Source organism: Cottoperca gobio, chromosome 1 (assembly GCF_900634415.1).
Source record: "Cottoperca gobio chromosome 1, fCotGob3.1, whole genome shotgun sequence".
Taxonomy (NCBI): domain Eukaryota; kingdom Metazoa; phylum Chordata; class Actinopteri; order Perciformes; family Bovichtidae; genus Cottoperca; species Cottoperca gobio.
In genome coordinates, this window is record NC_041355.1 from 22575706 (window position 1) to 22647794 (window position 72089).

The 72089-nt window shown below is 42.5% G+C and overlaps 3 protein-coding genes across 11 annotated transcripts in view; 1 reads left to right on the forward strand and 2 right to left on the reverse strand.

Moving 5' to 3' along the window:
- rptor (regulatory associated protein of MTOR, complex 1) overlaps positions 1-11217 on the reverse strand; it is a 174239-nt gene extending 163022 nt beyond the window's left edge. For all 8 annotated transcript variants that reach the window (XM_029445530.1, XM_029445444.1, XM_029445202.1 and 5 more), the window contains exons 1-2: positions 10763-11217; positions 9379-9553 (exon numbers count right to left, since the gene is read on the reverse strand). In XM_029445530.1, coding sequence (XP_029301390.1) covers positions 9379-9546 — 168 coding nt within the window. In that variant the 5' untranslated portion in view covers positions 9547-9553; positions 10763-11217. The remainder of the gene's footprint in view (positions 1-9378; positions 9554-10762) is intronic.
- A 20468-nt stretch (positions 11218-31685) lies between these two features.
- Positions 31686-36317, forward strand: LOC115015345 (neuronal pentraxin-1-like). Its single transcript, XM_029442532.1, has 5 exons — positions 31686-32201; positions 32553-32760; positions 33659-33900; positions 34290-34469; positions 35054-36317. Exons 1-5 carry the CDS (start codon positions 31770-31772, stop codon positions 35273-35275), a joined length of 1284 nt encoding a protein of 427 aa, XP_029298392.1. The 5' UTR covers positions 31686-31769; the 3' UTR covers positions 35276-36317.
- A 26846-nt stretch (positions 36318-63163) lies between these two features.
- LOC115011608 (endonuclease V-like) overlaps positions 63164-72089 on the reverse strand; it is a 72298-nt gene continuing 63372 nt past the window's right edge. The window contains exons 9-10 of one of the 2 annotated variants that reach the window (XR_003832599.1): positions 69208-69254; positions 63164-63477 (exon numbers count right to left, since the gene is read on the reverse strand). The gene's annotated coding sequence lies outside the window, so the exon portion shown is untranslated. The remainder of the gene's footprint in view (positions 63478-69207; positions 69255-72089) is intronic. The other variant, XM_029436743.1, reaches the window with a different exon arrangement.

Genomic DNA, 72089 nt, shown 5'->3' on the forward strand with positions numbered 1-72089 from the left:
CTGCGAGCCATATCGCGTCATCAAAAGAGCCATAGGTTCCCGACAACTGCCTTAGACCCTCGCATCGCACAAGGAAAAACTTCCTAAAAGAAACCCCATAATTAAAGGGGGAAAATGGAAGAAACCTCAGGGAGAGCAACTGAGGAGGGATCCCTCTCCCAGGACGGACAGACGTGCAATAGATGTCGTGTGTACAGGATAAACAACATAGTACAAATACAACATTTGACAGAAATTATGTTGTGTTGGAAAAAAAATAGAAAGTATGGATGAATCCAGGAAAATGTCAATAAGGCTTCCCGGTGTCCAGCAGGACCAGGGCAGCAGGCGCTGTCATGATTCATGATCCTGACGTAAACTTCATCAGTGGCAACCTGCCACATGAGAGACACTCCGGGGATGATTCCCCGGATGGTGAGTTAGTAACATACATTTACATAAATGCATACAGATAGAGAGGGGAGGAGCGAGGAAGAGAAGGAAGAGAGCAGGGAGGTGTCCCCCGGCAGTCTAAGCCTATAGCAGCATAACTAGGGGCTGATCCAGGGCAAACCTGAGCCAGCCCTAACTATAAGCTTTATCAAAAAGGAAAGTCTTTAGCCTACTCTTAAATGTGGAGAGTATGTCTGCCTCCCGAACACAAACTGGAAGCTGGTTCCACTGGAGAGGAGCTTGATAGCTGAAGGCTCTGGCTCTCATTGTACTCTTAGAGACTCTAGGAACTACAAGTAACCCTGCAGTCTGGGAGCGTAATGCTCTAGTTGGTTTATAAGGTACTATGAGATCTTTAAGATATGCTGGAGCCTGACCATTAATTGATTTGTAAGTCAGGAGAAGGATTTTGAATTCTATTCTGTATTTTACAGGGAGCCAGTGCAGAGCAGCTAATACAGGAGTAATATGATCCCGTTTCCTTGTTCTTGTCAATACACGTGCCGCTGCATTTTGGATCAACTGAAGAGTCTTAAGCGATAACAATGAGTTGCAGTAATCCAGCCTTGAAGTAACAAATGCATGGACTAGTTTTTCTGCATCATTTTGAGACAGGATGTGTCTTATTTTTGCAATGTTACGTAGATGAAAGAAGGCAGTCCTTGAGATTACTTTTATGTGGGAGTTAAACGACAGATCTTGATCAAAGATGACGGCAAGATTCCTTACAGTGGTGCTGGAGGCCAAGTTAATGCCATCCAGTCATCCATGTCATTAGAAAATGCGTTTCGGAGGCGTTTAGGGCCAAGTATAATAACTTCAGTTTTGTCTGTGTTTAACATCAAAAAGTTGCTCGACATCCAAGTTTTTATGTCCTTAAGGCATGCTTGAAGTTTAGCCAATTGATTGGTTTCATCTGGTTTAATTGATAGATATAATTGGGTATCATCCGCATAACAATGAAAGTTTATAGAGTGGTTCCTTATAATATTGCCCAAAGGAAGCATAATAAGGTGAATAGAATCGGTCCAAGTACAGAACCCTGCGGAACTCCAAGACTGACTTTGGCTGTCATGGAGGATTTATCGTTAACACGTACAAATTGAGATCGCTCAGATAAATAGGACTTGAACCAGCTTAGTGCGGTTCCTTTTATGCCGGTGTTTTCTACCCTGAAACACATGAAATCAAAGTATTGATCTGTTCTCACTGACACACATGTGAAAGAATTGCTTCGAGTGACCACAACAGAATACAAGCCAGATTTGAAGAGGATTGTTCGAGGCAAGGAATGTCAGAAGTCCCACTGATTTAAAGAAGCAACATGCAGAAGAAGATAAAACACTTTTTCTTTTCTTTTTTTACTGAGAGTTTGTGTGTGAGAGCACACAATGTTCATTGTTGATAATAAGGTGCCTCTGAATACTGGTAGGAGAGGTTTAATTCAATTTCTCTCAATATTATGGTGTGTGACATTTACAATAAATCTGTCTGAGCAGAGTTTGTGGGTGTCTTTGGGAGGGAGGGTCTTTGAGTGCGTGTGTGTGTGTGTGTGTGTGTAAAGTTTTAGATTTTAATTGTATCTGTGTGAGAGAGAGGGGAGGAAGAGAGTGAGGGAGCACAGAGAAAGGCTGAGAACAAAAGAGAGAAGGGGGGGGGGGGGGGGTGCGCATCTGTGACTGTGTGTATGATGTGGCTCTTTGCAGTAACATAGTAACATTTTTGACTCTTAACCTTTGACTGGTTGGCCACCGCCTGGATTACAGCAAAGTATGACCTCAGCCACAAAGGAGTTATCAAAACCCATCCGCAGATGAAGATCATGAGAACTAAAGTTTGGAGTGTTGTTTTTATAAACTGCCATTTCCAAGGTCAACAATGACTTGAATTCAGGCTGTATTTAGCATGGATTTCAAATGATGAATTAATCTGTGTAAGGAGAAAGAAGAAGGTGGAGGAGGAGAGAAAAGAAGAGAGTATCAGACGAGTGAAGGGGCTTTAACAACACTTTTTTTAAAGAGTACACAAAGTCTTCCCCGTTTTAAAGACTGATGAAGAGGGAGTGAGACAGACGGGGGACAAGGAGTGAGACATGTATTCTGAATGAGAGTGCAAGTTCATTTCTTGCGGTTTGGTCCTGTGCATATAATTGCTCGCCATCCTCCTCTCATTAATAACTGCACGGGACTCTCGGGGACTTCCCTGCCTTTTACCTACGCGCCCTTTTAAGACTCCCATAATGCCCCCAGCACCGCTCGCTGTGTGGATCAATGACCCCTGATTATTCCATTTGTTAGGCCTGCAATGAATGAAGGTTATTAAAATGGTGGACAGTATCGATCTCCTCCAGGCGTGCCATAGCTAGCTGGCAGCAATAGGTTAGATATTGGACGCTTCAGCTGAAAGCTCAGAAAAGACTAATCTTGGTATGGGGAATATGCTAAACAGGATGGATGCAAGGTTATGAGTCAGCGGCAGTAGTTGTATTAAACTATTAAGATTGTCGCATTGTCTGTCTGAGGGACAGCTACTCCTTTCTCACACTGTTACACATATTACAATACATAATGACATCATCTCCAAAACCTTTGCAAATGAGAAAAACTTTCACTGCGATTGGTCCGTCAGAAACGCTCTTAAACATCGTTCCTGTGCTCGAGGCAACTTTGCACTTTTCCCATCAAATTTTAAAAAACGATACTTGGTGGGAAGAAAATAAATGATGGAATAATGGTGCCCATTCTGTTTCTGTTTGAATCAAGATTCTGCTACTGCTTTTCTAGTTTCTTGCCTTAAATGTTATCTAAGTGTACTCTTAATTGCACTGATACAAAGAGGAAAAGGTTTCCAGGCAACTACTGGCCTTGATTTCAGATGCATGAAATTCTTGGAACTCCAGAAAACCCACAGGTGTATAAAAATATGCAAGAAGCACATTAACACATTGATGCTTCACACAGGGAGGTCAGATGTCAAGTCAGGGCAGAACTTTCTTCAGTATCTCGCTCGAGGACTCCAGCATGGTGGGAGCTTGTTTGTTTTAAACTGGAGTATTTGGTTTAAGGACAGTTGACATAATTCAACGCTGATATAGAAATCACTAGCATGTAATTATTTCCAGTACCTTGCAAATACACTTTGCTTTCATGCCTCTGTGGCTGAAAGTCTATATGCTGCCTAATGAACTGTGCCCAATGATTTAATTCAACTAATGATGCAGACAATAAAGCCGCACAGACCACTCGTATCATTTCCACATTGTTACAACGGCAATAGATATTGATGACGTATTGATTTCATTATCGAAGTCCAAAAAAATGCAGCAGGCAACACGTGTGAAAACCAGCAGGCAGAGATATGAGAGAAACTGAAAGTGTGTGTGTGTGTGTGTGTGTGTGTGTGTGTGTGTGTGTGTGTGTGTGTGTGTCTCTACAGGTCATCAGGCAAACACTGCAAGCCACAGTGTCCCCCTCTCCAAAAACTTTGCATCATGCCCGCCTGATAACAGATCATAAGTCAACTTGCATTCAATATTTGAAAAGAGTTCAAATCCCAGTCCTCCTAAAAATAAAAGCAAAAACTAAACCGCCTTGAACAAAGTCCAAAAGAAGTCCACATAAATGACATGATATGTAGAATTTTAAAGTTTCAGGAGAGAACACTGGGCCTCATTCACTAACTGTAGTTAACATCCTCATAGTTTTCACAGATCTTTTCTTATTTGTTAAGGTGTTGTCAGGTAAGAGCAGAATCTAGGCTCACTCAAGAGCACACTTACGCACATTTGAGTGTTGACATATTTGTGCAAAATAATTGGTTATATCGTTTTCTTCAGTTCTACAGTTGTATAAAATAGTCTTTCAATAATATTTTTATCATTTATAATATTTTTTAAATCATTGTTTTCATTATTTTCCAAAGCATCATGGTATTTTTAAAATAAATAAACACGATAGTGTCGTGTTTATTTATTTAAGTGCTAACATATATATTTGTATTCTATATGCTCTACTGACTATTAAACTATTAAATATGACAGCTCGCTCGTTGTTTACTTCCACACTGTTTAGAGTCCGGCGCTCCTCCCTCTTTAGACTTTAGTCCGGACATTCTTGGGAGTAATTCAGAGAGGAGTCAGTAAGCCTACAGCATCTATGTTGTCTGCTAACGGAAACAATCTAATGATCGAATTATCAAAGCTTGCTTTCACAGACATTTAGTATTTTCCTTGACTGTACAGATAGTGTTAGTTAGACAAACTTCCTGCTGCCACTCAGATCACACTGTACGTCCTGCAGTCTCATGTTCGTTCTATTCTCTGTCCACCCTCCACTGACCTCTCGCATTTTCCCGTCTCCACAAAATTGCCACTGACGCAAATTCCTTTCCATTTGCTATTGGCAAGTAAAATTCTGATCCACCTTCACGCTGAAGCTGAAGAACAAGCCCAACAGCTCCCTTACGCACATTGTCCTAAAAATAGGCCTCAACAATGTGATTTCCATGTCTGACAGGATATTGGGCAAATGGGCATCAGAGGGAGACAGGACGCAGGCAGGGTTTATAAAGAGGCTACAGTGTGGCGTCAGAGTGGATTGACAAAGTTTGCATCGAGCCACTGTGACGTCACACAGCTCCACAGGGGATTGTGAAGAGAAAGGTTTCTGTGCATACAAGGTAGGGCAACTTACATCCAGCTGTGAGACCGTTCTGTTTTTCAAAAATAATGTTTGAACCCACATATTTCTGTCTATTTTCACACTCTGCTTTTAGTTCATGTGTGGGAAATTAGGTATGCATTGTTTTTTGTGCATACGCATCTTTTATGGCAAATGACCTTCAAATCAAGCAAATACATGCAGAAATACAATAAAAGTGCTTATAGGCCTCAAAGTCGAAGTTCCTACTTGTAAATTCGGGGCAAACCCATCTAGCCTTCTTCAAATAGACCCCGTGATCGGATTGGTCGAGACTGCTGCCAAAAATCCTTAAACAGGTGTTAATCATCGTTAATTATAATAAAAACACTTTGTGCCACTGACGTCAACATAACAGGGCTGTTTTTCCTAATCAGACTTTTGACTTTGTTACAAACTACACTGTCAGTTGATGTTTGTGAGCTATCAGGCTAAAAAACAAGTGTACCACCTGTGGATCAATAATGGTCAAAGCCTGTGCTGCAATCATCTTATCTCATCAGGTCGAGGTTCGTGTTGCTTTGCTATCGTCATGGAGGCGACATATGTTCTATGTTCACTGAGAGTCTGAGAAGGAAAATAGGCCCAAAATAACTAATTTCCTCCAATCTGTTGACTGAATTCGTGTCATTTTCTTGATGGGAACCAAATCCAAGCCATGTAAAATCAATGCAAACTCAATCCCACTCATTTACTCCCTGTCAAGCTGAAGGCTTTACTTTCACACTAGGTCTGACAGCTCAATAAAGGAAACATGATCATTAGAGCCACACGTCTGATCCCAAGTCCCTTTACTGCAAGTAACATCACCATCAGAAATACAATACTCCATGCCCGCTCAATAGGTTTCTAATCAACAATCAAGTCACTTTTTATTCCTTAAAAGGAGCCACTTGTGATCTGAGGTTAAACTTTACTGTACTACACAGACAGCTGCTCATACAGTACATCTGAAAACTGATATCATGATTCCACTTGGCAGGTGCAGCATAAGGTACACACAGTCATGGTGCAGACACAGTGGGACACAAAACAGCTGTGCGCAGTTGCAAACACACACACACACACACACACTACTGAATAGCTTTTATTGGCCCAACAGGGGGAATAAACACACCATTTTGACCAATGGGCCTTGTAATTGTACAGCCTCCACCACTCTGAGTGTGAGTGTGTACATGTCTACAATAGTAAGACCATTTTCCACAGTGCAGAGCATCATTTACAGCCCACTCGTAAGCTGCACGCTTCTCTCAGGAGAGTTGCATACTAACTCGCTGGATTTCCTTACTGCGAAAGATACTCATACTGGTTATGTGATTACCCATGGACAACAGAAGAGAAAATGTACAAAGCTGCAGAATAACAATCTCAGCCCCATTTTAGTGGCAGAGCAAGCACTGTTATTTTCCTGACCTTGAAATTGGCTTTGCCAATCTGAGTGGTATTTAGCACGGTGCACAGGTGGGAGAGGAGGAGGAGGAGGAGCAAACAGGAGGGAGGGTCATTTAAATGAGGCATTGAAAAGTAAGTTTGGTTTTTTTGGTTGAAAACTAGTGTTATGGTCGTAACACACTAAGCCACCGATCGGACGTCAGCAAAATAAATCACTTATTGGCCGTTCAGCTTAAGCCAATCAGTGCACAAGAAGAAAAACTAATAAAGTGACGCGGGCACACACAGAGGCTCGTTTCATTTTTCATCTTCATGTTATCTGATCATTCATATACACGGATATTTTCAAAACTACATGGCCCTCTGGAATAAAAGTAAGCCGTGATCGAGAGTGTTGTGAAGACAGCAAACGCTGCTTTGATTTAATGTATGCATCTTAACCACGCCTTGTATATCTGCAGTCATAGGTCTTCCAGTTTCCATTTTCTAATGACGGATACAGCTTACAGTCGCCTGCTGTTATGGAGAATTATTTCCTCTCAAGCAGGCGCAAAACGAACATACCAGTTGGCCATTGGCTGTCTGTCAAAACGCAAGTTTTTGGCCAAGACGACGGCAACGTAAGGAGACAGTGGACTCCATCGCCACTAGTTCTTGGATGTCTGTTTGGTGTTTCTGGACCTTCAGACTTTGCACTGAGAACAGACGTCTCACTTCTAATGCGACATCAATCTGCTGCCAACCTCATGATTATGTTAAAGCGGGAACGTATGTAAAACAGTCCTCATTGATCTATAAATGAATGAGTGATCCTCACAGTACGTGTTGTCCACAGCTGCTTTGTACTGAAAAGTTTCTCATCTGCAGTTATCTGAAGGCAGCCTCCAATTTAAGAAGTTCCACATAAAGTGCATTGTCATTACGCACGACCGTCCACCATTAAACCAGGCTGCTACAAAGGAACCACACACACCTCCACACACATCAGGTGCTCTACAGTGACTCCATTCCCCTGCTGGGCTTCACCCAGTAAATATCTCGACAACACATCTGAATGCTAAACTAATCCCAAAAACCCTGAATTTTCTTACTCTTGAATATGTGTGCTACAAAAATGCAGAAAATAAACGAACATCAACACATTACTATTATACAGCAAAAGATAACTATGGAAAGAATTGATTTGAAATCCATAATTTTGCAATTACTGCCATCTTAAAGGATGGATTGAACCGCAGGCCAGAATTACATTCAAAGCCAGATTCTTCCTGCATAATATACAGAAAGCTCTCTTTAGTCGCAGCTCTCTGAGCACAGAAATGTGAAAAGACACATTCTTATTACAAGTGTACAAATGAGGGTCTATGGCCTGAAAACGCTGAGCGATGAGATATTTTACAGTTCATTTGGCATGCCTCTGATAGAAATGCCCATTGCACCCATCTTCTATTACCTCTTTTATATCGATACCAGAGTCACATTTAATGATGCCGCCTTATTACACTTTCCTAAAGCTCGACACCGGTGGGCACTACGCTGTAATTCCACTGATGTCCTAACAGCAGCGAGGTCTTACATTTTCATTTGGGTGAATTTCTACAATCGGTGCAGAGTTTGTGAGGTATGTATGATAATGTATTTGCCATCATTATAATGGTAGTGCTCTATAGACGCGTAGCAATCAAAGAATCGGGTTGGTAGCACTGCAGCGGATCAAACGACAGCTTTATGAGAGCTGAAACACACTGTGGCCATTCATGAGGCAAAGCTTTGAGGGTCTCCTGTCAAGTGTAGTATGGGTAGCCTCCAGCAGAATAAAATGAATTGGAAAAAAAAGAGGGTAGCCAATGATTTGCTGCGGTTTAAAGACCAATGTCCTCTCAAAGTATCGGTGCATTTGATTTATCTCTTTAATGTATTGAGATGTTGCATTGTGGATGGCCAATTAACCAACCCTAAGAAGCACTTTTCCCTTAATGCACGAATCACAGCTAAGCTCAAACTTGGATGAGCTCAGTCATCTTTCCGCACTGGATGCTCGGCTGCAAAGCGCCAACATTAACATTAACAAGGCCCTCTGTGGTATGAAGTTAATGTTAAAGCAATAGTTTCGGAAATACGATTGTTTGCTTTCTTGAGTGAGATGAGAAGATTGACATCACTCTCATATGTGTATGGTTAATATGAAGCTACAGTCAGCAGCCAGTTATCTTAGCATAAAGATCTGTCCAAAGAGACCAGAGATATAAACTGGAAATTAGCCATCTTTAGAGGTGCTGGTAAGCAGATGTTCTAAGCTAAGCTAACCAGCTGAGGGCTGTAGCTTCTTATTTAGTGGACAAATATAACATATTATCATCTAACTCTCAGCATGAAAACTTGTACTTGTACACTTTGTATTCTGCTTATACAGACTTACAATATGATTTACGAGGAAGTATTTACGGTAATAGGATCATGTATGCGAGCGCATGTTCAGGGTAATGATGAAACATGTTGCCCAGTGTAAGAGTGTGGCTCACATACTATACATGTCAGACATCAATTCATTGTATCCTTGAATGTGAGAAATTATGTCCGGTGTTTTAAAAATTAAAGTGGGTGAATAAATCATCAATTATAAACAATTCCTTGATTTCCTGTTGAATTAGTTCCACCTTTGAACATTAACATCGTCCCCCGGGAGATATTTGAAAATAAAAATGCAGCTTTTGCACAAGTCTGCAGGAGTTTATTCCCTCAACAACTCTGCATGCACTAGATTGATAGAGCTACAAGACAAACTCAAACCACAGCTTGACACGGGGAGCACCCTTAACCTGCTGAATTAGACATAGAAGAGCATAAAGATTACCCTGTCCTTCATCCTCCAGCTCTGCGCTAAAGCCTTGGAGCCCTCAATCTTCTCCGAGTGCCGTTTCTTCATGAAGGCCAGGGGAAGTTTCCAGTCATTCATGTCGGCCTCCTCCTCCTCTGCCAGGCCCACTGCCGGCGAATGAAGCAAGTCCGAGTCCATTTTCATCAGGGCCCTGCAGAGGAGAGCGCTTGTTAGTAACACAGATTGGATGAATTTCATGTTGTTCAGATGTGGCGGGAAAATAACCAACAACATGATCAATGCAGGAAAAATAAGTGTTGAAACCCTTCTACAAAATTCATTGCGCAGAGATCTGTTTCTATACTAATGTAATTTTGGCCCGCTGCTGGATTTACTTTGTGTCTGTAAGAACAAAAGACACCAGTGGGCTAATTGGTGTTGAATTCAACACATTTTTGACATAAACAATACTGAAATTTGAGAATCTGAAAAACTTCAATGGTTGCAGAGTGTAAGAACTCAAGCCGAAAGAGTTCCCTCAGTTCATATGATGATGGTTATGAGTCATGTTTAATGCACTGATGAGTCTCCTGCTTGAATGAAAACCACAACAACTGAAACCACACCCACTTACATCTGGAGCTGCCTCACTATGAATTCATTGATTCACATGCAATATGATGACTGTCTTTTCGGGGGCAATAATTACATTGATGTTAGTGCAATAATAACATTTAATCTAGTGCAAAAAATGCTTTTATACTAGTACAATAATTAAATGTATTCCAATGCACTAATTACATTGATTGTGGTACAATAATAACGTTTATCCTAATGCAAAACATGCTCTTATACTAGTACAATAATTACATTTATTCTAGTGCAATAAATACTCTTATTCTCTTGCTGTTTTGTTTTACCTTTGTCTTTTAATTGCACTGTTTAGGAGTAAATTAGCGCTCCTAAATTCGTTGTATTCTTAACAATGACATGAAAGACTTTCTATTTCTGCAGTGTAGTATCCAGGTTACTATCACACTGTCACAGAGAGTGAAGCACCTGGAGGATATCATGGTGGGACTCAAGCTGGCCACGTGAACACGTCTCGAGTTAGTTGGGTTATACGGCCAGGCTGTGTTAAACTGGACTTTACAGCCGGAGCTCTTTGCTAGCGAGCAGCCGGCCGGACAGTTAGCAAATAAAGCGTCCAGCTAGCTCTGTGCTAGCTAAACTAGCGCGGCTAACTGGACAGCTCTTCCTGAAGCTGGCTCTGGCTATCGCAGTCAGCTGTCCAACTGCTAGAGAGGAGCGCTCCGTGCTATTTAAAGCGAAACAACATGAGCAGAGCGATAAGTGAAACGGAGCATTTGTGCAGAAATGGCGCTATTAGTGGCAGAGAAGCGTGCAGATTCGTGCAGACCTTGGTGCGGTGGGGACTGGGGAAGCTCTTCGTCTCCGGACGATGACAGACACAGTGGCACAAACAATCCTGGTCAGAAAATTGTAGGGCAGCGTCCAAAGCCTGTATAGTATGTCAAAGCCGTCAAACCCAAGTTGGACGGGCGCTTGTTTGCAGGAGAATCTGCGGCTCCTCTCCCCACGGCTCTTCGCTATGGGAAGGGGCTGGAGACGAGGCCCATCTTCACGCGGACAGTCTGCCACAGCCACACGAAGCTCAGGCCACACTTATCGATGACTGGGACCGTGTGGTCTTCTTCTACAAACCAGCGACCCCGGTAGCTGATTTGGGGTGATGGTTTCCGTTGAAATAACACACAATCCCGAGAATTTCTCTGGAGAGGTATTTCTTCAGCACTTCTGCAAGGGCGCAGCCATCTTGGGTTGGACCCAGAATGCACTGTTGGGGCGTCGAGGCTGTCATGAAACGTCACCGCCGTGTTCCTGTCGCATCAAAATATAAACACACTCGCTAACCCTAACCCAAAAACACATTAGGCCTCTGTGGGAAAAATGATTTTCTAATCAATCTCTTATTTTTGGTTGACGTTTCACACACATAAATATATATTTGCTACATTTAACCATTTGTTCACGTTTTCAAGAAAGAAATTGAGCTGTATATTAAGACAATAGCTTCAGCAAAACAAAAAAGCTATTAAAACTATGAGACTGTGCTCCCATATAAATGTTATTTTATTGTAAAACAAAAACTTAAAAGTAAAGCATATTATAGCCTACCTACTGATATGTGTATGTCACTATTCACTAATATGGATATCAATTGTACTTTTTTTCTGAAAATAAAGCAGAGTTACACCATTTAAAAAAACGTTGGTTAAAAATGTGAAAATGTACGGACACCCAAATGTTTTAGTTGTGACTGTAATGATCTAAATGGATAATTGTTTTTATTCACAAATGTCAATTTAAAATACCATGTCTACCATTTTCCTAAAATACCATACATATTTGCAAAACTTTACATAAAAACAGGAGTATCTACACATTTGTTTTTATGCATCTTTGACACCCCTGACAAAAGGGTTGGAAACAAAACATGAAGACAATGTGGTTCTATTGGCTTCACCGTGACCTTCAGTGGTTTGCAGACGAGTATAAGTGGTCGGGATGAGAGTCAGCAGTCCATCTACCATACAAGCGTCTGAAATGAGTTTTCCCCATAGGGTAGCTGGGATCACACTTAGAGACAGGGTGAGGAGCTCAGACATCCGGAGGGAGCTCGGAGTACAGCAGCTGCTCCTTCACGTCCAAAGGGGTCAGGGAGTTATTCATTCAACTTCATGACCATTTCTGAGGCCATTGGTGGTGGTGGTGGTGTAGTATTACATAACACTCCAGGTTACTTCTGTTATTTTGTACACCCAGTAAACTACAGGCTAGAAAATAATCATATTGTTGAATAATCACTTTCAATCTAATATCATGAACTTGTAGAAGTTGTAGTCGGAGCAGACGTCAGGACGTTCTGTCTTCTGGACCTGACGTCTGCTGTGCAGATTATATGTAAATCACGTTGAAACCAAAAAACACTGAAATTAACTCAAATTTGAAGGTTTTCACTGATGAACAATGGAAAATGCTAAATCTCAAAATAAAATAGAACCATTTTTAATGCCTGTGTTTAATTTTTCAGTGCCAATACAAATGTTTCCAATACAAGCCGATGTTTCCTTTTTCAGTCCAAGTCCTGTTTTCAATGACACATTTTATTTTCGATACCAACGTTTCCTGTCACTGTCCTAGCTCCATCGGAATGTGTCCATAAGTGCAGTGTCATGGAAACATTATACAAAATGATATAAATAATGCCCCAATCTTACACAGTATATAATGTATCCCACACTTGTCACTTCATTATTGCTGCTAATCATGGAAGAGCTGGATCATTAGTGCCAAGTGAAAGGAGTTTGGCTGATTTAATACTTGTTCACAATGTCTCCCCTCTGTGCGATGTTTTGCATCTCGAGCCGGTTCATCTGATGGCTACATCCATCAAAAAATAGCCGGGGAGCAGCTGTTCTTAAATCCCTCACTGCATGTGGGAGTGTTTTAAAAGTAGCCTGTGCTGTATTTAAGACGCAGATGTGCCCTCACAATGGTGACTCAGTTGCACCAAAGATGAGGGGCTGTAACTAACAGAGGAAGCCCATATTTAAGGAATTTTTACATTTTAATTATCTTGAAATAATAAACTGCTCATTTTGGCCATTGTTTTACACTTACTCTTTATTAAACTTTAATTAAATTTATGTGCGGTGGAAATAAGCAGTAAACACAACATCTGACATATTATCACTTTTTCACCTCCATGGAATATCTTAATCATAAGTACAGACATGTTCCTGTATGACTCTGATTCAGCCCTAACCATTGAGTACCTGGTGCACCTTCTAATGTAGCTTCTATGGTGTACTGTGGCTGTATGTAAAATGTGATATTAAGTGTTTTATTGTCGGCCTTCCCTTTTAATAGAAGATTGTACACATGCAAACGTTTCTGCCTTTGAATACGAAAACTAGACAATGAAGTATTTTCCAATCCACTTTAGGTGCCTATTAATAGATCCATCAAATACGGCATTAAGTTAGCATTTATTGGGGTTTGTGTCTTTGGCCACCTAGTGAATGGAAGTTATATGTTCACTTAAATGCTCGACTATGTTCACAAGCTAGTCGCTAACTTTGTATGCAAGGGAGTGTACAGTCGGTTTTTAGCCATGCTAGCAGCATGCCAGGAATCTGAAAACCAAGACAATAACGTTTAGGTTTTTATTTTCCGATTAAGTGAGCTATTACGCTCTGTAGAGCTGAGAGAAACTGCAGGTGATCATCCTCTGTAGCTTTATCACTACCAACGACACGTTGCACATACAAGTGGGCATATATTGTTTCTTAATATAAACATTTTTATAGCCATTTTGAAACTGCAATAATGGAATTTCCTGGTATCTTGGAGGCGGAGTTGTAAACACAACATTGACAGATTATCACCATTTTAAGTTGATATCAACGTTTTACCTTATTTAATGTTATTTGTTGTGAAATGTGTGCTAAACAAAAGGATTTTTGGTGAACTCCTCGGTCCAAGCCATAACCATAGATGCCTCTGATTTTTAACAGCTAACATTGCGATAACATTTCAAGTTGGAGCTGCTTAACAACACGGCAAGATGACATTTTGGATGTGTAACTTTAGCCTTCTACTCTCAGGCAGGTAGCCTGGTGTGCTGTGGGATTTTAGAGCTTTTCCACAGAAAACACTATAAGAGCAGCGAGTAAAGCTGTGGGCTAGGCAGTGAGCTGAAACTCACTATAAAGCTTTGTAAAGCCGAGAGGAACTGCAGATTCAGGTGATAATTCTCTGTGGGCTCATAACTATGAGGGGCCCCTTTCCTTTGTCACATTGTTTTCACGTTGTCATTTGATTTTGTTATTATACAAATATTGATCACAGCCATTTTAAAGTGTGCCTTTAAAACGAAACAAAAATATAAATGGACGATTGATACTTTTAAATCATATGATTTTCACATGTTGCGTCCAACAATATGATGAAGTGTGCTGTGTTCAGCCTTGGTTTTCTCAGCACCTGCATGAGTCAAGTGTATTTACAAGTGATTTGTCCTCAACATCCTTTGCTGTCAGACTTCACACTCATCTCTCAAACAGCAGGAGCTGAAGGTTTGTGTTTGAAAGAAGAGACTCAGAGAGAAAAAGCTGTTCCATCTGTCCCTGACCTAAATATAACACCGGTCTGCGTGTGAGGTGATTGGAGCCGTTTAATTGTGAGAATACAATCAACTTGTTTACCAGTTTGTTCTTATTCAACAAAGAGATTTGCTCCGGGGCGTTAAATCAAACCTAAATCAAGCACAACACAGTCTGCCTTGGGCATAGAGGACAACGCTGAGATGACTAACAGCCTTCTTTGGGCTGTCAGCTCATCAGAAAACATGAAAATGCTACAACAGATGGATGAAGCATGAAAATATCCCTCTCAGTGAATTCCCCAGGGCAGCAATCATTGCTGTGGCCTCTTGATTTGCTGCAGTCGCAGCGCAGGAGCAATCTGGTGTGTGAGAAACTCGTAGGTACATCCGACTGAATCTGTTTCCCTCGCCCCAGTCCCAGTGTCCACTACAGGGGGGGAACCAATCCAATCTCCCAGGTGTGAACAAGGTTGGGACCCTGGGTTTGCTGATGGCTAACAGAGGGAGGACAAGAAAGAGAAGATTAGTTACTTTTTCCTCATGTAGGGAGCAGGGTATTATGATCAACTGGGCTAGAGCTGTTCCCAGAGCTAAATCAGACAGGGGCAGGAAAGGCTCAAAATCCTGTTTCTATGGATTGATTGCAACAAAGCGAGAGAAAGAGCCAATGATAAGAGGCGGGTTGATGGATGGATTCAAGGAAGCGAGTGTTTGATGAGAGGAAGCGTTGCTATCATGTGATCCTCCAATGGGACGCAGATAGACCAGCGACTAACGCTCAAGAAGGAAACTGGAGACACGAGTTGTGATGGAGCATTAATCCTCTTCTCTTGTGCTCTCATTTTTCATAAAGACACATGTACGGAAACTTTCATACTCATCAACTTATTTTCACTCACCACTGTCATAAATCAAGTTCAACAAGAATTACAATGTTTTAGAGTTTAAGATAAAAATATTTCAAGGAAGATAAAAGGTTACTTAGAGCTTTTTTGTATTCCACCCTATTCATGCATCCCCTTGCTGTTTTCAAGCCAACTTTACAGTACATCGATAACAACACGGCTGCGGTGATTAATGCTTTGTTCTACATTGCATAATGATGATCAGTATTTACTTTCCGAGCAGCTCCAGTGAAAGCCTCAGCCTTCATAACTCACACTCAAGCTTGCCTGAGAATATGAATTGTATCTATCCATCAAGTCCCCATCGGAAATTTGTAAGACAATGATTGCTGCAGTGTGGGCTTTAAATGGTATTAACTGGAGGTCGATGGTTAGATAGATAGACGTCACATTACTTCCTTGGCTGTCAGCAGCTGATGCTGTGGCATGTTTGAGTTGAGTCTGAGGCTGGATCTGCACTGGCTGGATGCCAGAAGCTGCAGCTGACTTGTGGTCGCTGCAGGTTGAAGTTGAGGCTGAGTGCCGGAGGCTGCAGGTGAAGGCTGATGGACATGACTATCAAATAGATTGTAGACAAGGGCTGTGGCAGTCCCTGTAAGTTGTCGTGAGGATCTGGGGTCAAGCCTGGAATTTCTAAAATAAGGCTGCAGGCAACAGAGGCTGCAGGTGGAGACATGAGGCTGACAGTAGTTAGAATACAGTGTGAGTGTGCACGCAGAAGCTTTCATTGAGATTGAGACTCGCTACCCGGTCCTGTTTGTGCCTTTTCCACAAACCCAGGTATCCCACAGACCTCAGTGTGAACAGTTATCATTGAGTCTATTCCTCGCTAGGTCAAATATAACAGAATTAAATAAAAAAAGTATGTAGAAGTTGATTAGAAATGTAGTGTCGGGTTCGAGATAAACCACCATCAAAACATTGAGAACTTCAGTTTATATTTTTTTAATAAACCTATATCAGATTAACAATTATATTTTGATGGCTTTAATGTCAAAAAATATTATAAAGTATAATTTAAGCAATTTTTCCAGATAACAACATTAAACTCTTCATCAGTAATTAACCTCAGATATAATGAGTGAGTATACATTTTTATTTCAGTTGGCTACTGCCTGTTTGAGATAGCCTCTGACCCCATCGGGCGTTTGTACAAGCAGCAACCAGACATAGTTTGAAGGAGGACAAAGCTGTGTAGGATAGATCGCTCAAACAAACACATGACTTTCACCCATGAGAGTACGTGTCTTGTTGTGAAACCAAAAGTCACCGTTTAGTTATTTTAACGTTACGCATAACGTCATGTTGTTATGTCACATCTATAGGTGCAATAACGTCACAGACATACTCATTTCAACCCAATTGCCTAAATTGCCTGTTTCATGAAAAAACGATTTAGACCAGGGGTGACAAACATATGCCGCCCGAGGGCCAAAACCGGCCCGCCAGAGGGTCCAATCCGGCCCGCGGGATGACTTTGCAAAGTGTAAAAATTAGTTGTTTTGATCATAAAGTAAAATACTGTTCCAGATACCTGTGACAAAATGTTTTGTGTCTTTGTAGATACAATGTGATCTGTAAGTTGTAATGCACATGTGTAAATGATCAACTGAGGCATAATATTGTTGAAATTGCAACTTTCTTTCTTAAGAAATTTCAGGTTGTTCATAATGTTTTGTAAAAAGATCAAATTTGAACATTTTCAGAATGTAGTTGTACTTTTTTACACTAAAACAAAGGGAAACATTTGGAGTTGTCGTTATTATATAGGTTATTATGCTGTGATTTTACTGGTCCGGCCCACTTGAGATCAAATTGTGCTGCATGTGGCCCCTGAACTAAAATGAGTTTAACACCCTTGATTTAGACCGTTAAGTTAAAACTTCCCCGTTATGAAATGCTCCTGTGGGTCGTATCAGGGGGTAGGAGCAAACAACCTTTGTGACGTATGGGTTGGAGGACTTGTTGCTGCAGGAGGAGGCAGGTCAGTGAGCTGCATGTCTGGATCCTGAGGCTGAATGTGGAGGTTCGGCTGAGTTACCCTAAAAAGTTACACATAGGATTATATGGGTCTTTTTATATTGCTTTGAGTTTATTTGATATCTTATCTTAATGCCCTTTATGCCTCATATAAAGCACTTTGAACTGCCTTGTTGTTGAACGTTGCAATAGAAATAATCTTGACTTGCTTTGCCTTACAGACAAAGACTGAGGCTGCAACTGGAAGTGGCTTCAAGTGGAATCTGATGACAGTGGAGTGTCATCATAGTTTCTAAATGTAGCACTTAAAGCAATACAGTTGATGTGTGATTCTTGCAACGGGTTGAATGCACTTATAAGATGCTTTGGATAAAAGCGTCAGCTAAATGAATGTAATGTAATAATGTAATGTACATGATGACTTTGCTGTTGCATGGAATATTACAACAACATGCAGAAGCCACTGAAATGCTCTAAGCGCACATTTTTAAATCACAACTGTATCTGAACTTGGCTCTCTTACTAAAACCTACCAAACCTGTCAATAATTGACTTTGAGAGATATGTAAATTAACTTGTGTTCATCCAATTCCTGTGTAATCGCGAGCAGCTTCTCCTGACAACATAATCGATAGCCACTTACACAGGTACCTATTCATTCATGACGGTACAGGCACCACGGAGCACACATCCTCCAGACATGTCTCCATTTACCCTTGATCAATGAGTTCATATGAGACCAGATGACACTCAGTCAGTTGAATAAATGTGGGTGTCTGCTTTGTGTGTCTTCCTCCCAGCAAAATGAATGTGCATGACGTGCACAGAGAGTTTACCTGCCACAGGAAAGTGAGATTTACTTTGGAAAAATATGTTTTTCAATGTATATGTTTGCTAAGGTAGTATTTCTTTTTTTTTGGTTTGTTTGTTTAAATCATTGTCTTCTAAACATTACGTTCCCATTCAACTAAATTGCATTCTTGATTACATTTCGAGTTATTTTCTCTCAGATTATGGTCACAGTTTTAGACATGTAATTGTTTTGAATTGAAACAAAAATACTTAGTTAGGTTTAGGAAAAGACCATAGTTAAGGTTCAAATAAGTACGTTTGTAAAGTAACTTAAGTTAAGTACGTTACGTACGTGATGTTAAAAAAGTCAGCATTGACTTTTCTTTTCACACGGGACGCCAACAGCGGTCTCCTGGCTGAAGGTCCTGTGTTTGTGTGTCCCTTCCATCCAACCCACCTTCTTCCCTATGTGGACTTTGATTAGTAATGCATTTGTGGGCTTTTTGCCTTTATTAGAACAGATGGACTGGAAAGGGTGAGAGAGAGGGGACGACATGGAGCACAGGTCCACAGGTTGGATTCAAACTTTGGGCGAAGGACTCATCCATGTGATCGGATTCCTCGAAACATAAATGACAGTAGTTTTGTTGTTTGGGAACGTACTTTTTAGGAGAACAGGCTGAACTTTTAGTGAGGGAAACAACTCTGCTTCCACTGAATAAAAATGTTTACCATTTTTACTGAATGGAAGACTTGATAACACACACATGGAAGAGTGAGACCAACAGAGACAGGGAGTGGGGGAGGAGAGGACCTTGATTGATTGTCTTCTGAAGTGATCACTTCAATAATGGTGATGTCACTTTGTATTTGACAAGGCACAGGCTGGAAGGATTTGAGACACTTCAGGCTCAGCTCTTGTCACAGACACAGAAAAAGCAATTTTGACACTCTTTGTCCGGAGCCACGTGTTCACACTCATTACCTGAACAAGCCCACACGACAAGCATGAGGAGCACTTACCATTGCAGTGAAACGCTGCTGCTGCTGCTGCTGCTGCTGCTGCTCACCCTCCCAAACACAATGAGAGGTTGTGGGAGGTGTAGAGTGCCTGGGTCTGAGATCAAACCTGCACAGACCACTTCAGCTGACTGAAATGGGTTTTTGGTTAATGAGAGGGCATCCAGTATTGAATCATCATCTGAACAGATTGAATGTAACAAAAATAAAATAGGTAGAGAGACAGAGAGGGAGAGAGAGGGGGGGGGGGGGGAGAGAGAGAGAAAGGGGGGGAGAGAGAGAGAGAGAGAGAGAGAGAGAGAGAGACAGAGACACAGAGACAGATAGATAGATAGATAGATAGATAGATAGATAGATAGATAGATAGATAGATAGATAGATAGATAGATAGATAGATAGATAGATAGATAGATAGATAGATAGACGCACAGTCTTGGCTCTGGAACCGTACTCCTGGATAGGGGTTGGACTCCATTCTTCTCCGGAGTTGACCAAGGTGTTCGGCGTCGGGCCGTGGTGGGGATACTCACTAGACCCTGGCTGAGCGCCGCTACATTTCAGTTCACCCCGGTGGACGAGAGGGTCGCCTCCCTACGCCTTCAGGTTATGGGGGGGAAAACTCTGACTGTTGTTTGTGCCTATGCCCCAAACCGCAGTTCTGAGTATTCGGCCTTCTTGGAGACCCTGAATGGAGCCCCGCAGGGAGCTCCAGTAGGGGACTCCGTAGTCTTGCTGGGAGACTTCAACGCACACGTGGAAAACGATGGAGACACCTGGAGAGGCGTGATTGGGAGGAAGGGCCTCCCTGATCTAAACCCGAACGGTCGTTTGTTGTTGAACTTCTGTGCTAGTCATGGAATGGCCATAACAAACACCATGTTCGAACATAAGGATGCTCATAAGTGTACGTGGTACCAGAGCACCCTAGGCCAAAGGTCTATGATCGATTTTGTAATCATATCATCTGATCTGAGGCCGCATGTTTTGGACGCTAGGGTGAAGAGAGGGGCGGAGCTGTCGACTGATCACCATCTGGTGGTGAGTTGGATCAAGGGGTAGTGCGGGTGAACTGGGAACGTCTGGAGGAAGCCCCTGTCCTGGGGATCTTCAACTCACACCTCCGGCGGAGCTTTTCAGACATCCCTGTGGAGGTTGGGGGCATTGAACCTGAGTGGGCGATGTTCAAAACCTCTATTGCTGAAGCTGCGGTGATGAGCTGTGGTCTCAAGGTCTTAGGTGTCTCGAGGGGCAGTAACCCTCGAACACCGTGGTGGACCCCGGTGGCCAGGGAAGCCGTCCGACTGAAGAAGGAGTCCTTCCGGGTTATGTTATCCGGGAGGACTCCGGAAACAGTTGCAGGGTACCGAAGGACTAGAAGGGCGGCAGCTTCTGCCGTGTCAGAGGCAAAGCAGCGGGTGTGGGAGAAGTTCGGAGAAGCTATGGAGAAGGACTTTCGGTCGGCACCAAGGTGCTTCTGGAAAACCATTTGTCACCTCAGGAGGGGGAAGCGAGGAACCATCAAAGCTGTGTACTGCAAGGGTGGGACCTTGCTGACTTTGACTGAGAAGGTTATCGGCCGGTGGAAGGAGCACTTTGAGGAACTCCTGAATCCGACTAACCCGCCCTCTATGGTTGAGGCAGAGCTGGAAGCTGATGGGGGATCATCGTCAATTTCCCTGATGGAAGTCACTGAGGTAGTCAAACAACTCCACAGTGGCAAAGCCGCAGGGGTTGATGAGATCCGTCCAGAAATGCTGAAGGCTTTGGGTGTTGAGGGGCTGTCTTGGTTGACACGCCTCGTCAACATTGCGTGAAAGTCTGGGACAGTGCCTAGGGGTTGGCAGACTGGGTGGTGGTTCCCCTATTTAAAAAGGGGGACCAGAGAGTGTGTGCCAACTACAGGGGTATCACACTTCTCAGCCTCCCTGGTGAAGTCTACTCCAAGGTACTGGAAAGGAGGGTTCGGCCGGTAGTCGAACCTCTGATTGAAGAGGAACAATGCGGATTCCGTCCTGGTCGTGGAACAATGGACCAACTCTTCACTCTCGCAAGGATCTTGGAGGGGGCCTGGGAGTACACCCAACCGGTCTACATGTGTTTTGTGGATCTGGAGAAGGCGTATGACCGGGTCCCCCGGGTGATACTGTGGGAGGTGCTGCGGGAGTATGGGGTGAGGGGGTCACTTCTGAGGTCCATCCAATCCCTGTACGCCCAAAGCGAGAGTTGTGTCCGGATACTCGGCAGTAAGTCGGACTCGTTCCCAGTGAATGTTGGCCTCCGCCAGGGCTGCACTTTATCACCAATCCTGTTCGTGATTTTCATGGATAGGATATCGAGGCGTAGTCGTAGAGGAGAGGGGTTGCAGTTCGGTGACCTGAGGATCTCATCGCTGCTCTTTGCAGATGATGTGGTCCTTATGGCATCATCGGTCTGTGACCTTCAACAGTCACTGGATCGGTTCGCAGCCGAGTGTGAAGTGGTTGGGATGAGGATCAGCACCTCAAAATCTGAGGCCATGGCTCTCAGCAGGAAACCGGTGGATTGCCTACTCTGGGTAGGGAATGAGCCTTTACCCCAAGTGAAGGAGTTCAAGTACCCTGGGGTCTTCTTTGCGAGTGAGGGGACGATGGAGCGAGAGATTGGCCGGAGCCAGAAGGCAAAGCTCTCAATCTACCGGTCGATCTTCGTTCCTACCCTCACCTATGGTCATGAAGGCTGGGTCATGACCGAAAGAACGAGATCACGGGTACAAGTGGCCGAAATGGGTTTTCTCAGACGGGTGGCTGGCGTCTCCCTTAGAGATAGGGTGAGAAGCTCAGCCATCCATGAGAGACTTGGAGTAGAGCCGCTGCTCCTTTACGTTGAAAGGAGCCAGTTGAGGTGGTTCGGGCATCTAGTAAGGATGCCACCTGGACGCCTCCGTAGGAAGGTGTTCCAGGCACGTCCAGCTGGGAGGAGACACCGGGGAAGACCCAGGACTCGGTGGGGAGATTATATCCCCCAGTCGGAGCTGGAGGATGTGGCCCAGAGAAGGGAAGATTGGGGTTCCTTACTGGAGCTGCTACCCCCGCGACCCGATCCCAGATAAACGGTAGACAATGGATGGATGGATGGATGTACATATGTGGATTTATGTAAGATGTAGAACCTGAATACAAGTGTCATTCAGAATTTCTAACACAATCAAGGGGATACGTGAGAGCCCTCTGCAGATTTTACCATACAAAACGTTGGACTCTGCACTTACAAACTTAAAGTAACACTTTTATGTTTGAAAGAAGAAGTAACACAGTAGGGCCTGCAGGAGGAGGGCGTCCAAAGCGCCTGTGCTGGCCGTGTAAACACCAACACTCCCCCGGTGATCCAAGCTCTCAGTCCTGGCAGCAACCTCCATAAATCAGCGTGAGTCGAGGCAGAGCAGCCGGAGGACATCAGGGGGAAAAGCAGAAAATATTTTGCAGTTCCACCAAAATCTATTTAGTGGCGTAAAGCCTTACATGCGTCTTGCGAGACAGTTACATAGCACAAAAACAGGTGTTCTGTACGTGCACACATCACCTCCTGCATCACATTCTGCATCTCATACTAAATTCATTCAACTCTATTCCATCACATGCAACATTTATTTCATTTCTTAACTGCAACAACACTAAGTTTAAGACAATATCACAGAGTGATTTATGATTCAAACAGGCTCTCTGAGTAAAAGTTAGGCTCTTTTATAACCAACTGTTAAGCCCATAGTTTGGATGACAGGAGGTTTAATATTCACTAACTGATTTACATTCAACAAACGTTTCTCATTCATTTAAATCTAGCTAACTATATAGCTACTGCTTAACAACAGTAAAGATTAATAAGCCATGAGTGTAACAAAGCATCCGGAGTCAGCAGCACTCTGCACTGGGCTTCAGAGTGAGCGCCTTGTAAAGGAACTGATGGTGTGTCAAGTGGCATTGCGCACAACATCAAAGGTACACGCTGAAGGCAGTATCTGATTTAAAGGAGCTGCTTCTGAATATCAGATTACACTGATGATCACACATACAGAAAATATAACTGATCACAGAGAGACCATGCTGCTCAATGTTAATGTTATAATATACAACCCCTAAAGGTGTGATTCAAGTGAAAAGCAACAGCACCGGGAGATCTTACTTTATTAATACCTAAACATGAAATTGACACTGTTACTCATCAAGAAACCCTTTGAATCTGTATTTCTGATGTGCATTTCATCGCTGCTCCTCATTTGTGGCTTATAAATAAACTGTGTGATACAACACTGAGATCTCTAAGCTTTGCTTCAACACTCTGAATAATGTAGACCTTTGATGTGAAAATGCACCCAAAGCAAATGTGAATGATGACGACACTGTACTTTAATGAACTGTGTGGATAATCTCTCCTCCCGTAACATTGACACACAGATAATGAAATATCCCACTTTCTCTTTGAAACACACCTGTAAAAGAGGCACATTTATCACAGCAGCAGTTAGAGGTTAGCATTACCATAGCATCATGTACAGAAAACATTTTCTCCAAGAAATATGATCCTGTTTCACCAAAATCCACTTAGTACCACAAAGCCTTACGCACATCTCCCAGGAGATCGTACGACCCACTTACCAAAGTTACATAGTGCAACAGGTGTTCGAGGCACAGAGTGGGACTGACAGAGGCAATATTCCCCCTATTATAAGTCAGTGTAGCATCAAAATAATTTTGAAGCTGTTATTTTAAGGTAAAATACTTACATAAGGTTGCTTTAAGCATTTAAAAATAATGAAAAAATTAAGTTTTGCACCTTATTCTGTGATGAAATGTTTTCCCTTTCTCCGTAAACTAGGTTCACTCCAACTTCAGTCAACATTTAATCTTCTTTTGTGAGAAATAACCCAGTACAAAGGCAGAGAGTTGTATTTTACAAGGACGCCTTGGTCACTTGATGTAATTGAGAGGGGATGTGCAGAGAGCTCACTCTCCCTATTACTCTCTTCCACTCCAGACCCTCCTGCTTTACAGGGTTTCATCTTCACAGCGTTATTGAGTCCTAAAACACACCTGCTCCCACAGTGACGGCCTCGCTCTGCCACTAAACGCTAAGTGCTTAGGCTTGTCTTTAAGACCGCAAGCACTGTGGGAACTGTTGCTCCATTATAGCACTGTATAAAACTTTAGAAGGCTTAATGTTTTTTTGTCTGGATGATGCTGTAGACCCACAGAATGTGTCTGATTTAAGAGTGAATGTGTGTTTCAGAGCCATCAATAATCAGCAGAAACTGTAAAATGTTCACGAGCAGGAAAAAAGTGACCTTTGTTAGCCTGAGGCAACAGCATCTCTCAGAGGATTCAGCATTGCATTCCCAAGACGTCCTCGTACTAAAAAACAGTAGGCTATAGATCGTTGGCCAATGATTACCAAAAGAACATACATGACGGTTCAATTTAACGTTGTGAAATGGTTTTACGCCGGCAGTTTTAAACACGTGATACGTGGTTATTGTTTAACAAAACTACTTTGTTATAAGGCAACAAAACAACTTGGAAAATGTTGTGGATTGGGTTAAAATAAGGATGTTTGCTACCTATTAACTTAATTGCGTGGGTAACCATCCACCCCCATCTCGTAACTGCATGATCAAAATTATAGAGTCGACAACTTTGCTAAAACAGTCAAACATCAAGCAAGTGCAACAACACAAGACATAGCAAGACAGCTAATATCAACCCAGTTCTGGTGCTCCCGTCCAGCATCCCCCCCCCCCTGAAAACCTCCGCCTCTCTGAGGTCCAAAGTCCCTGACTCGTGGAGTAAACACTAACACTCCCCAGGTGCTCCGAGCTTCCAGTCCACGCAGCACGGCTATCTGAGCTAACAGCTAACTAGCTGATGGCAATTACAGTTAGCAGCAGTTAGCGGTTAGCATGGACTTCATCGCTCTTTAAACTACGTCACCTGACTTTCTCCTTTGCCATTTTATAATTACTACAAGTAAACTCTAAAAAGCAATCAAAGGCAACTCCCTACTTTATCTAAAGTCTAGGGTTCTTATTCCTTTCTTTCCTTTCATGCTGTTTAAAACGACAAATTACTCGTTTAACAGGACATGATGTCATTCCTCTTCCCAAAATCCTACAGTACCGGAAACACAACAGCCTCCAGCGTCTAAAACATCTAATTTTCCCACACATCTTTCACACAGCCGTTCTGAAAAACAGAATCATCATTTCAGTCTGATGCTAAAGACTTAACCCATTTCCTCTTTTGGACACATGTTGGCCGCAAACGTGTTGAGTCGAAGGCCTAATGGGGCAAATGTTGTTTCTGGAGGGAGTCCAACAAGGCCAACACAAGCTGCTTGATGAACAGCGCAGTCGGAGCAAAAGCGTTAATGTGCAGGCTTTGGAGAATTATGATGAGGTTAGCTTAGCGCCTAGTGGAACACATAATGCCACCGGTATTTGTTTATGTCACTTTGGGTTTTAATGAGAGGGTAATAAGTTAGTGAATGACTTGCTGGTGGGGCTGGACGTCAATAAAACAATGTTCCAGTCTGAGAAGTTATGAGCAATTGATTATAGAGTTGAAGGTCGAGGTTAAATCATTCAGTCCTGTGACTCATCTACCTACGTGGACATGTTCAGGAAAACAATGGCTCTAGATCAGTGTTTCTCAAACTTTTTCAGACCAAGGACCACTTAACCAATAAAAAAACACTCACGGACCGTGAGCTGGCGCGAGTGCTGTCGAAGCTCCGTGCGAGGGAGGGGAGAGGAGGGGGGAGGGCTGTCGGTGCAAGTGCTGTTGGAGCTCCGGTGCAATTGCTGTCTGATGGACCACTAGCGGTCGCTCACGGACCACTAGCGGTCGCTCACGGACCACCAGTGGTCCACGAAACACTCTTTGAGAAAGAATGCTCTAGATGAAGTGATTTACAATGTGAGTGTTTGTGCACGAGTTAAAAATACTACTGCTGTGACTGGAGGACTCTCTGTGCGTGCGTATAAATGGATAAACTCCTTCAGCTTTTTCTGCTCTTCTCCATTCCTCCACCCTTCCCATGCTGTCCCCAGCGGGAAGACAAGCATAGCAGCAGACTGCTCCACAGTGCAGGCGCCCCACAGGACAGCTCCCTCCTGACTCCCTGTTCATCTCCTTCTCTGTGGGATGGTTGAAATGGAGACGTCAGTGCAGCAGAGACAGCCGAGCTGCTGTGCTCAGGCTTCAGTTACCTGGCAGCACATCTTCATTCTCAGCAGAAGTGAAGCACTAAAGTGTCTTCAGTGTGTTACTTTGTGGAACCTGGACAGAGCAATAGTTAATAATATAATAATAGTTGTAAATATTAAAACTGCAGTTCTTTTGAGCTGTAAAAAGAGAATAAAATGGGATTGTGACCAAAGAAAAGCAGGATAGAGATTTTTTTATGTGATACGAGAACCTCTTCGAGAGAGAGATAGAGAGAGAGAGAAGAGAGAGAAGAGAGAGGAAGAGAGAGCGAGAGAGGAAAAAGAAGAGAGAGAGAGAGGAGAGAGGGAGGAAGAAAGAGAGGGAGAGAGGGGAAAGGAGAAGAAGGAGAGAGAGAGAGCGAGCGAGAGAAAAGAAAAGAGAGAGCGCGCGAGAGAGAGAGAGATGAGAAAAGAGGAGGAGGACGAAAGAGAAGAGAGGGATCAAAAGAAAGAGAAAGCGAGAGAGAGACAGAGAGAGAGAGAGAGAGACGAGAGAGGGAGGCAGAGAGCGTAAAGAAAGAAAGAAAAGAGAGAGAGCGAGAGAAGAGATAAGATAGAGACCGAGAGAGGGAGGAGAGAGAGAGGGAGAGGGAAAGAGAAGAGAGAGAGAGAGGAGAGAGCGAGAGAGAGAGAGAGAGAGAGAGAGAGAGAGACGAGAAAGAAAGAAAAGAAAGAGAGAGAGAGAAAGGGAGAGAAGCGAGAAAGAAATATAAAGAAGAGAGAGAGAGCAGAGCGAGAGAGAACGCACGCTCGCGAGCGCTGGAGAGAGGCGCGCTCTATATATCTGCTCTATCTCCTATCTATCTCTCTATTTCCCTCCCTCTCTCTATCTCTCTCTCTATCTCTCTCTCTCTCCCTCTCTCTCTCTCCCTCTCTCTCCCTCGCTCTCTCACTCTCTCTCTCCTACTCCCTCTCTCAGATTGGGATAAATAGGCAAGCAGTTTCCTGCCAGTGTGTGAAATTGTTTTTATCTATCTCTGCCATTAGACAGTGGGTTTTATTATACAGCTTTGCATTATTCAGTGAGTTTGGGAGACTGATCATTCCACACCAGCCCGAGTCCAGCTCGGCCTGAGGGCTGATGCATGCGTATGGATCTGAACCTGTGCGTTAAACACTCTGAACGCTGCAGTGGAAGTGGCTTGGGTCAGCTCGAGACTAGTTTGTATAACAGTAAAGCAAATTATCGAGTCCCACCAGCATACATTGACATCTAAAGCATTTTTTCTTCACGTTACAGCAGACTAAGTGGCAGGCACATGTGAGAATGAGAGAAAACATGGCTGAACATTAGGTGCTGTGGCACTTCTTGATGTGTGAGATCAGGAGAAGAATATTGAATGATACAGGATGTGGCAGCTGCTCATCCCTTACTGTAACCTGTAGGAGAGCTGTTTCCTGGTGGGAAACTCTGCTCAGTTTGATCATTAACATTAAATTCTGCTCATCAAAAGCATTGCAAATGAATCCATTTGCTCCCACTGGCTAAACGAGCATTGCATTGATGCTTGTCTTCTGAAGATAATGAATGAAGCATGACTTGTTGTAGCACTAATGCTAAGTATTTCTTGTTTTTTAATGCTCATGTGCTGAGGTAGGGAAATTTGTTACATGCCTGTCTTTGGCCCCGGCAATTAGGCTCTGCCGTTAACCATTTGTTATATCCGCTGTTTCTCGCCTTCAGCTTGGCACCTTGCTGATTACAGCTAGCTGGATCGATAATTAAACAAATTAAAGCAGACTGCTGGGTCATTTTCATCCCATCCTAGCCAACGGCTACAGCGACGTCATGCACAGCTTTTGAAATGCAACAGTACAAAATGAAAGGCTTGCTAAAATGTTTGCAGAGTTCTATCTGATGGCACAGTTTGATGCAAGTCATTTGTCTCAGAGCAGGCGGTAACTTTAAACTTTAATTTTAAAAGTTGACTTTATATGGGGTTTTATATACTTGTGTTACGACTCGGACACAGGGAAGGAAGACTCCATTGCACGACTCCAGACACAAATGTAAAGTGTAAAAATACTTTACTTCACTAAAATAAAATCATAACTCAAAGCGCTCACTAGGAGGATAAACCAGGGGCCAACATGGCTCAGTAGGCCTGTGGAAAGACCGGTCTGAAGACTGGGCTGGAAGCCGACGAAGCCACTCAGGAGGCCGGCGGACATGCCGGCGGACATGCCGGCGGACATGTCGGCGGACATGTCGGCCTGTGGAAAGACCGGTCTGAAGACTGGGCTGGAAGCCGACGAAGCCACTCAGGAGGCCGGCGGACATGCCGGCGGACATGTCGGCGGACATGTCGGCGGACATGCCGGAATGGAGGCAGGTGGAGCCGCGCAGGAGGCCAGACTGGAGGCCGGGCCGGAGTCACTGGGGTCTCGACAGTCGGGGGGAACAACACGGGGATCTCGAGAGTGAGGGGGAGCACGGGGGTCTCGAGCATCAAGGTGCCGCTCTGGAGGCCGGACTGAAAGCCGGCGGTGCCGCTCTGGAGGCCGGACTGGAGGCAGGGCTGAAGGCCGGAGGTGCCTCTCTGGAGGCCGGGCTGGAGGCCAGGCTGGAGTCACTGGGGTCTCGACAGTCGGGGGGAACAACACCGGGATCTCGAGAGTGAGGGGGAGCACGGGGGTCTCGAGCATCAAGGGGAACACAGGGGGTCTCAGGAGGGAGGGGGAGCACGGAGGTCTTGAGCATCAAGGGGAACATGGGGGTCTCGGGAGTCAAGGGGAACACAGGGGTCTCGGGAGTCAAGGGGAACACGGGGGTCTCGGGAGTCAAGGAGAACACGGGGGTCTCGGGAGTCAAGGGGAACTGGGGTCTCGAGGATTGAGGGAAATGCAGAGACTAGGGTCTCGAGGGGCCAGGGGAACACAGGGACTGGGGTCTCGAGGGGCCAGAAGAACACAGGGCCTGGGGTCTCGAGGGACCAGGTGAAAGCATGGAGTGGGGTCTCGAGAGGCGGCAGGGGAACAGAACGGAGATCTGCGGTGGTCCGGCAGCAGGATCTGGAGTCTGCCGCGGCCCGGCAGCAGGAACCGAGATAGAAGAGGAACCTGCAGCAGGTGACGTCACTGGAGGAGCAGTCTGCAGGCGAGTGAGGAGCTGTTGCATCTGTGTTGTCAGGAGGTGTACTTGAGAGAAAATAGAGGCTTGGAACTCTGTTTGACGGTCTGCTAAGTCCTGGATTCCTCGACTGACTGATACCAGCTGATTCTTATGCTGCTGGATCATCACGCCCCGGAGTGACAGGGTGTCCTGAAGCTTTTTGGAGTCGGCTGAGTCCATTCTGGCCAGTTCTCGGACACAGGGAAGGAAGACTCAATTGCACGACTCCAGACACAAATGTAAAGTGTAATAAAAACAATACTTTACTTCAATAAACACACAATAACACACTGGTACTTGGCACACTGGAACTTACACATGCTATGACAAGGATATGACAAGACAAACTGGCCCAAAACAAGGGGAGACCATTTATACAAGAGGAACAGGTGGAAACAATCAGGGGCGGGGCAGACGCTAACGATGGCGGGAAACCACACAAAGACAGGAAGTAAACACAAGACATGACACAAGGGAGGTGTCTTAGTCTCCGTTACGTTTGTGTAGCTCACAACCATATACTTGTTGTTCATATTATGCACAGACGCATGTTTTAATTTGTTTAAGGAAGACACTTACCTGTTCTCTCCTGTCTCCAACTCCCAAGGTCCGCGGCTAAAAGAGTCCCTGTGGAAACAACACTGTGCCTCCTTGCTTATGGTCTGGACCGCTCATGGTCAGCCTAACAAACACAAATCCAGAGTCATGACATTGTGTTAATGAGTTAAATCCTTATAACTAGTTGGTCAACATAAAAAAGTCCATAGACTTCCACTATTCATTAATAGCCATATTAGGACATTTGGTTTCTGCTAGAACATTTACATTAATTGTATTATTTATTTATATAGCAGCTTAACCCTTTATAATAATGGGACCTTTAAAGCTAAATCTGGGGGAAATAATAATAATAATCATTATTCATATAAAGTTCACTTTAGTTGAAGCAGTTTCCATGCAGTGTCCTTCCTTTCTACGTCACTGCCATCATTTATGATCTGTTATCCCAACAAGATCTATGTCGGAGTGTTGGCCCCCTTCCCTTCCATCACTGTGTATCTTATTTATTAATGCGAGAGCTGCGCTGTGAGTTACATAAGAATCTTTAATTTTTTCACTTTCCTTTTAGCGCCTCCGTCTTGGAGTGGTGGAGTTTATTTAACATAATCACCCTCAAAGCATCTCCATCAGGCTGCGACTGCTTACAGACTTTGTTCTGCTTCTTCTTTCACATTTTACACCAACAAAACAATGGCTTCACCATAGGTCACACTAAAAGAAAGTACACCAGACTAGAGAGAGAGAGAGAGAGAGAGAGACAGAGAGAGAGAGAGAGAGAGAGAGAGAGAGAGAGAGAGAGAGAGAGAGAGAGAGAGAGAGAGAGAGAGAGATAGATAGATAGATAGAGAGTCGGGGACACAGACCGTGGGACAGGCTCCTCTGGAAGATGGGCAGCGGATTTAATTTAAGGTGGATCGATCATTTCGCCACATGATTCTTGAATAAAAGTAAATAAAAGTAAAAGTATGATCAGCTTTAAACCATATTATGCATTGTTCAGTGAAAACAATCGCCCTCTTTAACCAGGAACTTTAGATTAACCTATCATAAAGAGTGTGGGGGGGGGGGGGGGGGGGGAAGTGTGTAATTTTAATTAAAAATAATAATAATGCTTTGAATTTATTGTTTCAAGATACAGAAAGTTGATTTAAATTAAAATGTTATGTGCCGCAAAATACGATTTTTAGGACTCAACTAAAACTTTAAACTGGCCTGCAACAGTTTAAATCAGCTCCACCGTGACCAACTGAAGCAGTAAGTAAAGGATCTCAGTACTTCTTCCACCACTGATGAACCCACAGGTCGGTGGGTCGACGTCACGTCTATTTGCTTGTCAGTATTGAACACTTTTTATTCTACATACAGTAGACACAGTGTAGGCTCTCTGCTACTGTTACAGTGACTGTGGGTACTTTGCAAACACTGCGGACGACCTTAAATAAGGGGCTGGACTCTGTAGGTAGAGCCGAACCCGCTGCACCCCCCCTCCCCTCACTGATGCAGTGTGTCTGCGCTGCGTTATGTCCGCTATATAAAGTGCACACAGCCAGCAGAGCTCACAGCTTCAGTGGACATCTCAGTGGTGCTGAAATCTCAGAGACACCACACACACTCTCACACTCTCTCTTAAACATGACTGGAACCATGGACCGATTGTCCTGGAAACTTTTTCTACTTTCTTGCCTGGTTGTTGTGGAGAGCTCCGCGCAAGACTTCGGACAGACGCAGTTTATTTGCACGTCGGTGCCCAAGGATATGGACTTGTGCGCGGCCACGATGCAGAACAGCGGGCCGGCAGAGGACCTGAAGACCACGGTCATGCAGCTGCGGGAGACCGTGCTACAGCAAAAGGAGACCATTATGAACCAAAAGGAGACAATCAGGGAACTAACGTCCAAGTTGAGCCGCTGCGAGAGCCAGAGCCTCCCGGCGGCGGCGGGACCCGGCGGCAGGCGGCCGGGGTCGAAGAACACGATGGGGGATGTATCCCGGGGCACCACGGACACTCTGGCCCAGCTGGGGCAGACTTTACAGACGCTCAAACAGAGACTGGAGAATCTAGAGGTAGGAGGAGAGGAGCAGCGCCGAGCAGGTCAAAAGTGAATTCAATGACCCGCCTGGTTATTCCTTAGAATGAGGGTTACGCCTCTAATACACTGCTGCAATATTGTTCTGGCTTTGCTTGGAGCCACATGTGTTTTAGTTCATCTTTTAATTGACAGCCAGGGAGAAGCATCATGTAAAGTAAACAGGGGAGCTGCCTCTGAATAATGTGGTGCAGAGCAAACCCACAGTAGAATCGGACTAGAAGCTTCACAGAGAGTAGAGAGGAACATGTTTCAGGGAGTTTAACAGCAGAGAAAGTATTCCTCATGCCCCTTTAACCCAGTGTGTGTCTCCCTCTGTCCGATGCAGCAGTACAGCCGAGGGAACAACACGGTGCAGGCGAACAGCCTGAAAGATCTGCTCCAGAACAAGATAGACGATATGGAGAAGCAGGTTCTGTCCCGGGTCAACACGATAGAGGAGACCAAACCGGCCGCCAGGAATGACACCGATCAGCGGAACAAAGTGGAGTCCACGCTCACCTCTCTGCACCATCGGATCATAGACCTGGAGAAAGGTGCGTTTGGATTTTCCGGGCGAAAGGACGGAGTGCGCACATATAAGACTTTCACTGCATTGAGCGTGGCTCTAAGGGAGTTCTAAACACATTAGGTTTCATGTAATTGTTTTTAAGCCCGAGTGCGTCTCAGTGAGAAATCTTCAGTGTTACAGCACTCATGTGGAACCGTTTACAATGCCGCAACCATCACGTTGCGCACAGATTGTGTGAGGGAGGAGAGGAGAGCTGCATTGCTTTGCATATCTCAAGACCTGTTAGCACTTTTGCTTCGCTGAGTTTTTGCTTTTCAAAGGCGATACCTGATTACCCAACTTGCCTGATATGCAAATGCAGAGGTGACTGCAGGCAGAGAAAGTTCGCAGGGTGCGCCTCTCACTGGCGCGTTTTGAAGAATATATCAAGCCTTGTTCAGCTTTTCAACACGTGCAAATGCGCGTGCGTATGTTGTCTGCGCGAGAGAGGGGGGGCGAAAGAGCCTTCCTCCAGGCAACAGACAGAAAATCATTGTAAAAACACTGTTTCATATTTAATCCGAGGTAGGGGTCGGTTTCATCTTGAGGAGAAAAGAACCATCACATTTTCAGACAAGCTTTGTTTTTATTCCAGTTCTTCACCTGACTTGAATTAAATCATATCAATTCTCAATCATGACTTCATGAAAAAATTCAGCAATTTCCTATAAAAAAAGGTTCAAATGCACTGATTCCAACTTGTGTGAATATGTTCTTGTTTCTTTACTCCTCTATGACAGTAAAATTAATACCATTTTATGACATTTTATAAACCCAACAACTAAACGATTAATCAAGAAAACAATCAACGGAATAATAATCAATGACAATGATTGATAGTTGCAGCCCTGCTCTCTAATAAATAACTGACATTTCATCGACAGGTAAAGACACCAGGCCTACAGATAAATTTCAGCTCACCTTCCCTCTGAGAACCAACTACATGTACGCCAAAGCCAAGAGGAGCCTCCCTGAGATGTACTCCTTCAGCGTGTGCCTGTGGATCAAGTCCAACGCCTCGCCTGGGGTGGGAACGCCCTTCTCCTACGCCGTCCCGGGTCAGGCCAACGAGCTAGTGCTGATCGAGTGGGGGAACAACCCCATGGAGATTCTCATCAATGACAAGGTAATGGAAAATGCTTATTCTGGATATAGACTGATTTCACACATTTCTTACCTTTGCAGGGCGCTTTTTTATGTATCCTGTTAGTATGCAGAACAATGTAGAGTGGGTGCAACCGTAGGAAAGAGTTATAACACTTTGTGCTTGGATAACTCGGAACCTGACAACTTCTCATGTGCCAGAACTGGAGATGGAATAAAAATAGGTGCTCACTCAGGTGAGCAACAGAAAGCAAAGGAAAAGAGACGTGACAGGGAAATTATTCAGCAGGAAGAAGAGAAGGTGTGGAAGCGATGGGTTTTCAGGCAGAGTGTGACTCTGCTACTAAAGTGTGAAAGAGAGATTGTTAACTGGAGAGAAAGACGTGATTTTTTGCAATGTCTCTGCTGCAGGTTGCAAAGCTGCCGTTCCTCATCAACGACGGAAAGTGGCATCACCTCTGCATTACATGGACCACCCGGGACGGGATGTGGGAAGCTTTCCAGGACGGAGTGATGCGGGGCAGTGGAGAGAATCTGGCCCCATACCACCCAATCAAGCCAGAGGGAGTGCTGGTCCTGGGACAGGAGCAGGTGCTTATCCATTTTCAAATCAGTGATTCTGCACTTTAAGCCCCACACAATTCTGTTTTTAATTTTGGACAAAGATGAAGATGTGAATATTTATGAAATCAGATTGGAAGACAATGAAGAGCTGGCCAATTAAGGCTTTCCACTCAAATTAGTGTGTCATTTATCATCCCAGGATTAGAAAAGATAACAATCAATTCATCAATTTGACCTGAAGTTTGAAATAGAAACATGAGATTTTACACAGAAAATCAATGTGTTGCATATATCCACTATGAAGAGAACCATAGACAAGCATTTAGCCAAATGGCACTGCTGGAATAAAAACGTGAATGTCATGTATGCTTACAGAAATGAAAAGCAATCCCACAATATGTTGCATTTCTGAATTCAAGCCTCAGAAGTTCTCTAGCAAAGTCTCTCAGATGATGACACAAAATCTTTCATAATAGTGTTCATCAATGTAAGGATTGCAAAGTGTTATTTCAGCCTCTGTGAGCAGATAACTAAATAACTAACCCTGGAGTTGAAGCTTTGATGTGCACTTGCAGTACTGATGACTAACGCTGGTCTGCATTGCTCCACAGGACACGTTGGGGGGAGGCTTTGATGCGACACAAGCTTACGTTGGTGAACTAGCAAACTTGAATATCTGGAATAGGAAACTTTCTATCGCCGAGATCTACAACTTGGCGACCTGCAACAGCAAAGCACCGGCTGGCAACGTCTTCTCCTGGACGGAGAGCAACATCGAAATATTTGGCGGAGCGACCAAATGGACCTTCGAACCTTGCCGTTCGCTCAACTGAACTGCATTTCACCGTACAAGAGAGGCCTCTCTGTATTTCTGAGCTTTTGTCGTTCTCGTCTTCATTTGACGTATGTTAGAGACTATTTGAGTTATTGGTAAGCTTACATCTGGGATTTCTATCATTCTTAGGTATTTATGTGCAAAACAACACTTTTCATCTTGAGGGAAAAAAAAATCTATTTCGTCTTGGAAACCTCGGTGACAAAGTATTGGTATCTGCTTCTCCTTTTTTTCTTGGGCGTTCAGTTGAAAGCACACCTAAGCTTTTCGTTTGGCTTATTTCGACTTGGACTGGCAGCTGGCAATCTGCGCCTTATGTTTGGACAATTCACAATCCAAGTGAGGAATTACATAACCACTCCCTCCCCCTTCTCTCCGGAAAGTGGGAGATTACGCTGTCCATCCAATTCTTGTCAGTGTTTGGCGCTGTGAAGTGATGTCTGGCGCGGTACAGCTCCCTGCGAACCCCCCCTACCCCCCTTCTCCTTCCCTCGGCCCCGCCCCTCCGGAACTTGCACTGTGACTGACGAAGAGATCGCCAGGAGAGGAGGGTATGTTGAAGGACACTGCAAAGTCAGACTGTGGTACAAGTCAATTTGTAATCGTTGTTCGCTTCAAGTGTTTCTGTAAGAATGTCGTTAACTTGCCAACATTGCTACAAAGCCTGGGTGCCTTGGGCTGGTACAAATATTCAGCACATTCAGTATGTTTTCAGTTGCAAATTCAATGTTTATTGGTTTCTGTTTTCCTTTCTGAGCTGGTTTGAGTTTCTTGTTTCTCTGGTAAATGTAATTTAATTACAGTTTGTTATCTGACATGACGTGTTTTGGCAGGTGTTTGTACTATTCTGTATAAGGAATGTTACAGTATGTGTATAGTAACAGCATGAACGACTGAGTGCTGAGAAAGCATTGTTGAAATCTGCTTTACTATCTTCTCTGGGTCCGGGTTTTTTACTGTATTGTTATATGCTCCAAGCATGGCAAAACTGAGAGATGAAGAATTTAATTTTTGTAATAAAATTGTGATACTTAATGTCACAGTGCATTCCTGGCTTTGGTTATGTGCATGGGAACATGTGAGGGGAGGTGGTGCAGAGCGAGTGCGTGAGAGAATACGGTTCTGACATTTCTCCATGCTAAAACAGCAAAGAGGAGCAGCTCACTGCCGGATAAGTGAAATGTCCTAAGGCAGTGAAGGTCACAAAGAGGGCGCTTGAGAAAAGAAATGAAACTGTGTGGGTGTCTGTGTGTTTGTGCGCGTTGACTCTTTTTAAGCTGACTGCAGAAGATAACCCACTCACTGCTTTGTTTGCTGCTGTGAGATACAGTGCCTGCACTAAAGACAAGCGAGGCTGTCGGAGGAGAAAAATGCTTCGTCATAGTGCAGCCTAAACTAAAACGACAGCACTTTAAGCTCGACTTTCAGCATCAGTTCACTCAAACGACCTGTTGCTGTAGCACCAAACATATATGTGAAAGAGATGTTCCTCCATTAAGTAACTTAATCCCTTACTTAAGGGTCAAAATAAGCTAAACAAGTCTGAATCAGAAAAACACGATTTGTTTTTCTTCCATTGACCATCTTTTTTGTTTTTACCATGAGACCTTTTAGAAAAGCTCCTCACTGGGCAGCTGTTCTCTTTGTTGTTCAACACGTATTTTCTTCATTCAGAATGTGCTCCTGAATCATTTCTGCTCATATACACCACATTTGATCTTATTATCACATTCTATTTTATATAAAGAGGTTCAACTCTTCCCTGTTCTTATGAATAAATTCATTGAGCGTTGACTCTGACACTTAAATGTCTACATACCCTCAAACTCAGCTGACATTTCCACTGCTCAAACTTCTCTTGAGATGGACCTCGAAGGCGACTTTGTTTAGCTCGGAAAGATTTGAATCACTGACATTTTAAACGTTTCGACAATAATTCAACTGCTTTGAGCTTTTTACATCAACTGTCATCTCAACTTTCAGCTCCTACATGTCAACTGACAGTTCAACTGCTGTCACTGCTTACACACCAACAGATACTTTAACTATTTACTGAACACGTACTTCAATTCAACTGAAATTTTGAGTAGTTTATAGTTCATCTGACATTCTAGCTACTCTCCTCTCTTGATCCTGTTTCCCACTGGACAATAACACCCACTAACATCTGGCGTTTTGTCTTTAGTGTGAAAGATTACAATTAACTGACTCTGCATAAGTCTCAGATATTTATTCATCCAGCTGCGATCGGCTGTGATGGAAACATGACACCCAGGTAGAACCTTTTCCAGCGCGATGCTATGTGACGTGTGTTGAAGTTATATAAATGAACAAGGGATAACAGGGAATATATACTAACAGGAAGGCCAATATTATATATTGTTAACGTACTAAACACAATAAATATGCTTTACTCAAAGACACCAGACTCCATTGAAAGAAACACACATTTTATCTCGATGATCATCGTAAAAACACACTTCAATTAATCACGACCGAAACAAAACTAAAACCGTCTTCACTGTTTCAGCAATCACCAACTCTGATTTTAGAGTTGGAACGAGAGGCTGAATCAGTAACAGATATAAAAAAGAAGTAACCACGTAACATTTGAACAGTTTACTAACCCTGCTTTCTGGTGCCAGGCAGTGCCACCATGAAAACACAGACAGGCATACTCGTCTACTGGCAATGTGAAAGAAGTCTGTTTCCTATTTTTAGCAGGTTGTATATGCAGGCTGTTTTTAAAACCTGCATATACACGCTCATTTTGGTGAGCTCAACCACTTTCCATGTTTACATTTAACACCGACAATTCAGGTCTCAGACAAATTTCGAAGGCTTTCTGCTCTGACACTTCGACAGACACTTTTTCAGTACCTCAAATTTAACTGACACTTCAACTGCAATACAGTAAGGGCTTCAACCTAAACTGCAACTTCCACACATCATCTTACATGCAAACATTTATCACTTATTCATTTTTAAGACATTTTAATCTGTTTTCCAGTGTTTGCTCCCTGCAATTTTCCGCAGAAAATGTAGCATTTGTCATCACATTGTGTTTTAAGGAATGAATTTCTACTCCTCAATGTGGTTAGCTCATGAATACATTCATTGAGCCTTGACTGAAACATTATTGTGGAAAGGCAAAGTTGCATGTCCTTGCAGGGGTTTCTGTTCAATAAATGTTGACCTTGAAGTGGATTTTCTTTAGCTGAGAGAGAGTCTGCATCACCTTAATCTCCCATGACGCACAGCAGACAGCAGCCAGGGTCAAGAGCGTTCTAAAAGAATGACAAGGCATTAATACAGGGCACCGATACAATTCCTGTGGCAGCATTAAACACAAACACAGGCAGAAAACATTTTATTCTGTTCCTTAGCCACATTAGCAGTTGGATCCCAAAACACTTGGGTGAATCAGCCAATTACAATGATAGAAAATACCAAGACAGCTGAAAGGTGATTCAGGGTGTTGGCCAAAGTGGCTGTCATTCTAGAAGAACTGTCCAACAATATTTAGGATTTATCAGAAGGTTTTGCTTAGAAAAGTGCACATTAAAAGTCTTTTAAATAAGACGTTAATTGCTTTTTTTTTTTGTGTTACCACATAATGAATAACTATTTTAATATAACACTTTGAGACCAGCAGGTTATTTAACGCCTGCTGATAATCCTGCTTCTTATTTTTACACCACCACACACGACATTTGTCAATGGGCTCATGGTCCTAATCCCTAGGTCTGCTTACTACACTCAGCTAATAGGCTACCCGACGTAGTGCTGCTAATCCCTGACAGAATGATTTTCTGCAGTGCAAATGCATTTGTGCTCAAGACACTCTTTTGTGCCGAAGCCGACGGACTAAAATAGATCCAGGTGGCCTTAAGAATGATCTTACACTTGATATACAGAAGACACAAAGATCAAGCCACCTCTTTCATGAACAGTGTTGATGAAACGTTGGGGTAACGCCTTCCTTTACTGGCATAGAATGTAATTCATTAAAATGCAATTGCTCCGTAAAGCCTTGACATAAGCACGTGACTGAAGGACACTGAGTACAGAGCAACTTCTGAAGGGTTTTCAGTAATGTTCTGCTTCTAAGGTACTGTACATTACATAATGTGTTTCTGGCATTGCACATATTCTAGAGCACCTCCTGACAATGTAAACAGATGCTGTGGTTCATACAAAACTAAGGTCGAATATTCAAAAGAACTACATCCTATTTCTTTTCCTTGACCTCGATGGAGAACAGAATCCAACTGCAGAAGTTTTTTTTTTAATGTAAAGTAAAATGACAAATTCAATTATGTACAATTCAAGTAAGTATTCCTGTGCAACACAGAATCATACAAAGAAGGATGTTTTCAGTTTATCCACAGAATACAATTAAACAGCGACGGCGGGTGTTATTGACAGCCAAATAATGCGTCGCTTTAAATGTTGATGCCGCAAGGAATTGTGGGACATTATCTTTTGGTAAAGGATAATCCAGTGCTCCAAAGACCCATTGCTTCCAAAATACACACTTTCCCTGCAACAAACAGAAGCACACGATTAATTGTTATGCAGAATGATGGCGAAGGCATGACCTGCCCTACTATGACTAATCAATCTCACTCCTCATGCCTAAACCTAACCAATCCAACCAACGAGGCAACAAGTACTAGCCAATCAGAAGCAGAGTAGATAGCGTCATGCCTTCGCCCTAGTAGCAGAGAGTGTATTCTTTGGAGAAATGTGCCTTCGGTGCAATGGGTGTTTGTTTTCGGGGTAATGGACTGTTGGAGAAAGAGTTTTTTTGGACATTTCCTGGCCTTTTGGGGTTTTGGAAAAATGGGCAGTCCCCCCTGTGCTGGCATGTTGATGTTTAGCAGGTATAATGTTTACCATATTCACCATCTTAGGTTAGGAAGTTAACATTAACATTTACTAATTAGCACCAAAACAAAGTATGGACAAATAGGAAGTTTTGGGTAGATGATTGCCTGAGATGAAAGGTCAGGGACAAGGGATTACAGTTCATCCTCTGGGGACCATTACAATTTCATGGCAATCTATTCAGTAGTTGTCGAGATATTTCAGTTTGGACCAAAGTGGTTGACTAACCAACCAACAGACATCTCTAGAGTCATACCAGGAGACGTCATGAAAATTCTTGGATGGTGCCAGAATACGAGCAGTTGTCCTGAATCCTATTCTGTGGGTAGGGAGATTCCAGTGGATCATTGATATCCAAAATAAGCATTTTGCAAAGTCTGCAGGAAAGAATAGTACTATTATTATTCGCCTACTACTGTTCATTGACACCCTAATGTAATGTTCTGGAGGCCATGCCCACCCCAAACTCCCCTGTCTGGAATTTCACCCAGTCTCATCTAGTCACCCTGCCATACCACTAGCATGGCTAACAACGTTATATTCAAAGACAATAGAAAGGGTACATATTCAAATAGAAGACAGGTGTTGTCAGTCCATTGCTTTAAAAGAAAAGTTTGACGTTTCGGGTAATACATATACTTTTTTTCAGGCAGATTTCTTTTTCGCTAAACTAACTTCTGCTGGCTGTAGCTTCATAATTAACATACAGATAAAGAGTGATATTAATCAATTTTCTCATATAACTCTCGTCAAAAAAGCAAATTCTTCCTATTTTCCAACATATAAAACTATTCTCAACCCTTTATTCCTGCTAAATATCAGCCATAAAAACATACTAGCTAAATCAGTCTTAGATGAATTAGTTAAATAAGATAACCTTGGGACCAGTAGAGCATACAAAGCATCAACACCGGGTCCATTATGGACTCATGACGGTTAACCAAATAGAAGGAAAGCCATGCACCCCTAAATAACTACACAAAGAGCTGTTATACACTATCTGCATCAGGGATTTATTCGACTCTGATTGCAAAATAAGTGGGATCCACTGATTTATTCCTGTTTCTTTAATTGAGGATGTATATCTGCCATAACAAAACAGAAGGAGCGAGCATTTTTAAATATGAGGCCCCGTGAGTCAAGCCACTAGAGACAGACAAGAATCATGGCGCTAGGTTATATCAATTCCTCTGTGGAGGTTGTTTTTTTCTTTTTGAGAGATTGAGTGGATAAAGACACGACATCGCTGCTGACATCTCATTAATTCATAAGCTGTCCCCGGTGGCAGAGGCAAGACAGGAATAATGCTTCAGTTCAGAACGGCAGCAATTTCTCTTGTTAACATAGTGGTGACAAAGCAGCACCGTGTAATGAGAGTTTGGGGTGCAACGCTCAACAAATAAAACTGAGGAGAATTCCTCCTGAAAGAGTCTCCGCTCCTTCAAAGTGCCGTAACATGTTGAAGTCTTTGGACTATTGACAGCCTGCTTAATTCTGTCACTGGAGCTGTTTCATTGAGCTCCAAGACTTGAAATCGTCTAATTTGACTCACAGCAGATGCCTGAAAGTGGAGTGCCAACATCAAGTTTTGTCCTCATAGGAGTGAAAAAGAAAGAAAGAGAGAAAGAGTTGTGTCTCTTCCTCTGCTCCTCTCCTCTCCATTCTCCTCCCATGGTGAGAGCTCCCACAGACAGCAGGGAGTGGAACTTGTGGCATTTACGTATCAGCAGAAGCTTCCAGGAAGGATACAGGGAGGATAATGAGGCTTCCCAGGCAGGCTGCGATCAAGGTGAATGTAGACCACCACAGGGGGCTGCTCCACTGGTCAGGACTCTCTGTGGGACAAAAACTGTCCACTAAATGGACTTGTGTCTAGACCCATACAGAGAGGACCCACTCCTTTTACTGCCCGCTGCTCTGAACAACGAAGGTGTTATTATCCTCTATATATAGCCTGAATATCACACATATGTCTCAATGGGCTTCATGGGCAGCATCAACAGTTCACAAACCGGCCTAGGAAGAGAAAGTAAAAAAAATCCTTCTAAAAGAACCTAGCACATGTGTTATGATGTGAGATGCCCTGGTGGGAGGTGGGAATTGGCATGTGCAAAAAATAAAGGAAGCTTAATATAACACATATACAGAAGGATTTTATAGGCGGTTGTATATTACATACTTAAAATGTGTGTGCAAGTTGAAACAGTGCAACTTAAAAATAGTAAAGGAGTAGTTCAATATTAAAAACAGTAGCTAGTGTAAAAGTCTAGTTAAGCTAAAGATGGCAGTGCATCCCTTGTTTCCTGCAGCTGTGAGAGTGAGTGAGGTTGTCTATTGTTAAATAGTCCACTCAAGGACATAATCTGCCTTTGTGCAATGAAGTTTCCCATCTACTTTTTTTCGACAGGGGAAATAAACCATAAACATAGTTGACAAATTAGCACCTTTTCAGTTGAAATGGCTAATGTGTTTGCTTATTGACACATCCAGCTGAAATGCAGCAACATTATCATTCCTGAATTTAAATTGTGTTCCTGATGACCTGGAGAATGTAAAGCCAATATTCACTATTTTAACTCTGTTTTGGTCTCCACCAACTCCACTGTGTTCACTAGCTAGTCACTAACTTTGTCTGCTGTCTGGTGCTCAGCAGATAATGTACGGTGGATTTTTAGAGCTTTTCTCACTAAAGACAGTAAAGACTGTAAAACTAAAACAATGAGCTAAAAGAGAACTAAACACTCCTTAGCTGAAGGCTTCATTATTAGGCGCGAACCTTTTAAAAGTGCATACAAGTATTATTGTAATCCAATGTTATGATTATAGCATTATTATATAAAAACAGCTTCAGCTATGTACCAGAACCACAGATTTCCCTGATTATTAATTATTAATGAGCTGTAGAGAAAGGCTGATGAGGAAACATACCTGCTAGCTAGTAAAGCATTAGCATTAAATAGTAAGTAAATACCTAACTCAGATGTTCTCCAAATTTTCAGACCATGTACCATATGTACCAAAACAAATTTCCAAAGTACCAAAGTACCACTTCCCACAGATGCCAACAATAAAGAGCCATGTTGCTAATAAACCCTTTGCTCCTCCACTGGCCCTGCGACGGTAAATCCCAGATTGATGTATCTAGCCTTGTAACATCTTTTCATTTAGCTAGAAATGGTGACTCCAACTCCTCTTCAGCATTGGATTGTTCGTCTCACTGGCGTAGGAAAAGTGTTTAATTGAAATTTAAAAGTGGTTCAATTTGGAGGTCATTGGTTCAGTCTGTGTGCAGCACTGAGCTACACACAGCTTCACTGTGGTTACTCTTCCTGCTACCATTATTATTGTACCCTTGTCAGAGCATTTATTTATTGGTTTATTGGTCTTGGTTTCATTTAACTTTACACCTCATACGATTGTATCAAGCTGATTGTGGTTTTCTCTTATTAACACTATTCATCCTGCTGAAGGGGGTGTGCTGCCTCCCACGTTTAATAATCCACAAGCAAACTCTGTGACTGAGAAACAAACACTTCTCTGAGATATCAGCATCTAACGTGTGTGAGCTTTTCTTCATTCCAAATAAATCTGGACAATCCTGACAATTCAGACCCTGCTTTGAGATGCGGAAGCCTTTTGAAGTGTGCGTTTGATCTGAAACCCTGCCGAGTTATAAGCCAACTCTCCACAGACGGACGCTCCTGCCTGTGGTTGTGGGGGCTTTCAGGTGTTTGTGACTTAAGTGATTAAGTCATTTTGAAATGAGTTTCAGCTAGGTTCAGGTGTTCAAGGGGACACACATACATGAAGGGTTGAGTTAAGTTACAGTTGAAGCAAAAATAAAATGCACATGCTCGCTGCTATAACGGTTCCTGTATGAAATCCCAGCACGCCACTTCCGATCTGCTTTGATTTATTAATGCGCCTAGCCATAACCTACTGCCACTTACCCCTCGCTGAATCCTCAATGAAATATGTATGGCTGACGCACGACAACAGGATGTCAACGAGAAAGCTGGAGGAACACTGAGGAAGGTGAAAGGGAAGAGTCATCATCGCCAGGAGGCCTGCTCTCATTTAAAAGGTCGTCTCGGGTGAACTCCCCCGTGGAAATCAAAAACTGCGAGGCAGATAAATGTGAGGAGAAGACACCAGAGTGATTTAGACTAGGATTTCTTTATTTTAAATAGAAAACTAAATAAATAAAAGTAAATGCTTTCTAAGATTCCCATGTCTATAATGCATTACGAACGTACTTATAATGCATTATAATCTGTTTACAGCACTGTATAATCATTGTTATAAGCACTTCATTCAAAATTATTTATAACAATAATCATAACACATTATAAAGCATCTTAAAAGGCCTTATAAGGTCAAGTATCATAACACTTCTTGATTGCTGGTCACTCACTGACATCATATTATAATTCCCATAGTTGTAATACTTATATAATGCCTTCTCATCATATTCCATATTATAAGTATGTCATTATAGACATAGGCTTGCAAAAAAGTAATTGAGTGACCAGAAATGATGAAGCATTATGATACTTGACCTTCAAGTCCTAAAAAATGCTTTATGATGTGCTCTGATTATTGTTATAATACATGATAATAAATGCACATGGCTTTCTCCCTTACACAACAATCCAATAGCACTGCTGTGTAGCTGCTGTCATTAATAATAATAAATATATATATATATTTAGAGTAATAGGTCATGAGTGTCTTTTCTAATTAGCAACCAAGTCTGCAGTTTTATTAATAGTAAAAGTAATTAATAATGGGCTTTTTACCACAATCCCTCAATTTTGCGGTCATAATGTTAATATATTACCATAAAATCAATAATTAATTAATTAATACATTTTCTGTAGTGTAAATGGTTGGGGGGCCGCTGGAGGGATTTCTTATAATGACTTTAAGAGTTAACAAAATAAAATTGTCATACTGGGGGAGGATTTTTGAGTGTTTAATTCTCAATAAATAATACCTAAAGATGATTATCTTCTGTTGTTGTTGCTCATTTATATGAATATTTAATGTTTTAAGAAATGATTTGAAGATTTGAAGCCACATTTTCAGGAGCTTTAATGGTTTATAAGTGATCCATGTAGAATTAGTAAGTGATTTATCAACCCACAATAAAGCAATCATTTTTAACCTCTAATCCATTCACAGAGGTGTCGAGTTGAAGGAGCCGCACTACTGCTGCTTCCAAAGGTAGCTCTGCTCCGTGTTCTCTACTTTCACACTTTATAAGCCTTGTTTACTCCCTCCAGTCTTCTGTCTCATATTCTCTCCTCCTTCATCATCTTTATTTCTCTCACTGCGAAGCCTATTCAGCAGGCGTATGCTTTTTCTTTATTTTGCCCTCCCGCATGCTCAGCCTCAGACATTCCCCACAAATTCTCTCTCTCCCTCTCTCCCTCCCTCTCTCCCTCTCTCTCTCGCTCTCTCTCTATCTCCCTCTCTCCTCCTCTCTCCTCTCTCTCTCGCTCTCTCTCTATCTCCCTCTCTCTCTCCCTCTCCTCCCTCTCCCCCTCTCTCCCTCTCTCTCTCCTCTCTCTCTCTCCTAATCTCTCTCTCTTCTCTCTTCTCTATCTCTGTCTCTCTCTCTCTCTCTCTCTCTCTCTCTCTCTCTCTCTCTCTCTCTCTCTCTCTCTCTCTCTCTCTCTCTCTCTCTCTCTCTCTCTCTCTCTCTCTCTCTCAGAAAAGCAGGCCATCCACCAGAGGAGGCCAGTGATTTCCATAATGGAGAGGGGGCGGAGGCTCAGAGTGGTCTGCTGCATTGGGAAAACCTGCAAGAAAAAAAGTTCCAGAGAAGATTCCAGAGGAGATAAAAAATTAAAAGAATGGCGTCAAAAGAATATAAATTTGGTATCTGGAGACGAGCAGGTGAAAAGGTTTGAAACAATCACTTGGCCAAACGCAGGGGAATTTTAAAGAATTCTAAAATTAAAAAAATTACAAATGAACAAATGATTGTACTTCTTAATTAAAGCTATTTTATCAGTATTTGTGGCAGTCATGTGAAAAGCCCCGCACGTGCAGCGAGCACCTAGTTACAACAATTTGGATGTGCATAACTGAGCAGCGCAAAAAACTTGGGGGGAGGGAGAGAAAGTAACAAGTGATGGGGAGGTTATGAGAGGCAGGCGCAGCAGGACGGGCTGACGACAGAGAAACAGAGAAGATTCTGCCACTGGGTACACATACATATTCCATCTCTAAAGCTGCCTTTCTTAGGAAACACCAAAACCCCCCTCCTCTTCACTCTATTTCTCATCATCTCTCACCCTCCCTCCCTTCTTTCCATGGCAGCTTCTCTCCTCCTCTATCCCTCTCTCACTCCTCCCTCTCTCTCTCTATCACCGCAATAGCAGTATGAATAATTGAACGAGCCTGAATCGGGATTGAGAATTTCTGTTGCGGTTGTGTCTGCTGGAGCGGCAGGCGGGCGGGTGTTCATGACAAAACCAAAATAAAAAACACACAAACAAGATCCCTGACTTTCCTGTTTGCTTCAATGTAAATGTGAGAATACACTTGAAGACCCATAAACACACAAACACACACACACTATCTCATACACAGGGCTAGAGCTTGCGCTTGCCGACTCACTGTGGGGATTTAAGTAAAGGAGAATATTCAGCTACAGATGTACCGGAGCCCTTCTCAGCCTTGTACTGTATGACATTGAGCTGATGTTCAGAGTCTGAGAGGAAGAGAGAACAGGCGATGTTAGATGTGAATATTCCCAAGCAGATTTCCACTGGAGGGGAATCCGTGCACGATCGGATCAATTACTTTTTCCAGAGAAGAAAAAAAAAGGACAAGTAGAAATATTCTGCAGGGGATATGTATGTGTGTTTTGCATGTGAGGAAAGAAGAGACAGGAGTGCTGTGTGTGTGTGTGTGTGTGTGTGTGTGTGTGTGTGTGTGTGTGTGTGTGTGTGTGTGTGTGTGTGTGTGTGTGTGTGTGTTTGTGTTGACAGAAAACAGGTACCTGCTTAAGTTCCTGTGAAATGTGGAACAGAAGGGAACCTTGTCTGTGTGTGTATGAAAGAGCAGGAGGGTGCGTCCACTGGGTGCTGTCAGGTCGGACCAGAGCTATGGCATGTGTGTGTGTGTGTGTGTGTGTGTGTGTGTGTGTGTGTGTGTGTGTGTGTGTGTGTGTGTGTGTGTGTGTGTGTGCCCGACAGAATTTGTGTATATACGCTCCAGTTCCAGTTTAATTGGCCCAAATCTGCCATTCTGTGCGACTGGTTCCTTGTCCCTCTATGAGGCCTCCTGGGAGAGAAGAAACACAAGTGACATATTAATCTAGCACTCTCTCACACACACACAGTCACACACACCTGCCCACGCGCCTCGCCTCCATCTGGGTACAATGCCAACGGACGTGCAAAGTAATTAGGTCAACTGTGAATTGTTTAATCCGTATTCACAGGCATATAGTATACACACATATACACATACACACACACTGCTTCGTGATATTTTACCTGCATACATATGAAACCTATGACGGCGTATTAGGCCATTGTAGGATAACAAAAGATAAACTAGGGAGTTAGGGAAGGGGGTAATATTCCAAGAAACAATAATTTACCAGATTAAAGATGTAATTCTACAATTCTCTGAGATTATAAAGGGACAAATTAACAAGAAAAAAACTCTTTGTGTTTTGATTTTCTTTCTTTGAATTTTCAAGAATCCACACTCTGGCATGTTTTTTTCAAAGTAAATTTCAGTTTTTCTCGTTAATGTTTGACTTTAATAATGAAAAATCAAAGTTTTTTCTCTGAACTTTTATCCCCGGCTCTGAAATAAAATAAAAATTGTTCAATTGAATAATGTTATAACAACAATGGCCCTAATACGCCGTCGTAGAAGCTTGCTGTTTGACTTTATGAATTTTACCTGATGAACTTTATAAACCACACAAAATAGAAGCACAATATCTACTTGCCTCATCGATCTGCACCGCTCTCTTGTTTAAGTCTACAGCCATGCTAGCGTTTCTGTGATACAGTGTTGCTTTGAATTAAATGCTAACGCTAGCATGCTAACATGCTTACAATGATAATGCTAGCCAATTGACGCTCAACAGGTAGCTATTATTTTTAACAGGTTCAACATCTTAGTTTAGCGTGTTAGCATGCTGATATTTGCTGATTAAATCTAAGCACAAAGGGCAGCTGAGGCTGAGGGATGTCATTGGTTCTGCAGATATTTGGTCATTAACCAAACTGGACAAATAAGAAGTTAAACTTGATGACGGCGCTCGAGGAAACGTTGATGGATCAGCAAAGTTATTACAATTCATCCTGAGGGAATGTGAATGTCTGTACTAAATGTTGTGCCAATCCAGCCAGCAGTTGTTGAGATATTTTACTAGAAATAAAAAATGTCAACCTCATGGTGGCATTAGGGATCAGAGGATCACCAAAATCATTAGTCTTCATCGTCTGTGAATCATATTCATATATCAAATTTTGTGCCAATCCATCAAGTAGATGTTGAGATATTTCACTTGATAAATGAAAACTTGAACCTGCATGTGTGGCAAGTAGAAAGTCAGGGGGTCACCAAAGTTATTACAATTCTAAAAACGTTGTGCTTACAATGTCAGCGTCTTCCAGTGTATTCTACACAATTTAATGTTGTATTTCTACTACTTGGTTTGTAAACGCAGGCTTTGGAAAGATTGTAAGAATAATTTGGTGATATATTTAAGAAGTTGCCAAACCTCCACATCAGCTGTTGGATGTCTCACAGTGTGATGCAGGACCACATTCTGGATTGAAGGCTGAAGATTTCAACATGTTTCTCTCACAACTGTTGACATCTGGGACATTTCAAAATTGTACAGGTCTTAGAAAAAGAGTGTTCCATATCCATGCAGCAGAGTATACGGTCACTTTCACATCTATGTTGATTTGTCCAAACATTCAGACTTTTTAGTTTGATCTGAGCAAAAACTGAAGGTGTGAAACCTCCCAGGACAGGACAGAAGAGCCCGTGAAAAGGGCCTTAGATATCCTGATTTATCCTGAGATAAAAAAATCCTGGCTTCTACATTTCCCATAATGGCTTGATGCCTTCTCTTAGTGAGACACTTCCTGCCTGTTAAACAGCCACGTAATCCAAACTCCGTAGCTTCAATTTGTACGGCAGATGCTGAGATCCCTTGTTGACATCATCAGGTTATTTTCTCAGACTTCTTTTTCTCTCAAAAGTGTAATTCTAAATCCAGTTTAGGCATCTAAACTGAACAGAAGGTGCTGCATTAAAGCTCACAGCAACAACATGACTGCAAATGTAGCTCTAAATCAGACATCTGTTGTATTTAAATAGTAATGCAAAGCCAACAATTAGGGAAATTAAAGCAAAATCTCTGCCGCTAAATGAGTTTTACTAAAATGTTGGCTGCATACTAGAAAGATTAATCTGAGCCAAGAAAACTAGTTAGCCCACCAGTGTGGTTATAATGCTAACGAATGTCCTGGTCATAACAAGCACATTACTGATTACTCATTAGTCGTGAGGACTGCTTAGTGCACATTATTCATGCTGCATTAAGCCTTACTGGCAAGGATCATGTTTGGAGGGAAGCTACTGCAGCAAAAACATTACATAATATAACATATAAATAAGTTGGAATTACATAAGCAAGCACAGAGAGGCAGCAACTTTTTCTTGGATCAGCGGCTGGTGTGAGTGCTGGCAGATGATAGAGGGAAGCAGACAGAAAGAATGGAATTAAAGCGATGATTTAGCAACTGAGTGAAAGCCAAGCAGAGGGCATGTGGCTGTGTAGCTCACGGTGACAAGGCAGAGAGAGAGAGACTTCCAACGCAGCCAGGAGGAAAGGACCCGGGTTCTCCTCCGATAGATGAGCATCATGCTGAGAGACGCATAGAACATGAGTGTGTGAAAGTGGAAGGAAAGAGAACATAATACTAAGACAATCCATACTGACGTGTTTCTAAGATCATGTGTTCACCTGTGCATTGTTAGATGGATGACTGATTTAGCTGAGAGAGGTACCACGAGACAACCAACCAGTCTTGTGATGGAGAGGGAAAGTTACAGGCTTTTCCATTGAGGTCTCTGCAGCTCATTAGTGCTATACATAGCTGTAACTTGAGTACATTCTTTACAAGAAGCTTGAGCATTTCACAGCCAGCATTATGTATTCCACTGTAACAACTACATCCAACAAGTATTGCCTCTGAAGCCAAAGCCTGACACAGTTCATTCCTCAGTGCCATAGTGTTACTTCATTATGATAAACGTTAAGCGCTGTAGTTTAGAGCTATGATCAGGCTCATATCATAGCTATCAAAACCAGAAAGTTTTGAAAAAATAAATTACAAGCTAAAGTCAACTTAAGTCTTTTCAGTGCGTCTGAAAATAGTCTTCAAAAAGCAGTTAACTGCTGTTTGAGACCAGCAAGGAAAGTAATCGGATTCAAATGTTTTGGGGGTTTTTCATGACCCCTTTGGTATACCTGCTGCAATATTCGCAATTGGTTGAAATATTTATGTTGGAGACTGACATATGCAGAAGAGAAGGACTTGAGAGACCTAGAGTCATATTCCATTTGACCAGTGTTTTCTTTAGTCAAGTAAAGGTAGGTCTCTCTGCTCATTATAACAGTAACAAACGGTACCAGGGTCCTCTGGTTGCTTTTGATCAGCACATTAATATATCATGGTGAATGGAGATTTTTAATTAATTTTTTAAGTAAAAGGTCTAGAGTACAATATTAATGTATCATTGGAACTTTGCCAAAAACAACTGTCAGCTCCTTATGCACAGCAATGTGCTGTAACAGAAATGCTCCCTGGTAGTATCACAAAAATGATCACCAGCGGCAACAGCGACGCTGGTGTTGTTTTCAGCTTGTTAGTCTGTATCTTGGCAAAAGGTGCAAATGGAGACAGCGGGAACTACCATAGCAGCGTTTTAAGTACTTTTCCAGGTTTATATTTCTGTCTGTCTGAGGACATTGTGCATCACAATCGTGAAAAAACCGAAACTTTACAGCTGTCTATTTGAGATGAAAATGAAGGTTGAGTTCCTCTCTGGGAACCATCACCTTATGGTGGTGGAGAGGTTTGTGTGTCCCTATGAACCTGAGAGCTGTGTTGTCAAGAGCCTAGTGCTCCTGGTAAGGTCTCCCAAGGCAAATTGGTCTCAGGCGAGGGAATGGTTCAAAACGACTTCATGAAAAAAAGGGAAAGGAAAGGGGAGACCCTGCCCGGAGGAAGCCCGGGGCCCCCATCTGGAGCCAGGCCCAGAGGGAGGGCCCGACAGCGAGCGACTGGTGGCCGGGTCATGGAATGGCCATAACAAACACCATGTTCGAACATAAGGATGCTCATAAGTGTACGTGGTACCAGAGCACCCTAGGCCAAAGGTCTATGATCGATTTTGTAATCATATCATCTGATCTGAGGCCGCATGTTTTGGACGCTCGGGTGAAGAGAGTCGACTGATCACCATCTGGTGGTGAGTTGGATCAAGGGGTGGGGGAAGACTCTGGACAGACCTGGTAAACCCAAACGGGTAGTGCGGGTGAACTGGGAACGTCTGGAGGAAGCCCCTGTCCTGGAGATCTTCAATTCACACCTCCGGTGGAGCTTTTCAGACATCCCTGTGGAGGTTGGGGGCATTGAACCTGAGTGGGCGATGTTCAAAACCTCTATTGCTGAAGCTGCGGTGATGAGCTGTGGTCTCAAGGTCTTAGGTGCCTCAAGGGGCGGTAACCCTCGAACACCGTGGTGGACCCCGGTGGTCCTTCCGGGTTATGTTATCGGAGAGGACTCCGGAAACAGTTGCAGGGTACCGAAGGACTAGAAGGGTGGCAGCCTCTGCCTTGTCAGAGGCAAAGCAGCGGGTGTGGGAGAAGTTTGGAGAAGCTATGGAGAAGGACTTTCAGTTGGAACCAAGATGCTTCTGGAAAATCCTCCGGCACCTCAGGAGGGGGAAGCGGGGAACCATCCAAGCTGTGTACAGCAAGGGTGGGACCCTGCTGACTTTGACTGAGAAGGTTATCGGGCGGTGGAAGGAGCACTTTGAGAAACTCCTGAATCCGACTAACACGCCCTCTATGGTAGAGGAAGAGCTGGAAGCTGATGGGGGATCATCGTCAATTTCCCTGATGGAAGTCACTGAGGTAGTCAAACAACTCCACAGTGGCAAAGCCGCAGGGGTTGATGAGATCCGTCCAGAAATGCTGAAGGCTTTGGGTGTTGAGGGGCTGTCTTGGTTGACACGCCTCGTCAACATTGCGTGGAAGTCTGGGATAGTGCCTAGGGGGTGGCAGACCGGGGTGGTGGTTCCCCTATTTAAAAAGGGGGACCAGAGAGTGTGTGCCAACTACAGGGGTATCACACTTCTCAGCCTGCCTGGTAAAGTCTACTCCAAGGTACTGGAAAGGAGGGTTCGGCCGGTAGTCGAACCTTTGATTGAAGAGGAACAATGCGGATTCCGTCCTGGTCGTGGAACAACGGATCAACTCTTCACTCTCGCAAGGATCCTGGAGGGGGCCTGGGAGTACGCCCATCCGGTCTACATGTGTTTTGTGGATCTGGAGAAGGCGTATGAATCAAATCAAATCAAATCAAATTTATTTGTATAGCCCAATATCACAAATTATACATTTGTCTCAGTGTGCTTTACAGACTGTATGACCGGGTCCCCCGGGTGATACTGTGGGAGGTGCTGCAGGAGTATGGGGGGAGGGGGTCACTTCTGAGGGCCATCCAATCCCTGTACGCCCAAAGCGAGAGTTGTGTCCGGATACTCGGCAGTAAGTCGGACTCGTTTCCCGTGAATGTTGGCCTCCGCTAGGGCTGCGCTTTATCACCAATCCTGTTCGTGATTTTCATGGACAGGATATCGAGGCGTAGTCGTGCAGGAGAGGGGTTGCAGTTTGGCGGCCTGAGGATCTCATCGCTGCTCTTTGCAGATGATGTGGTCCTTATGGCATCATTGGTCTGTGACCTTCAACAGTCACTGGATCGGTTCGCAGCCGAGTGTGAAGCGGTTGGGATGAGGATCAGCACCTCAAAATCTGAGGTCATGGCTCGCAGCAGGAAACCGGTGGATTGCCTACTCCGGGTAGGGAATGAGCCCTTACCCCAAGTGAAGGAGTTCAAGTACCTCGGGGTCTTGTTCGCGAGTGAGGGGATGATGGAGCGAGAGATTGGCCGGAGAATCGGAGCAGCGGGGGCGGTACTGCAGTCACTTTACCGCACCGTTGTGATGAAAAGAGAGCTGAGCCAGAAGGCAAAGCTCTCAATCTACTGGTCGATCTTTGTTCCTACCCTCACCTATGGTCATGAAGGCTGGGTCATGACCGAAAGAACGAGATCACGGGTACAAGCGGCCAAAATGGGTTTTATCAGATGGGTGGCTGGCGTCTCCCTTAGAGATAGGGTGAGAAGCTCATCCATCCGTGAGAGACTCGGAGTAGAGCCGCTGCTCCTTTACGTTGAAAGGAGCCAGTTGAGGTGGTTCGGGCATCTAGTAAGGATGCCACCTGGGCGCCTCCCTAGGGAGGTGTTCCAGGCACGTCCAGGTGGGAGGAGACCCCGGAGAACACCCAGGACTCGGTGGAGAGATTATATCTCCTCACTAGCCTGGGAACGCCTCGGGATCCCCCAGTCGGAGCTGGAGAATGTGGTGGATGTGGCCCGAAGAAGGGAAGTTTGGGGTTCCTTACTGGAGCTGTTGCCCCCGCGACCCGACCTCGGATAAGCGGTGGATGGATGGATGGAGTTTGAAGATGGGTGTGGTCCCAGCAAGGGCGCTGGAGATAGGGGGGCAGATAGTGTAGAATTGACCACCCCCACTTTACGCCACTGGCCTAGTTTGGTGTGATCCAATGTGTGGTCTTCAGTTTAAAAATATCTTTAATTGGGGTGCATTCATGGATTTTAGATTTAAATCAATGGGACTGAAATCCTAAAAATTAACAAAAACATCCAGTCATGTTACAATCGTCCTTTGAGGAAAAGTGTTTTGATGCTCTGCAACAGAATAAGACCTCATGAACCAGAGTCAGCTATATGTGGGGTGAAGGCCAACCCATTCTCCTGTTTCTCCTAGACCCCCTTACCAATTACTGCTCTGATGTTCCAAAGAAAGACAACTTGAGCCCTATGCACACTACAAAAAATCCCTCGCCTCCCTCTAACCACACACAGGTAGCTCAGAGATTCATTAAAAATCGTTCTTCTGGTCTTCTATCATGTGCACGTCTCCCCTCAGGGACTTCTCAGAATCTCTTCTACTCCCTGTTCCAGTTAACTGGGCCTAACACTGACCTTCACATTGATGAACAAGCAAAGGAGTCACCTTATGAACGTATCCACCACCATTTAACACACATTTTGCCCTTTACTTTATTGGCAGTGACATTTTTTTGCAGCTTAATGCGCTCCTATGAAAGTAATCATGGCATAAACTTCTTGTGATCACCAAGAAAGAGATTTACATTTAAAAGTAATACATATAAGAGGAAACTAAGAGAAGCAAGAGAAAAGAGAAAAGAGAGTTGAAATATGAAATGTGTTAACTAACTTAACTTACTTACTAATTATAATATTAATGAGAGGCCTTTTTCACAGCAGAAATTTTAAATGATCAGAGCAGGAAAAGCACAGGTGTAATTAATAATATTAACGCAACTGAGCCATTGTTAATGTGATTATTTACACCTGTTCTTTTCCTGTTAAGACAAGTCAAAAATGTCTGCTGTTAAAAAGTTCAGGGAGTACTTTGAGACTGCCCTCACGAGAAAAACAACAGCAATTGTCTAAAATGACCTTTGTATATTTTTACCTGACAGAGACCTCCAGCAGCCGTGGCCATTGTCTGTCTGGAACAAAGATGCAACCTTCATGTAGGTCTGTGTTTGTAACCAAACAATGACCAAGTTTAGTTTTTCTTTTAAACCTAACCAAACATTGAAGCTGCTATAATTAATACTTTTTATAAATCAAATGGTTTTATGTTTTGGTACACTCTCACTGCTCTCATCAGCCTTGTATACAGACCCAGCAGACCGTGGTTTTCAGTGAAAAACAACCCTCTGTACACAGGAATTGGCAGAAACCAAAACATAACTGAAACAGGATTGAATATTGAACTTAACATTAATCAGGCCAGAAACACAACTTGAAATAAATGCTAATGTACAGGATGTGTAAACAAGCAACTGTCTGATGACAAGATTACCATTTCAATTTCAATTTAAAATAGATTGGAGATAATAGATAATATGTCAGTGACATGTTTACAGTTTGTTTGCAGAGCCTAGTGGTTTCTGGCCACTAGGGAGTGGTCAGAAACTGAATGCAGGTTTAGCCAAAGCAGCGGTCAAATACATAATTTGTAACGGCACTGACCAATGCAACCCTATCACCAGACAACATTGTCGATATTGAGCGATTGTGCAGAATCCTTGAATAAGTTAAAATAAAAATTAGTTTCAAATTATTTCAATATCTGCGCAGGAAGACTAAATACTTGAATAATTGATCAAAAAGTGAAGAATAATTGCACATTTGTGACAGGACGAGAACTCTGCTTTCCTGTATGAAAGTCCGATGCACTGCAAATCTTAGTGGATATCACTCAGTAAAACACAGATAATAATAATAATAATAATAATAATAATAATAATAATAATAATAATAATAATAATAATAATAATAATAATAATAATAATAATAATAATAATAATAATAATAATAAGCTTTATTTGTATAGCACCTTTCATACAAGAATTGCAGCCCAAAGTGCTTCACAGCAAAAATAACAATTAGTACAAGATTAGGCAGAATCAGACCATTTACAGAACAATAATCACAGTGTAGATGTAAGTGAGTCTGAAGTACCATTAAAATAGTGTAAAATAGCAGAATTAAAATAGTATAAAATAGCAGAATTAAAAAAGTATAAAATAGCAGAATTAAAATAGTATAAAATAACATTGGAAATCATGCCTAGTTTCCGTATCTGTGCCGTACTTAACGACCGTCATGCCGGGAAACCACATTCATCACACCATTCATGTAAATGTTTTAAACTATCAGAGCCATATTTTGAAAGCATGAGATCAACAATGGCCCCTGCGGCTCTTCAACTGGTTTACTCCCTTTGCTACACATTATTGGTCGTCTTTCCGTTTCATAAACAAAGCCCAGTTTGTTAAGTTATGAAATCTATCGGTTAAAGACAGTTTTTCTCCAATAATCGTACACATTTATCAGAGAAACTAGCTTTTTTTCCGTGGTAACACAATCTTTTTGATCTCAGGCTTTTCAAAAATACACACTCTGAAATGTAAACCAGTTATAGCTAAAATTAACAGTGAAACCTGAAATTACATTATTAAGAGCAGCGTGGCAGCTCTACTGGGTGTTGGAGGTGAACACCAGGGGGCCGGCATGTAAAGGACAGTCAGGCAGATGTAGGTGAAACCTTTCTCCAAAAAAAAATCTAATAAGGACTCCTGCACGTTACCTCAGGGGATTCTCAACAGCTGCCAGCACACACGCCAATACACACAAACACACGTATTCACCTGTACATGAGCACACAGTATCCCTGATGCATCAAAGAGTGTTACCTTCAGTCAGGAAGGCACAGAAGAGAGGAAGTGTATTCTTTCTTTTCATCTTCTGTGTAGCTCTGTATGACGTGAATTGTTTCTTGGCCCCTTTAATCTCCATCCATCTGAAAAGCACTATGGGGCGCAGGTATACTGTATCTTATCCAGGAGGGAGACACAGACAGTTAATATTTCATTTCTGTAGAGACGTTCAGCTCACGGAGAGCTTGGGACCACATGAAACACTGTTTGATGGTGAGACCAAGAAGTGAGAAATCAGCTGGAGGGGAAAACCAACTGGAAGCACTTTGTCTTTTCTTTCTCTTGGAAGTCAATTATCTGAGAGAATCAGAGATGGTTTTGGACCACAGAAAAAGAAAATATGTACCGAGTCCCTGTGACTACGTGCAGTCAAGCATCAGTGACAACTTGTCTGTTTACATGTTCACCATCGAGGATGCGGTTTACTTGTGTTTTATATCAAACCAAGAAACAAACAAGATAATCCCATCTGATGTACATGGCAAAAGGTCTGGATGTTAGCATTGTGCTAAATAGAGCTAAAGCAGGGGTGCCCAAAAGGTCAGTGCAGGTAGATCGCGCACCGTTCAAAAATAAATAAATAAATAAATATCTATATATATATATGTATATATATATATACATATATATATAAACAGTTTTTAGATGATAGCCTATCATCAAATTCCTGCAGAGATTTCGATAGCTCTGTCTGGAGTTTCTCCTTGTCAATAAAAATGCAGAATACAAGCGATTTAATGACTATCAGTGGCTGCTGGACTTAGCATTTTTAACCGATCTGACCAACATGTTGAATGAGCATAATTTAGAGCTGCAAGGAAAAGACAAAACCGTGGTCAACATGATCAGCTCAGCTCAGCTTTCAAACAAAAAAGTCCTTAAAGCTGCAGCGCCATTATTTGGGGAACTTTCCAAACCTGGTATCAGAGCTGGAGACCGAAGGGCAGCGCTACACAGAGCAGATTGAAGATTGTCTGTCAGACTTTGACAAACGGTTTCAAGACTTTGCTTTACTCGCGCCAATTGCTACATTTATGTGCTACCCATTTAGAGAAGATATTGAAGTTGATTCACTCGCATAAAAAATGGCCACATTGTTTCACCTGAACTCATCTGCAGTGGAGGGTGAGATGCTGACAGGCTGACATTTAGCTGTAGTCCAGGGCTCATGGACAGTTTTGGAACTTACTCACAGAGGAAATGTGCTCCCTCCATGACTGCATTATTTGCCTCTACTTTTTTATGCGAGTCAGCCTTTTCCCACATGACGATAATCAGGTCCAAGTACCAATCCACCACGACTGACGATTATCTGGAAGCCTGCTTGAGGCTGACTACCTGCAGTTACTGTCTGCTGTCTACTGTATGCAAACCTGGCTGACTCTATTCAGTTCAAGTGATCAGAGTAAGGTAGTGACCATAAATGTATTGAATTGTATTGTGCCATAAGGCTTCATACAGTATAGCAACGTACACCAACATATATTGTACATTTAAAGTATATTCAGTACATATATAAATAAATAGGTAGATCATTTTGACCTGGTCATTTTAAAAGTAGCTCACAAGCCGAAAAAGTATGGGCACCCCTGAACTAGAGACTTGAGGCTCAGACTCTTTAGGACTAATAAGGGCTTGTTTGGGATTTGATATCAAAGACATCTTGTGTTTTGCATTACATTACATTACAGTTAATTTAGCTGACGCTTTTGTCCAAAGCAACTTACAATAAGTGCAAACAATCATGAGGATACAACTCCGAACAGCAAGAATCTTGCAAGTACAATAGCTTCAAATAGGTGATATCCTTTAAGTGCAGAACAATAGCTTCAAATAAGCCAAACAAAAGTGCAACATACAGAAACAATAGAATATAAATTTAACCATTAACTACAAATGAGCCAAACCAATATAAGTGCAACATATAAATAAAATGTATTTGTCGAGGTGCAGTCGAAACAAGTGAGTTTTCAGTCTGCGACGGAAGGTGTGTAGACTGTCTGCTGACCTGACATCAATGGGGAGGTTGTTCCACCATTTTGGAGCCAGGATAGCAAACAGGCGGGTTTTGTTTGAAGGGAATCTGGGTCCCACTCGCAGTGAGGGAGTAGCAAGCCGATTGGCCAATGCAGAACGAAGTGAAGGCGCTGGGGTGTATGGTTTGATCATGGCCTGGATGTAGGAAGGGGCTGATCCATTCACAGCACGGTAGGCCAGCACGAGAGTCTTGAAGCAGATTTGGGCCGCCACTGGTAGCCAGTGAAGGGAGCGGAGAAGCAGTGTTGTGTGGGAGAACTTCGGTAGGTTAAAGACCAGTTGGGCTGCTGCATTCTGGATGAACTGTAGAGCAGGGTTTCCCAAACTTTCTGTGGCCAAGCCAAAATCTCAAGGCACACCTGTGTTCATATCTGGGGAAAATCCCCTCTATAACACATAGTATCACTGTTATCACTCAGGGCGCAGCCCTGAGGTACCCCGGTGGTGAGTTGACAAGGGTCCGACAGAGCCCCTCTCCAGGTTACCAGTAAGTGTGGTCCTTTAGGTAGGATTCGAGCAGGGAGAGAGCAGAGCCTGAGACTCCCAGTTCTTGGAGGAGGATCTGGTGGTTCACTGTGTCAAATGCAGCAGAAAGGTCCAGAAGGATGACAACAGAGGAGAGGGAGGCTGCTCTCGCAGCGTGAAGTTCCTCAGTGACAGCGAGGAGGGCAGTCTCAGTTGAGTGGCCCGCCTTGAAACTAGATTGGTGCGGATAAAGAAGGTTGTTCTGGTGAAGGTAAGACGAGAGCTGATTAAAGACTGCACACTCAAGTGTTTTGGAAAGAAAAGAAAGAAGAGAGACAGGTCTGTAGTTGTTCACTTCAGAGGGGTCGAGTGAGGGTTTCTTTAAGAGAGGGTTCACTCTTGCCTGCTTAAGATTGTTAGGAAAGCAACCAGTTGTTAAGGAGGTGTTGATGAGATGGGTGAGAAAAGGAAGGAGGTTAGGAGCAATAGACTGGAGAAGGTGAGAAGGGATAGGGTTTAGAGGGCAGGTGGTAGGACGGGCAGAGGTAACGAGAGATAGAACTTCATTTGAAGAGAGAGGGGAGAGAGAAGAAAGAGTGGGGGGAAGTGATGCGGATTGTAAACAGTTGATGTTAGTTGGTAAGTCGGAAAATGAAGAGTGTATGTCATCTATCTTTTTTACAAAGTAGTTGACCAAGTGAAATGGTAGGAGGGAAGAAGGAGGTGGGGGACTGGGAGGATCGAGGAGTGTGGAGAAGATAGAGAAGAGTTTTTTATTGTTGGAGAAAGAGGATTGAATTTTCTGTTGGAAGAAAGTGCTTTTTGCTTCAGAAATAGACGAAGAGAAAGAGGAAAGAAGAGTTTTAAAGGCAAGGAGGTCAGTCAGGGTGTTTTGATTTCAGCCATTTTATTTCAGCTCCCCGTAGGATGGTTCCGTTAGCGCGTGGTGAGAGGACAGAGAGAGTCCAGAGAAGAGGACACAGAAGAGAGGAGCGTGTCTGTGGCAGAGTTGGCAAAGCATGAGTGAGAAGGAGTCAGGAGAAGGAAGGGCTGAGAGGACAGATGAGGAATGAGAGGAGGGAGAGAGGGAGCGAAGGTTACGGCGGAGAGGTACAGTTTTTGGGGTGATAGGTTTGCTAGATTGGGAGAGGGGGAGAGAGTAGGATATGAAAAAGTGATCAGAGATGTGAAGTGGGATTACAGAAAACTCCATTTGGGGGAGATCAGCAGACCAGTGCCACCTTCTCGGCCAGTGGCTCTGGGTGAGTGGGAGAAGGAGTAGGAAGTAGTATCAGGTGTGATCCAAGTCTCAGTGAGGGCAAGGAAGTTGAGGGATTGACTTAAATGTAAAGTTAACTTTGGTGTTACTAATACTAATCCTTGTGGATATATTATTTATAGAAGGTTCAGTATCTTCATGAACTCTAATCTATGTTAGAAATATGTCAAATAAATTCCAACATTTATGAGGAACAAAATAGAAAAACAGAAAAGAAGTCCACCTTCAATAGCTCTGATACTTTTAGCCTAAACACAACCTAATATTATAAGAGAAAACTCTTTTGAGTAACTACACAGTAAATAATCAAAGGTAGCATCCAACCTAATATTACCTGGAACATCTCTGTTGTTGCGCAGTTGTTTACAAAGACATACAAATGTGTTCATTCTAACCGATGTATAGCTGCTAGCTGTAAATCCATAGTCAAAGTGTTGGCCTGTTTTCTAGGGGTTATCAGAGGCCATTGTGGGAACTGTAAGAATTCACAGATGAATGCAGAAATTAAATTGCAAGATTAATTACAAAATACCTTCTGTAAATTATTTTTCGACATTGTTGTTGTGTTTCTTCAAAGACCTACCATCTATCTCCGGAGCTCGTCGACTCCATTGAAAAGAGAACTGCACTCTTTGCTCCTCTCTTTTCAGCCTGCCGGAGCCCTCACCTGTTTCTCTCGTCCTCCTTTGTTTGGCTTTGCTGCAGATGTGCTGAGAGAAACGTCTCAAGGGCAGTCACGAGCTTCAACAGTGCAGTTGATTGATTTCTAAAGCATTTATTTTATTCTTGTTCCTTACTTCTACTTTACATGAGCCTTAGATTTCGTACTTTTTCAAAGAAAATTAAATATTTTTCTTTTCTTTTCTTTGAGAAAGCACACTGTAGCACATTATTTTACTCTTCTTTTGTTATCTTATTGTTCAATATGTTACATAATGTACAGAAGCTGCAATTATTACCTAGACATTCTGTTTACTTACAACTTAGATTGATTTTGCATTGTTGACCATTACTACTTGGCTAATTTAATTAAGAAACATCTCTGTTTTGGTATTCATAAATGTTATATCTATTTAGAAAAATCTATGTTGGTGATTTCAACTCCAAAAGCCAGAAACTAAAAGTCAAACCTGTGATTCTACTTGCATAAAGTATTAAATGACTCTCAATCCATTTTACAGCAAGTTCTGGGGATCATGGCCACAGCCTTGTACAACACAGTGTTGGAATTTTTTCAACACCAAATTAAACCTGGTGTAAAAGACAGGACAATTATAAAGCTGAGAAAAACATTCAAACATTCAAACAAGAAGAAAAAAGCAGGTCAAAGTTGTAACAAAAAGAATGAGGGAGAGAATGGAGGAGACAGAGAGGCTGCTGAGAGAACAGTGGCAGAGCTGTCAGAGGAGGACAGCAGGATCACTGCCCTCTGTCAGAGTCCTCAGGCTCTAAATAACGCAAAAGCAAAGATGTCCACCCAAGTTTCAAGTGCTCAGGGCCTCTGAAACCCAGAGAGTGAAAGGGGAGATGGAAGAGAAGATGGAGGGATTGCAGATGGTAACACTGGAGCAGACAGAGACCAGCAGAGGAGGAAGAAGCTGTCAGACCAGTGAGGTAATACTGATGATCATTCACTTTGTATGACTTGTGAGTAATGCTAAATTGTTCATAAAGTATCTGGGGATGGTGGTTTTGGTGTTAGAACTTTAAATCTTTCACTGTGTCTTTTCAGTTCATGAAAGTGAATTGTGTTTTGTGTCACTTAAAAAATTAAAAAGCAAGATGGAGAAGTCCAAAATGCCAAACTCGAGGCTTCAAAACCGTAGTCCACAGACCAATGGGTGACGTTACTGTGACTAGCACAGGGCCTTTAAAATACTATGCTAAAATGCTTTCCACTGTTGCTGTAATAAAACATTTTAGAGGCTAAGAAGACACGTAAATCACTGACAGTACTTCAGTCCCTGATCACATCAGTGAAAACTTGACCAAACTGTTAAAAAAGTGTCAATTAGAGCAAAAAAGCCAGATTAGAGTATTCCTAGTTTCTACTCAGCATTAGTTATCAAACTTCTTATGTGATTTCAGCAGCACGTAACACTCCCTCCGTCTCTCCTATACTGTGTCTACAGTATACATCCCGGTGTACATCCCTCTGACGTGGGTCTGCGATCTCCACCAGCTGATCCTCTGACCCCTCCTGCTGATCAATTGTGCCCCATCTGACCACTTCTATTCCTGGCCACCATCCCCGCGGAGTCAGCCCCCGTCCCCCCTGCCCTTCCTTTCCGCTCACCTCGCTGGGACCGGCCTGGCACAAGGCTGCCGTCTGCCAAGTCTGACTCATTTAAAGAGAGACACTCAGTGACGACACATTCTACACAGTAAGGCCTGTGACTGTGTGTGTGTTATAATGTTTGCTGTTCCAAAACAGCTCACAGTATAATTTAACATAAAGCATAATTCACACAACCAATAGTTATTAACAGATGACCAGCACTCTGGAGCAGACCTGGGACATTTATGATTTATTTACGAGGCTCCCAGAGTAAAAAGCTGAGTGACCCAAAAATGTAATGAGAACAGTGTATAAAAAGATCCAGTCTGACCCATATCCATGTTTGAATATGGGTCCAGTGCATAAACAGATACTGTTCATCTGGCGTGTTGCCCCAGACTGAAACACCTGCACTTTTAAAAGCACATGAAAGTGGAAAACAGACCCTCTCTCTCTCTCTCTCTCTCTCTCACACACACACACACACACACACACACACACACACACATTGTTGTGGTATTCTGTAGTTCCTCAGACTTCTTGAGATCCTGCGCTGTGATCATTTGCAGCCTGAAACAAGAGAAGAGGAGACAAAGAACAAACCGTTTAATGCAATACAGATATGTATTACTGTCTACAGCACTCTAAGACAAAGAAGAGCCACACTGCAAAGCTTTCAAACTTTTGAGTCAGAGTAACTGATGGTCACCTGAAAATGGCATTTATTTAGCATTCAGCAGTTGCTCTCAGCTCAAATTTCTAGAAATACCAGAGGTTCGCAAAATCCTGCCGGGTCTGTATTTATCATTTCTAGGAATCCAGCTGACTAAAAAAAATCAGCCCCATCCAACCACAACGTTTTACAGCTCTTAAAATAGTGCTGCGTTGTGCACATATTCACAGGCACATGCTGCAAACCCTCTTCCACCGTCCAATCACCTTTCAATTACACCTTTTGTTAACTGAGATGCTCTCCATGAGAGGAAAATGTGTAATTTCTGTTATCATAGTCTTGGGAAATGCACCATAACAATATGATCAAATATTGCTACAATACATCCTCTTCTCTCAAATATTATAGCCCTGCTATTATTTGAAATTGCCTAATTAAATAATAACAGGATATAAGACCCTATAAAAATATTTAACCTGTTGTAATTAAGTTGAGATATCCTTCATTATGGCTGACATCCAGCCAGGGGGCCGTGATAGTCTGCCGTCACTGATGACCCTCACTGTGCGCATAATCTTTATGACGTGCATAAGCAGGATCAAAGTTTGATTTATGACTGCCAAAATGGTTGGTTCTGACAAAATCATCACTGTTACAATAAAGTGCAACATTGTGAGGACAGGTTTCTGCAAGGACAGCATGTGTTCTCCTCTAAATCTTGCACAAAATGATTTTTCAATAAGCTTCTTGTCATCAAGCTTTTACACAACATGTCCCCTCTCATAGAACATCTGCCCAGACACCATCTCCTGGCATATCAGCAGAGATCCTATTGAAAATGATCAAATTTGGCCAAGAAAGAGTTTTTCACTATGCTGAGACACTTGATAAATACGAGCCCAGATCAGTTAACGGGAAAGCATTCAGATCTGATGGTGTAGAAGATTTAGTTTTACTTACAGGTGAGTTTACACCAAGGGGCTTCATGATATGTCATTAAAAAGCTAAAAGTATATACATAACAGCAGGCGGTGCTTCTAGAAATTATACGTGTCAATATCCATGCATTAGGCACTTTATTGCTTTTCAAATAGGCTAGTTGATCTATCACTTGAAAAGACAATATATCCTTGCATCAGGGTTGTATCAGGGTGGACCACCTGGCCACTGCTGGCGGTGCCACTGCTAACAGCGAGACCCATTAGCAGCCTCTGCCATCATTTCCCCCCCAAAGTGTGGAGGCCTCAGTCTGCCTCCCCAGTCAAGTTAGTTTGGACCCTACAGCAACACAACACAAAGCAATTTGCGCTGAATAGCCATCCAGGACATTTTCAGTGCATTACAGAGGCAATCAGCCCCAGCAAGTAAAGTGAAAGAGAGTGACAGAGCAGCAGAGAGAAACTAAAAGCAGGAATTGCGTGAGAAAGACGGATAAATAGAAAAAAGCCAGAGCCAGATGGAGAATGGAATGGCGAGGTGTTATCATGTTACAGGCAGCCACTGTGGCGGTCAAGGTACTGAATGGGCAATAAAAGGACAGCATAATAGAGTTGTAATGGCAAGAGAGTGGACATTACACAAGGCTGACTCAGGGTCAGTGTTTGAGGAGAGAAGATGAGGCCCCCGCCAAGTCCAAAGCAGCCGGAGGGTGTCCACATCTAAAATGAATGAGATATGAACACACTGTCGTGGCTGGTGATTATGGAGCGATACTATTAGTTTTATTGGTGGGATTGTATGTGCATGTAGGTTTTAACCCAAACCACCATCCATTGCCTAAACCTAAGCAAGTAGTTTTGTTGCCTAAACATGTTCTGCACTGCAGGGGCTTGATCGCTCGTTTTCTTGGACATTCATAAGAAATGTAACAAAAAATGACATTACATTTTCATAAGCTTTCCTACGAACCGTTCTATGCAGATACGTTGATCTGCTTGTGCGGAATGGCATGAGATTGACAGATGACTAGTGAGCAGGACGAGAGTTTTTGTGTCTCTGAAATGAAATCGATTGTTGTTCATCACGAGACAGACTCTCTCTCTCCCTCCAAGGTCTGGATGCCCACAAGTAGAATACTGGGTAGGGGTAGACCATGGGCTTGGGCTCTCAACTGGTCTCCGCAATTACATTTGTGAGTACACCATTATTATAACAGGTAAAAACAATAACCAAAAATACTAAAGAAAGACCCAAGTTGTAATAAACCAGAATGTTCCTTTATGGCCTTAGTTGTCACTGTTGCCACAAATGTTTGATAAGCCTTGAACAAATGGTAAATATCTCTGATCACTTTAACTTCTCTCAAAGCTGATTAATAATTAACGAGGTGAATTGCTGTTTTAGAATAAACACTTCCAGAATGAAGACATTGCAGCTGATCTGCATCTGATGTGACAGAAGGAAGGAGGTGGAAGAACAAATAGCATCTTCTTCTGTGAAATATGAACCTGACAGAAAAGGAAGATCACAGAAAAGGGATTTTTGTTTTTATTTGAGATCTGTTCATTTAAGAACTGCATTTTATGTTTAGATTTTCAACTCAATATTTATTGATGTCAAGCTGCTCAGACATGCAATGTTGCAAATCATTGCTTTTAAAGTGTAGCACAGATATTGTCAGAGTGACACTGAATAGTTAAAAAAAAGTGACCTGTTCCAATTTCCCCACTGTCCCATCTGCTCTTTCTTAAAATAGAGACTACTTATAGTACAAATAACCCCTCTGTTGAGAGTGGCCTTTACACACGTACTTGCGGAGACACATTTTGACATTGCATGTGTTACTATTAAAAGCTTATTGTTGATAAAAGACAAACAATGAGTATTTTACCAACACCTTCTCTAAAGTGTACAGCGGGGCTTTGATTCCTTATGACTCAGGCAATTAAGAGTTGGAAGTCTAATAGGCTATTATGCATATTTTCTAATTAGATATAAGACATGATACATGAGGGGGGTATTACAAGGAGGCCGCTCTAATTATAAACATAGGACATTTAAATTTATATAAATATATTCAAGGATTACATATTTACAAACACACATACATGAATGTTAGTTACTTAGTGGAGTTTTTTCATGAATGCTTTGTGGTGTGTGGCAGGCCTTGTGCAGATTCCGTCAGCACTCTTGTTTTTATTTGTTCCGGTCCTCCTTGCTCGACTGTCACACCATGAGCTGTGTGTTTGGTCATATTGTACCATTTTTCAAAAAGGAGCGCATCTTGTTCTTTACAGGATGGAGGAAGAGGAAATCCAAAGAGTGCAAAAGTATTGATGTTGGAGCTACAGGTAACCTCTGAAATAAAATAGAAACTCAAAATAAGCAAGTGATAGAAAAATACCAAGCTGATGGACATTGTTCTGGCAGAGCTCCTTTTAATGCATACATCCCTCTAAATGTGCTCATCTTCAATCTGCAACTTTGCTGTGGTACATCACCTGTTTCATTTTTTTTACTAAGTATACGAGTAACAACATAGGCTACAGTTACAAAATGTTCTGTGCCTAATTAATTCCAAAAAGGCATAATCACCAGAACAAAGATCAAGCTCAAAAAGAAAAGTTAAATATAAAAAGGACAACAGATATATACTTTCTCTTAATTATGCAGTGAAGTGATACAGTCCTGGAAACTGGCCATTACTACTGAATCTTGAACTGGAACTAATTCATCACACTAAATATGACTTGTTACAATATGCGGGGTTCCACAGGGATCCATTCTTGGACCGCTTCTGTTTAGCTTATATTGGTGCTGACAAAACACAAAAGAAAAACAATCTTTCGAATAAGACTTTTTATTTTGATTTGAGATCATTCAGGGCTAAACCTGTGTACTCTCTCGACCTCATTCGGCTCAGCTGCTTCCACACTTCCAGAAATAAAACTCAATTACAGTGCAGGAGAGGAAAGAAGCCTGAAAGGCATATTCAGAGTCCTCCCTATTAAAACAAATACAAAATTGACATTATTACTCATCAAAGAGGAAAACAAGACAACTAAAGAACAAACAAAAAACACCTAGCACAAATAATCTATATATACAAAAATAACCATAGGCAAGAAAAAAGGGAAAGAAGAACACACCTATAATAAGTAGTGTGAGAGTGTCCTGCTCTCACTCAGATAACAGTGACAGAAGGAGAGGAGGTTTGGTGGAGACAAACAGTTTCTTATCACCGTCTAAAACAACTAAACAATAAACTCAAACAGGTTAACCGGATTACCGGATTCTGTCCAACTGTCTGATCTCCAGCTAAGACCCTCCCATCTCTCAACAAGTAGCCGGCGCCCTCACCACACGTAGATATATACAAACACCAGAAGCAATTCCAGATCCTCCTTCTTATGTTCAACACATAAGCCTCGCTCCACACATGACCGGAGTATATAAACCCAGCAGACCGCTCAGTCTCAAGGTACCAATCTCCTTCATCTTCCCAGAGCTTTCTCCAAAACTGATGAGAGCCTTTAGCATCGAGCATAGAGCGACTTGCACCAATATTGTTAAACTAACTCTCACATTTTCAACAAGAAAGTAATTTTAAAGGCTCAAATTATTTTTAGAGCATCCTTATTCGATACTATTTATAAAGAGTTTGAGCTTCTCCCCTGTGGATGAAGATTTAGACTATAATAGGCTTGTTTGTATAAACAGTATGTATTTTATTTTCTCTAATGTTGAAGTTCTGTAGTTCAGTTAAAGCAACCATTGTATTCATATTGATCTCATAAAGCACTTTTTATTTTCTTTGTTTCTGATGCTTGTGTTCTATTTTCCTTTTGTTGTTTGAATGTTTTATTACCATCTAATGTACTTTGAACTGCATTTGTATTAAATGTTGCTTTATAAATCAACTACAATGTAAAAACGGTCATTAAATAGTGCTGTTAAACTTGTCCAAGAGAGTTTCAGACACTTGGCGGATTAGAAGTAAGCCTTGTAGAGGCATTGTGGAGGCTGGGAACGCAATGAAAGTGTTAACATTGGACCTTCAGCAGCCAGGAGCATCATCATCTCTAATGACCTGTCTGACCCGTGTGTCTGCGCATGGATGGCCAAGGCCAGGTCTGTTTTCATCGGCCTGCAACATTCTAACTGTCAGTCAGACAACATGGACATATCACAGAGAGCGAGAGCAGCTCAGAGAGAGCAGGTAAGGATCTGTGTGTCACTGAAAGCTAATGGGTGTCATGTGTCAATGTGTCATATGCACTGTGAAACATACATGACTGTAGCAAATAAACATTTGAACATTTTTCTTTTGTTTTACAATACCTTGATCAAACTGAGCATTGAAGCCCACAAGGAAATGCCAAAAACTGCAGTTCCTCTAATGGGAATTTGAAGCCGGCTCCAAAAGGGAGCAATTTCCATATAAAAATATAAAATAAAACAGGAACACAACAAGACTAGACATGAGTAAATCAAGTGCACAACCACAGACTAACATGAAACTAAACAAAAGCCTGACCTAAACACTAAACATGAACATGAATACAGTTAACATAACTGACGAGACACAACAAACTTTTATATAAATCCTCCGTTGAAATGATATTAGACTTAAAGTAAACACATTATTAGGTATATAATACAGGCTATGGTAGGAAAGAGTAAACTACCTTTACCTGAGGAAGACCCTCTGTGATTGAATTGATGTCGATCATTTCTAAATAAAACAAAAGAAGTGGAGAAAAAGACGTGTGCCAGTATTACTTTTTTAAGGTTGACATTATTGTTTTCACTGAAATGTCTCAACAACTACTGGATGGATTGCCATGACATTTGGTTCAGCTATCCATGTTTCCAAAAGAAGGATGGTAATCATTTTAGTGATTCCCTGACTTTTTCTCTAGTGCCATCATCGGGGGAAGATTTTATTTTTCCTATGTTATTTATACCTGCAACACCAATGACATCCCCATCAGCCTTAAGCTGTACTTTTTGTCTAGTGCTAATTATAAAATAAAATAAAACTAAGATGGTGACAGTGGTAACATTATACGTCGTCATTATAGGACGTCTCTGTGTGTGCGTGTATATATATGTGTGTGTGTGTGTGTGTGTGTATGTGAATCTGAGTTTTGAATAATTCGGCAACCATTGGCCCGATTCACCTCACGTTGTGTATGCGCTGCACATTCCCTTGCTGATGATAGTATTCAAAGTTCAGCCTCAAAAAGCCACTAGAAATGGCTATGAACTCTAATGCTGTATTCACACCAAACGCAAGCAAATATCCGCCTTAGTTTTACTCGCACAAGTTTGACGCAGGATCATCTGTGTTTTTTTGCGCTGTGATTTAATTGCAATAAACGGATCAAAAGCATAATGAAATAACTACATCATGATGCCCATTTGTAAAAAGTCTATAATCAATAATAAGTCAGTAATTTCAATATCGTTAGGGGAGTCTCAACACTAATAGGCTTTTGTGTTCATTCACATTGCCAGGCGAAAAAAAATGCTTTACTTTTGATGTGAACACACTATTAGTCTCATTTAATGAACAGTGAACAGTTTCTATGTGTCAGCCCTGTGATTGCCAGGCGGCCTGTTAAGGGTGTACCCCACCTCTTGTCCAATGTCGACTGGGTTTGGCTCCAGTCCCCCTCTAAAGATGAGCGGTTAGAGACAATAGATGGAAGGATTTATTTTTATTTTAATATATGGTTACTTTGTTACAAATCTATCAAATAATGTTGCTTTCAAATTTTGCAGAGAAATTCAAATCTCACTAAGCTGCTTATAATAAGGGGATGTGTCCATACTCAATAAGACTTCATTGCGAGGGCGACTTGCATTGGTTTTTAGTGCGTTTTACATCAGATGTCATCTCCAAGAGTTTATGCAAATCCTGTTGAAGCATGAATCCCTCAGGAAGCGGCTTCTGTACATACCTCCTTGCCCCACCTGCAGGTATATCATCGCAACTGAGTGCTTCTGCAAAATCTTTATGCTAATGGTGAACAGAGTACAGTCTTGATATAGATGTCCATACCCTACAACTCATTAAAAAATAATGAGAGTGACTTACAGTATAATTTTCATGATATGTGCTAATAGGCTTTCATTTCAATGAGCATATTAGTTAGCTTCCCACTCACTGAGCACAGTTACTGACCAGTTTGGTAATTTCACATCAGAATAGCAAATGCAAGGCCAACAAACGAAGAACGAAGGAACACAGAGAAAAACTACAACATACTGTACAGGCTTTAACAACAGCTGGCTTCTGGATTTATTGATGTGCAAAACTCAATGTACACATTATGACACACCCATGGCGCACACACACACGTACTTCTGCAAGCCCATGCATACAGAAACATTTGCACACAAAACCCCCTGAAGTCAGCACATTTCTAGACGGTAAACAAGCCTGGGAACTGCTTAGCCATGCTAGTCAGGCTTCAGACATTACTAGTGCACATAACATGAACCCACACACACACTTACAGGGCTGTAAACATTAGCAATATTTTCCCATTCTCTCTGCAGGGCAACAGGAGAGCAGTAGATCTTCAGGGGGGGCTGAGCCCTTCACTGGTAATAATCTCCTTTACACTTCACACTGCCAGGGAGATGAATCATGGTGGATGGTGTCACTGTGTGTGAGAGGGAAGGGGGCCCTGATGTGCCATGCGAAGGCTAGCCTTTATGGTCCTTGGGTGTGTGTGTGTGTGTGTGTGTGTAGATTCAGGGGTGCAGTGAGAATCCAAGGATCTTATTCAGACATTGTCAGCAGACCAGAAGTGCAGAGCTGTTTTCACTGATGCAGATGAGGTCGCCTGGATTCGAGTTTAATGTTCGACTAAGAGGTGAAGGAAAATCGCAAAAACATACCCTGTTATATGCCTAACTGATTTTACTCATCTTTTCATGCTGATACACATATTTATTGTAACAGAGATAAGGCTTGCTGTGTATGTTTTTATTTACACAGAGAGACTGCCTCTGTGGAATATAATGTTTTTTAGAATCTGAAGTTCGGAATAATATACATATATAATATATATATATATTAGGGCTGTCAATCGATTAAAATATTTAATCTAATTAATTACAAGCTTTGCGATTAATTAATCTAAATTAATCTAAATTAATCGCATATATCAATATTTGCTGTGAGAAGCATTTCAAAATATTCAAATGGATTTTGGTAGATGAGTGAATCAATGAGTCACATTATAAACTGGTCAACATGTCTTTTATTTCAATAATATTTCTCCAATATCTTGTATGCTACAATTATCTTAGACAACACAGACCTACAGTTTGACATAAAGTGCAATTTCAAATCTGGCATAACATCTTTCATTGCACAATAAACAATATATTTAAAAGTTGTGTCATCTGACGCCATGTGTAAAGCCTCCGTTAACCCCCTGTCCTCTACCTCCTGCAGGCCATTGCAATACATTTCCTGATGGAGTTGTTAATGTGTCTCAGGTAGACCGACTTATTCTGCATCTGAACGCCTGATCGAGAGATATATACGTAT

What these genes read in the sequence shown, in the direction of transcription:
- LOC115015345 (XM_029442532.1), top strand. Translation starts at nt 31,770, where the DNA reads ATGACTGGAACCATGGACCGATTGTCCTGGAAACTTTTTCTACTTTCT. An exon ending in GATCATAGACCTGGAGAAAG is followed by an intron (nt 32,761 to 33,658) that starts GTGCGTTTGGAT and finishes TTTCATCGACAG; the next exon opens with GTAAAGACACCAGGCCTACA. An exon ending in AGATTCTCATCAATGACAAG is followed by an intron (nt 33,901 to 34,289) that starts GTAATGGAAAAT and finishes TCTCTGCTGCAG; the next exon opens with GTTGCAAAGCTGCCGTTCCT.